Below are 72,089 nucleotides of genomic sequence, written 5' to 3' on the forward strand. Positions count from 1 at the left end.
GTTTCTAACTGTTTGGAATAATGTTTGCTCCACTCTTCCGCATTCCGAACTGCGAGTACTTTATCAACATTATTCTTCTGTGAATAATTACTTTCCTCTACTGTCAATTCATGTTCGTTCTATCAGCAATCGCTACATATGAAAGACGTGAAGTGCGGAAGAACTGTGTCACGTGACTTGGCGGAGGGCATGTGCTCCAGCAGTGTACTCCGTAAAGTACTGCTATGGGACTCACATTTTCACGTGGAATTCTACAAGATCCTCGGGGCAGAGGCTTCAAACTGTCTGGTAAGAACTTTCATGTATTATCATGATCTACAACACATGTCTTTATGTACAGACTACAGATGAAGTGTTACTAAGATATTTCAAAGAGGAAATACATTAAATGGATGATAACAAGAAATGTAAAGAAAACAATTTTAGGTGCAAACAATGTTTCCTTGCAGAAAAAAAAAATCTTCTCGAACAAAGAATCCAAGTTACATCTGAAAACATATACTGATCATGTTATAGTAGGTGTTTCAAAAAATATATATATATTTTTTTCTTTTGTGACCATCATCACTGATTAAGAGGGAAAATCCTTAAGCAGTCACGAAGAACATAATGCGATCTAAATCATAGTATGCAAGTTTGAGTGAAATCAAGGTCAACTTGTATAGAATAAAAGCATCGTTAAAAATATATATGGAATGTTTTTAGATATACATTTCACCGCAAAAGTGATGTTGAGGGTATCATAAGTCAACACAAATCGACATGCATTTGGATTTCAGGGGCCCTTTAAGGTGAAGGATTATCCCCATTTTTGGCTGCAGGTCTTCAACTCTCCCTCCCCCCCCCCCCCAAAAAAAAAAAAAAAATGCGCTCGAAGCATCGCGGTAAACTAGGACTATGTAGTCATTTTCTGTAGACGCAAAAGGCAACACAGAAACAAGGCTGCAATAATAGATTATGATCAATAAAAAGGCGCACCTGGCATCCTTTTCAACGCCATCATCGTTATCGTCAACTAAGCTTGTTATTAGAACTAATTGAGTAATATATTTTCCCCATCTTCTTTGTGACCAACAGCAATAAGCCCTCAACATTTGTTGTCCTTGCTAAGTTTGCTGAATATCCTTGCCAAGACATACACGAAATGGACACTAGGATTTGATCTACTCTAATCATTTGTGTAACGAATGACAATCAGTCCGCAGAGTCAATGCAAACCAGGTCATTATATGCAGGGTTCTAGAGGAAGCTTTACAGGGGTTTTCACTCAGTGCGGCATAAAGCTGCTACAAAGATGGGGAGGAAGGAAGGCTTCTATGAGATCGGCGTCCGGGGACATGTAGGCGAAGGTACCTCTCAATCTGAGAGTGCCACACGAAGTTGACAATTACATTCGAAACGCCTGACATATATTCCGCCTTAAAGCATATATACTTCAGGCATAACATCACATAGCGACGAATGAACCCCCATGATGATTATGCACATAGATTAAAGGCGATTGTTTACTATCATGTTTAGGACACTGGATGTTCCTACTACAATGGGAAGTTATATCAGAAACCGAATGGATTATGACGTGCAATGAGTATTTCTTGCGGCAATCATGCATGGGTAAATACCTCTTGTCGAAATGGAAACCAAATCCTAGCCTCGCCACTGTGTCCATGTATTTTTATTTATTTGTGTATTTTTTAAGTCTTCTTTAAAAGCAAGGTAATCCCATTCAGTGCCACAAAGGCCTGCTTTACAAGGAAGCCCTGCGTTGATATACATTACATTCAAGTGACATTACATGTGCACACAATAAAAAAACAAGAACAAAACGAACGTGTAGAAGTGAATGAGTGAAAAATAATCCCCCCCCCCACACTTAACGGAAATGAAAGGCAGAGTTCAAAGCCTGACGTTAATGGCGAACGATATAGTCAATATTAAACTGATGGGCGTTTAGAAGGCAATCCAGGGATAAGACATATTATGCACAAAGTGTCCGTTTGGGAATTAAGTCATTTAGCAAACAGTAATAATAATGACTTTCTTATGGGGGACTTTGATCACAATTTAAAAAAAAAATATCTGCGAAACCTTCAAAAGTAATCAACTTTTATCATTTGATTGATTAATTGATTGATTGATTTTATCTCTGAATTCCTTTGTCATATATAAATGAAATACAAATTCAATTGAACAAACTAATGGACCACAGTATAATTTGAATCTTACAGTTAAAACAATAAATGACTAATTCAAATATTTTACTTTTTTCCCCTGACACAATGCAAAATGGAATTCAACAAACTATTTTGTGCGTACATTTATGCAAATACACGTTACAGTATATCTATTGCTCAAAGACAAATTATGCAATTATCGATGTAAAGAAATTCAGGAGACTATTATTATAAGAAAACGCTTGACGAGGACAATAACCTCAGAAATTATTGCCTATGTAGGAAACAACATTTAAAGAATATAACATATAAATTACAAGTCACTAAGTGGCGATAAAGAGAATGAAAGAGAAGAATGAGGGTACAAAGTGCAGCGATGCATTGTGTAAGATGTGAAGTGTTTGAAAAAAAAAATACAATAAATCTATTCTGCGTTCTTCTCTGATGCTTTAGGAACGATAGCTTGTGCGTTTCCATGGTAGCATTTTCGTCATCATAAGAACGTGTAATATCAGAAAAACAAAACAAAAAACGTATATGTTCAACGAGTTCTCGGACTGCAAAATCATATTTGGTAAAATTGATGCTTTTGGGATGTCAATATGAAAAATCTAATTGTTAGAGAACAACAAACACCGTCGGCAGCAACTCGATAGCATAGCACAACAGAAAGATGAGAGCGGGGAGAAACATTTTTCTTTTTCTCTCACGGTAAAATTCATCGTCGACGTTGCACTCGTTTTTCAGTTATGCAAAAGAAAAGGAAGTTACAAGTAGGTAAGTGCCCTCATGCAAGGTCAATACAAGTGTGATATCTTTTATTCGTAATATTTTTAACCTCGTGTTTCGATATAATAAAGTCATTTTCAGGTCAAGTATCTCGCCATCAAGTAGAATGTTTTTTTTTTTTTTTTAAGTTGTATTTAACTACAGTCAAATCTGTCTTCGCGGCCACCTGTCTATAGCGACCACAAGCTTATAGCGGCCAATAAAAAAATCCCCCGCACAAAATTTCTGTGTCAGACCTTTTATATAGCGTTCACCTCTGCATAACGCAGCCAGCGACCACTCATTTTGTGTCCTGAGGTGAACCTGCGTATAGCGGCCACAAATATTTAGCTGAACTCTAATAAGCCATAAATATACGTTGGCTTTCTACTTCATTGCGTGAATTATACCGACTCCTATCTCATTCACAACCACACAGACATGACTGACAAAATTAATGCAGCTCTTTGCCATGAAAAGCCGTCTTTCCACTAAACTTGGCTAGATCTAGGCTCTAGTAATGTCGCTGTAAATAAAGGTTACAAAGGCACAGACAGCTCCTAAAATGATATAACGGCGCAGAATTTGACAAAGATTAAATGCCATTGTATAAGGGGAATGGGGTACTTGTCTGGGTATTGTTTGTTGCTTACGTCAACTTCGCACAAACTCAGTTGTAAACCCATTCATTTAAACCGGTACGAACCAGTACAGATCCTCAGGCCCGAAATACTGTTTTAAAGATCAAAAGAACAGAAATAGGAAAAAAAGAAAACAAATAAAATGAAGCCAAAAAAAAAAACCACATACAGAAATACCTGCACATGCAAACTTATTCGCTCGATTGTTTGTTGTTGTTTTTTTTTTCTTTAGAACAACGTGCGGAATTTCATGCTGTTATGGAATGCAGGTGTTGCAATTCAGAATGGCCACTGACCTGTCTTTGGCGGCCACCTGTCTATGGCGGCCACTTTGGTTGTTTCCCTTCGGTGGCCGATGTAGACAGGTTTGGCTGTATCTGTACTCAGCAAGATAATTTATGTCGCCATAACGACATGTAATATCTCTTGAAGTCGAGTTGACTGTGATGATTCATTTTGCTATACGATGACATTCACATTTTGTAAAGGGTACTTCTTGAAAATAGTATAAGTGCATCTGTAGATATACACCTGTGGACGCATTTGGAAACGAATTTTGAATAGCAAGATAATGTATGTCACCATGACAATTATTCTTTTTCAGGAAGCAAACTTTGAAGATGATTATTTTGTATGTCACAATGACAGCATGAGTTTGGGGAAGTCGACTTAGCGAGATACTTCAAGCAGCTATATCGGCATTATCTTTTGAGACATTGACCTGGCATGATGATCCTTTGAACTGCTTGCAAAGCAATTAGACTTTATTGGATTTATATATCAGGGACTCAGATCGAAGCTTGCCAGGGAGCAGCGCAATGTACAAGTTTGACTGCTTTCACAGACAGACAGAAGTGATCAATGTACAGCGTGAGGGCGCTATTATGTGGGAGTAACTTCATGTGGAGTAGAAGGAAGGACATTAGAAGTGTCGCTTCGTTGTTGTTGTTTTTTTTCCTTTACAGCGCTTGTTATTTGTTTGAAAAGATTTTTTTCTTGACATTCTATTTTCTATTGTATTTAATGAACCACACGTATTTTCAGTTCAGTCGGGGAGCCTGGTTAATTCGGTATATAATACTTCGAATAACGATATGAAATATATCAGATAGTACGTTGTATACCCTGCTTGCACTTCATAGCTACATTACAATGTTAAATTCCCCACTTAAAAACATATTACTCTAGATTAGGCAACGATAATCTGTGTTCTTTACTTTGGAGATTGCCTTCATAAAACATCGCGCGACGTTACTCCTCTTGCATGTCCTGTTAGTGTTCAAGGAGACTTTGCGACTATTTCGTCCAGTTTTGTCCCGCCTTTTTTAGTACATAGGGGTCATCTTATTCTTTTAACGTCTTCATCCATTATTCATTATGTTTTATGACATCATTTCTTACTTTGATTTATTCAGTGTACATGTGGATCGTTATGACTGACAATAAATTTATTGGTCCGCACCTGACCAAGAACGGTAGAAAAGCAAGTGATATCAACTGCCATTAAGTATGAGGATCACGGACTGTAGGGAATGACGAAACCATCTTTCATCCTCTGACTGAACTGGTTGGGTCTGTACATTCCTATGTGTGAAAGGAGAGTACATTATACTGCTTCCAATAACGTCGTTATTATTGTTGTCGCTACATAATCATATCAGTGTGTCGATTAAGTAAAAAACAAACAAACATGTAGCTTGATCTAACTTCTATAGCTTTAAAATGTCAGCACATTACATCGTTAGGTGTGGTTTTTGTTTGTTTGTTTGTTTTATTCTTCTTCTTTTTTCCATCTGAGAAGATGGTTGGATAGCCCATATTCAGCTACTTTCATCTGGTCTTCCATGGGGTCCAGTTGGTAGTCTACGATCCTCCTCTACAATGATCTCTTTTCTTTTTGTTCAATTATTCCTTCTTCCAAAGTTTTACACCATTTCATTAATCTCTCATTTTTAGTTTCACATTTCTTTTCCGTTATTTTCTTCAGATTGAAGATCTGACTTTATTTTTTAGAAGCGGCCATAATTTTCTAAATCAGTCCTCGGTTGGAGAAGACTTGGCCCAATGGGTGTGCGCTATGCCACGTCTTTCGAAGTTCATTCTGTGGTGCCCCTACTTGCCCGATAGTTTCATCTCAACAGCCGCCACCTTAGAATCATCGTGCCAGGTAAGCCTATGTTGTCTTGACTTTTATTGAAATTAGTGATTTATTGCTGGGAGAGAACTGTATTTGTATTTTCGAGAAAAGATAAAGAGCCAGATGTGTATTATAGATTAATGCAATGACTCCTTTAGCAAATCAATCCTATTCTATTTGATATTGACATAACATTATTTGTAACTTCCATCCTCCTCAGCATTATGACATTCAATGTATGAACGAAAGAATAGGTATGAACACTTTTCATGCACTGACAAATGTACAGAAATCGGGTGCAATGCGTTTCTTCCGTTATCCGGTTGGGCTTTACACAGTCTTTTCTATACTGACGATACAATGTTTCTCTCTGATAAGTGTTATTATTGAATTTTTGCCATGAAACAAACATTGCACAAGCAGGCAGAGAGGAATGAGGGAAGTTAGAGAGAGAGGGAGAGAGAGAGAGAGAGAGAAAGATAAAAAGGGAGAGAAGGGAAGGGATATAATAAATAGAGAGAGAGAGAGAGAGAGATTGAAAGGGAAGATGGTTGGATAGCCCATATTCAGCTACTTTCATCTGGTCTTCCATGGGGTCCAGTTGGTAGTCTACGATCCTCCTCTACAATGATCTCTTTTCTTTTTGTTCAATTATTCCTTCTTCCAAAGTTCACACCATTTCATTAATCTCTCATTTTCAGTTTTACATTTCTTTTCCGTTATTTTCTTCAGATTGAAGATATGACTTTATATTCTAGCAGCGGCCATAATTTTCTAAATCAGTCCTCGGTTGGAGAAGACTTGGCCCAATGGGTGTGCGCTATGCCACGTCTTTCGAAGTTCATTCTGTGGTGCCCCTACTTGCCCGATAGTTTCATCTCAACAGCCGCCACCTTAGCATCATCGTGCCAGGTAAGCCTATGTTTTATTGAAATTAGTGATTTATTGTTGGGAGATGACTGTATTTGTATTTTCGAGAAATGATAAAGAGCCTGATGTGTATTATAGATTAATGCAATGACTCCTTAAGCAAATCAATCCTATTCTAATTGATAATGACATAACATTATTTGTAACTTCCATCCTCCTCAGCATTATGACATTCAATATACAAACGAAAGCATAGGTATGAACACTTTTTATGCACTGACAAATGTACAGAAATCGAGTGCAATGAGTTCCCTCCGTTATCCGGTTGGGCTTTACACAGCCTTTTCTTTACTGACGATACAATGTTTCTCTCCGATAAGTGTTAGTATTGAATTTTTGCCATGAAACAAACATTGCACAAGCAGGCAGAGAGGAGTGAGGGAAGTTGGAGAGAGAGAGAAAGATAAAAAGGGAGAAAAGGGGAGGGATATATATATATATATATATATATATATATATATATATATATATGTGTGTGTATATATATATATATATATATATATATATATACAGTATATTGAGAGAGAGAGAGAGAGAGTGAGTGATTGAAAGAAAGTTCATTGGGGGATCGCTAAATACGGTAACGTTGTGCAGGTGTATGGCGCTGTATACTATTCCCAGGAAGTAAACATTATACACAATATGTTTTTTTTTTCTTTTAATAGGAGGGGATAAGGCAAAGGATATCGTTACTGAAACACAGACACAGAGACACACATACATGCAGGTTAACAAACAAAGACTTGTCAAATTCGATTCAAATCAATTCAATTCATTCATAATAATAAACGAAAGAACTACACAACACTAATGATGATATGTTAATTTTGGCTTGAAATAAACAAATGTATCTTTTTTTTTTACTCAAATAAAGAAAGAACCTTACAGCAAATTAGTTTTTAAACCAACCAGCGACGTCACTGGCTGTAGCTATCTCACGTCTAAAAGGAGCGTATTAGGCCTATTAAAACAATTATTATAAATTATAGACCGGGTAAAATCGTTTTGATAAGATGCTCGGGGAACGTGATTTTTTTTTTTCTATCGTATATTGAAATCTTGTAATCACAAAGACTGCACGCTACGTGGGCGTCTACGCAATGTTTGTGCCTCATAATAAATGCAACTTTTAGGATAAAATGGAATAGAGTAAAGATACTTAAAGACATTTTAACGATGACACTGGAGGATTCTGTGTGTGAAAATGTAAAAGGTATACTGTATTTGTGATCACTTCCTCGCTGACAAAGACCCCAAAAAGCAAGATGGTGGAGCAGTAATTTCCAATTCGTAAGTCACAACTCATTATTTGAATCTAGACGGAAGCAATATACCTTAACGCGAAGGCAACTCCGTTGTCTTTAACTCTTCGAGGATGTCGAGTCATACAATAGCAATGAAACACCTTCCTATCATCTTTCAAACGGTTTATTCTCTCCAGGCTTGACATTGTTTCATGCTGTTGTCATTGACGATTAGTCATAGAGAATGTTACCTTTGCTACAAGAATCCCCTGTCGCATAGCATCGCTCAATAATGTAACTCAATACTAGACGTTGTGATTTTTGTTTGTTCGTTTGTTTGTTTTTCTTTGAAGTGATGAATCCTTCTTATTGACGCTAGAAACTGGTGATTATTATTTCGATGTGTTCCACTGCGAAGATCGTAACATATACACAACTTAGTGGATTCTATTTCGTTGTCAGCTTCCAAAGAGTATAAATTCACTGTTAAATTTGTAACATATCGTAACGTGTATAACACTTCTACAATGGTCTTTTTTTACGTGTTTAAATATTTCTTCTTGCAATTTTCACACGATTCATTAATCTCTTTTTTTAAATTTCCACATTTCATTTCCGTTATTTTCTTCAGATTGAAGATCTGGAAATATGGATTAATGTTGATGATGATGATGATGATGATATCCTAAAGCTCTCCTCGGTGGGAGAAGACTTTGCCCAATGGGTGTGTGCTATGCCACGTCTTTCCAAGTTCAGACTGAAATGCGCCGACTTGCCCATTAGTTTCCTCTTAACAGCTGCCACCTTAGCATCATCATGTCAGGTATGTACATGTAGTATTTGAATATAATTGATATGAGTGATGCAGTGTTGGGAGAGGACTGATTTTTTTTTTTCGATATAGATGAAAAAGATTCTGTATTGTAGGGTAGAGTAGTGACTCCTTTAGCAAATCAATCTTATTTTACTTGATATTGACATAACTTTATTTGTAACTCCAGTCCTCCAATGTCAGCATTACGAAATTCAATGAAACGGAAGAATAGGTATGAACGCTTTTCATGCAGTGACAAATGTATGGAAATCAAGTGCAATGCGTTTCTTCCGTTATCCAGTTGTGCTTCACACATTCTTTCTTAACTAACGATACAATGTTTCTTACAGAGAGGTTTCATTGTGAGAAGGTGGGGGGGGGGGGGGGGCTAATGCGGCACAATGAATTCTCTTTTTTACAATAAAAAGGAATAGAGTAAAAATACTATTCTAACCGAGAATGACACTGGACGACTCTGTATGCGAAAATGTGAAAGGTATTTGTGATCACGTCCTCGCCGGCAAAGACCCCAAAAAGCAAGCTATGGAGCAGTAATTTCCATTCGTAAGTCACAACTCATTATTTGAATCTAAACGGAATCAATAAACCGTAACGCGAAGGTTACTCATGTGTCTATGATTCTACGAGGACGTCGAGTCATACAGTAACAATGATACACCTTCCTATCATCTGTCAATTAGTTTATTCTCTCCAGGCTTTACATTGTTTCATGCTGCTGTCATTGACTATCAGTCATAGAGAATGTTACCTTTGTACAAGAATCCCCTGTCGCATAGCATTTCTGAATAATGTATCTCAATACTAGACGTTGTGATTTTTGTTGTTTTTTTTTTGTTTTTCTTTTAAGTGATGAATCCTTCTTATTTACGCTAGAAACTGATTATTATCATTTCCATGTGTTCCACTGCGAAGATTGTAACAAATACACAACTTACTAGATTCTATTTCGTTGTCAGCTTCCAAAGAGTATAAGTTCACTAATTTGTAACAGATAGTAACGTGTATAACACCTCTACAATGTTTTTTTTATCGTGTTCAAATATTTCTTCTTGCGATTTTCACACCTTTCATTAATCTTTCTTTTTTATTTCGACATTTCGATTCCGTTATTTTCTTCAGATTGAAGATCTGGACATATGTCTTGAAAATGATGATGATGATGATGATGATATCCTTAAGCGCTCCTTGGTGGGAGAAGACTTTGCCCAATGGGTGTGTACTATGCCACGTCTTTCCAAGTTCAGACTGAAATGCGCCTACTTGCCCGATAGTTTCCTCTCAACAGCCGTCACCTTAGCATCATCATGTCAGGTATGTAGTCTTTGACTTTGATTGATATGAGTGATCTATTGTTGGGAAAGGACTGATTTTTTTTTTTCGAGAAATGAAAAAGAGCCTGTATTGTAGGGTAGTGTAGTGACTCCTTTAACAAATCAATCTTATTTTACTTAATATTGACAAAACATTAGCTTGAATAGACACTGTACTTCAGAGCCTCTTTTCTCAGTTTACACTTTTCCTGAGTTTGTGCTTTCTTTCCAATATTTAGATAGGTTAGGAGAGTCCATTTGATTTGAGTTATACATCATTTTAAAGCTTAAAGTCTGCTCTTTCAGAATATGGTCTTAACTAAAAATTCATGTCTGGCGACTTTTTGTTTGTTTTGAGGTGCAGGGTCACATTTGTAACTCCAGTCTTCCTCAGCATTATGACATTCAATGTATAAACGAAATCATAGGTGTGGACTCTTTTCATGCAGCGACAAATGAATGGAAATCGAGTGCAATGCGTTTCTTCCGTTATCCGGCTGGGCTTTAGATAATATTTCATTTACTGACGATGCAATGTTTTTCTCCAATAAGTTAGATTATGGAATTTTTGCCATGAAACAAACATTGCACAAGCAGGAAGAGAAGGGTGGGGGGGGGGGGGGGGAGAGAAAGATAGATAGAGAGAGAGAGCGAGAGAGAGAGAGAGAGAGAGAGAGAGAGAGAGAAAGGTTGTGACCGTGCACCTCAAAACGAACATAAAGTCGCACACACTGATTTTGCGTGAGGATGAAAATAAGTGAAATGGGTCAACCTAGCCGAACTTGACTTTTTCATATTTTCTGAAAGAGCAGGTCTTCTTTTACATTATGCTAAAATTTGGTATACTAAAACGGGCAGGAAAGTGTGTTTTTTCAGCAGTTTATCTCGAAGATTTTTGGTAGAATAGTGTGATTAGGTGTGTCTTTAGAGTCCCTTTTTCATTTCTGGAAAACCTTGTCCACACTCTTCACTTTCAACTCTAATAACTTTTGACAGGATAGTGCTACTGCTTTGAACGTTGACATTAATTATGGACAGAATGTGTTAATGAGGCATGCGTAATTTCAGTTTAATCTGATAATCCCTTCATTGTTGTTACTCTGGTGGTTTACTTCCTGTTTTTTGTCCCATTCATCGCGCAGCCAGCACGGTTTGGTAAAGATTAAGCGCTTGAATAGACACTGTTCTTCAGAGCCTCTTTTCTCAGTTCACACTTTTCCTGAGTTTGTGTTTTCTTTCCAATATTTAGATAGGTTAGGAGAGTCCATTTGATTTGAGTTATACATCATTTTAAAGCTTAAAGTCTGCTCTTTCAGAATATGGTCTTAACTAAAAATTCACGTCTGGCGACTTTTTGTTTGTTTTGAGGTGCAGGGTCATTATCTATCTATATATATATATATATATATATATATATATATATATAGAGAGAGAGAGAGAGAGAGAGAGAGAGAGAGATTGATTGATATAGAGGTCAGTGAGGGATCCCTAAATGCGGTAACGTTGTGCAGGTGGCGCTGTACTATTTCAAGGAAGTAAATATGGTACACATTATTTTTTTTTCTTTTAGAAGGAAAGGAGAAGAAAAAAAGGATATCGTAACTGTTACACAAATACCCAGACACACATACATGTTTCGGGTAAACACACAAAGAGTTTGGCGAATTCAATTCAATTCAATTCCATTTATTTTTGGTAAAAGAAATATTAAAACATATCATAATGATTATGTTAATCTTGGCTTGAAATAAACAACTTAAGTAGAAATAAATGACATATACATGTATGTATACATATATTATAATTGTCATTATTATTATGATTAACATCATTATTTTATCATTTTTTTAATGTGAATGTTTGCATTCGGTTCGATGACGCGTGCAGTGGAGGTAGGAGAGTGCACGGACCTCGGTTTCAATGTACCATTCGTTCACAAAGTGTGCTTGTTTGGGTGTAAGTGCGTTGTGTCCATAATTATGATGTAGATACGTAGATTATGTCAGGAGTTTTGATCTTTACTGCAAATTTGTTTTTAAAACAACCAACTACGTCACTGGTTGTAGCTATTTCACGTTTTAAAGTAGCGCATTGGGCCTGAATAATAGTCATACATACCGGGAAAACTCGTTTTGATAAGATAATCGGGATCATGATTTCTTTTTTTCTCACATATTTTTCTTGGAATCCCAAACACTGCGTGCTACGTGTGCAACTACACAATGTTTATGCGGCACAATAAATCCGACTTTGAGGATGAAATTGAATAGAGTAAAAATTCTGACCTAGAATGACACTGGAAGACTCTGTGTGCGAACATGTGATAGGTATTTGTGACCACTTCTTCGCTGGCAAATATCCCAAAAAGCAAAACGGTGGGGCTGCAATTTGCATTCGAAAGTCACAACTCATTATTTGAATCTAGACGGAAACATACTATACCTTAACGCGAAGGCTATTCATGTCTCTACTACTCTACGAGGACGTCGAGTCATACAGTAATAATGATACACCTTCTTATCATCTGTCAAACAGTTTATTCTCTCCAGGTTTTACATTGTTTTATGCTGATGTCATTGACGATTATTCAAAGAGAATGTTACCATTGCTACAAGAATCCCATGTCGCATAGCATTGCTCAATAATGTTACTCAATACTAAAAGTTGTGAATTTTGTTTATTCGTTTGTTTCTTTGTTTGCTTTTCTTTTATAAGTGATTAATCCTTCTTATTTCTCAGAAACCGATCACTATCATTGCGATGTGTTTTGCCGCGAAGATCGTAACAAATACACAACTTAGTGAATTTTATTTCGTTGGCTGCTTCCACAAATTATAACTTAACTAATTTGTAACATAGTAACGTGTATGATACGTTACCAATGTTCAGAAAATTCCGAAAAAATAGAGAGAATCAGAAACATATGAAGGAAAATAGGTCCGTACAGTTTAAAAAATTGTGACTGATTTTTTTTTCCATCTTTCTGATACAGATCAGCGAACTTCAACTATTTAATCTGCGTAACGTCTCAGAGTCAGTAGCAGCAAACTTGGCTGAATTTCTGTGTCGTCTGCCACAGCTGACACGTGCCGATCTCCTTGGCCTAAACCTGCCAAGGACATTCTATACGACAATTGCCTCCCAGGCATCACGCTGTAAAGTAAGAATCAGTCATTGTCATCTGTCCAACACTGTCGTGTTCAAAATGGGAGGGGGAGGACATCAACTACCGAGCGTGATATTTCGAATTATTTTACCATTCAGTTATGTCTCTCAGGTGGCACTGATTTCGGAAATCCGTCAATCCGATGAAAATATTATAATCGAATACTTCCCAAATTCTTATGTAAAAAAAGGAAACGTCTCAAGCAATATCATTTAAGTCATGTGTAATCCTCATCCGTATCAACGCTCGACAATAAATGACAGTTTTGTGAAAGAAAATGTATCAAAATGATTTTTTTTTAATGCAACGAAGTAACATATTCAAATTCATGAATATTTTTATGCAACTGATTGGCAAAATTCCCTCCATAGACATATAATAAGCACTGAATTGATCAGTGTTTTAGTAGTAGCCATGATTAAAAAAGCAAAAAAAGAAAAAAATGGGCGTACATACTGCAGTAGGATTCGAACCTACGAATCTTGAATAATTACTCAGTACCCGCTGCATGCGGTAAGGATTAGAACCAACACTTGCTATCAGGCGAAATCTGGTGATCTAGTGGAAATGACGCCTGTCCGATGACTAGAAGGTTATAGGTTCTAATTCTGCTGGAGGAAATACGCCCATGATTTTTTTTTTTATTTTTTAATCACGGCTACTACTAAAACACTGATCGATTCAGTGCTTATTTACGTCGATGTATGACAATTATTTTGTCAATCAGTTGCATTGAAGGTGGATGTGTCATTCCATATTGGTGACCCGCTACAACAAAATGGTCCTAAAGTCGCGCACGGTCGAAGCCGTGAAAATCGAGTTTGAAGTTAGAGCATCAAAATTGGTCTAAACTTACGATTTTCTGAATTTGACATATTATTAGAGTCTGACATGTCTTCTATCATGTGTCGAAATTTTGAAGCAAAATGTTAAAAGGAAAGACCAAAAAATAGCGTTTTTCTGGGCCGTGTTTTTATGGCGTTTCCACGAAGCAGAAACTGGTTCGAACATTTGGATTGAGCGCCACACATAGGCTCCGCCCCTAACAACGACCAGAGTGATCTCATTGGTCAGTTTGCTGCTTGCCGCTAACCGAAGCGTGAAGCTCGCACACTGCCCAGTCGACTGGTGCGTGCGGGCGGGTTGCGCTATGAATAGCCGCTTCTCCTGACATCCTGGTTACTGATTGGTCGGTGAGGAGACCGCCGACGCTGTGTTTGAATGAGCATTTCGGGGGTTGCTAGGGCTTAACTTCTATTGTCCGGAGGTGAATACTGACTTGCGTGTCTCTTGATTGTGATTGCGTCGCAAGGAGAACTTTTAGGGCGCTTTTCTCGAAACAGTGATTTCCCAGACGTCTTGAAATGCGCTCTTTTAAACATCGATATCTCCGCAGCCGATTATTTTTATAAGATATGTTATATATCAATTTAAAGCAGAAAGATTAGGGAATTGTGTCATGCAATTTTCGAAATATCGACCTCGCCCGACTTTAGGATCATTTTGTTGTAGCGGGTCACATTGGTAAAAACACGGTACTCAAATATTCAGTATGCTGCCAGGAAACAATTTCCTTTAGAGAATATCAAAATATCTACGAACAGTTTAAGTTATATAGTGATTGACATAGATTATGTGCCCTTTTTCATATTGGTCATCATGTTATAGGTGGAATGCATCACCATCAATGAAGAGCCGTTAAGCTATTTACTGGATGCTTATCAAGGAGGCACAAAGGTATACATACTGTGTTTTTATCTCATCGATTATCATACCTTATTAATAATGAACTAGCATTGCCTAGCTAGACAAACAGGAAAAAAAAAATCAAATCAAATGCTCTGTTAAAAACTGCACGCACTTGAAACATTTTTTTTCTATCAACTTCTACATGAGACAGTTTCGTGAATTTTGTTTTTGATGTCCATATTTTTCTCAGTAAAGACTTTGTGCTGCGTCATGCTGTGATGACGACATCATGTTTAGCACTAGTATACGTCTTAAAGATCTCGTCATATAAATTGATTCATATCACATTTTCGTCGATCATAAATGTGGTCGGCCAATTTTCATCAACAACTTTATTTTTTACATTATTTGTCTACCGGATTGTACGAAGACAGTATCAAGATTTGGCCCGTGGATTTTTGTGCACCTTTGACATTTTTATGTCAGGTCACACCTTTAATAGAGGTAACTTCGAAAATGTTTCATCCATAAGTCACAATGGCTACGAAATTGACATTAGGAAATACGCCAAAAGTGAATTATTGCAAATCGCTGCCAAACACGTGCTGAGCGATAGTCTGCCAAAGTAGAATAACATTTTATTGCATACTATTAGCAGGTTTGCCAATCGATTCAGCCAGTATATTCTTAGTAGCGTATACTTCCCATTTGTTCTGGATAATCTAAAAAAATCCCATATCGATTTGCAATTTAAACCTAGTCCAATTAATTATTTCAATTGTATATATTATATCAATAGCGTAATTGTGATCAGTGAAGTGAAGCATGAGAAAATAAAGGTGAGAAAACATGGAGAAAAGGGTAAAAATGCATTAGCGTTTTGTTTTATACCTTTACATTAGATGTTTCCTTTGATTTAAAAAAAGTCCTCAATGATACATAGGCCTACATTTTCTTTTACCGAAGAAATGTCAGTAGCTTTGCAGAAGAAAAACAAAACATTGAATATAAGAACATTATGCACTTCAGTTAAAGACATTTGTTCCGTTCCAACAATACCTAGCGCTAGTAGATTCTTAGTATGAATTGGAAGAGATTTATCAAACAAAATAGAGGGGGTCATAATTCAATCAGTTTTATTGTGGCTTCGAAACAGTCATCTCTGGCAATATCTAGTTACCCAAAAGCGATGGTATCGACGTCTACTGGCATGTCGTGTGCTGAAAACATTCACTTTTTGATATCTTCGCGACGTGCGCTGCTGGCTGCGCAAAATGTAAATGGAATTAGCTTTCTTATTTTGGTGCTTTCAGCTTTGCAACAAAAGTAGATTGCTTACTTCAGTATCAGATATTAAAGGAAGTGTAAAAGGTGAAAGGAAAGTTATTTTGAGCGACGACAAGCAACGTAGTATTTTTGAGAAAAAAAAATCTGCAGTGCGAAGTTCCATAGACGAAAAATTGGCCGAACTTTAAAGATTATCACAGAAGTTGCGAATTAACACTAGCAATGCTTACGATAAGAGTTCACGTAACCGAGGTACCTTATTAGGATCAGACGAAAATTTACAAGTCATCTTTAACTATCTGACCAAACTTGGTCTTTCTATCCAATCATTCTCCTCTCACTCTCCAATAGACACTAAGTGACGGAAACGACTCAGAAGGCGACAGCAGCCGCGAAACTGGCCAGGGTTCTTGGGAAGAAAACGTGCACTCTCCAGACGAATCTGAAACAAACAGCTAAGGAAGCACGTTGATATTCGCGGAGTTGGTTTCTTGAAAGGACCATAAAAACGAAGGACACATGCAAGAGGAAGAAGAGAACAATCTCAGAGAGCGAATTCAATGCTGCAGAGGGAAACTGACTAAGGCTCAACGTCATACAAAGAGTCACAGAGTTCTTAGACATTGATGTGCAAGCCACCGAAGGGTTGGCGGGTGGGGCGAAGAAGTAAAGAAAGGAAGTAAGGGAAGGAAGAGGATGAGAACATGGACCAGAACGAAAGGACGCTAACAGAAAGACATAGAAGCAACATTTGAATCAGGAAAGAAAGCTAGAAGGGACAAGAATGACAACGAAGGGAGGACGGGACGTATAGCACTGTATAGTAACGTTCTGGCCGTCCACGTTCTGGACGACGACACAGCCAAGATTCAGAGAGCCTCAGTGAGCTGAGCTGAAATACAGTCCACGACTGTCCACCCCGTTATAACGAAGTCCTCTGGACAGGTAGTTTTCTCCCGTTATATCGAAATGTCTTTGTAACCGAACAAATAAACAATACAACAAATAGAACGGATAATGTTTCATATAGTCAATTGATTGACATGTATTTATAATTCAATTATGATACATTTCGTGGCTAGACGGTTTCACATGCTTTGCTGAAGAATTTGTATTTGAGCTGCCTATATTGCATGTATATAGAAAAAGGTGTGGTTGTTTATAAATCACGAATATTGTGTGTACAGTATATATTAAAGAATGTTCACCATACGGACATTCCTTCATAGTTCTTGGAAAGTGCATACAAGGTGTCTTGCAATGGGACTCTTCATTATCATTATATAGCTCATAGGATGTTATCGCCTTTTGTCTTCTTCCTCGTTATGTATTATTTTGATGGAGACTCATTGCGTTGTGAAATGCCATAGATATTCCTTGTTTAGGACGAGCTTCCAGTCCTGCTTCTTGATTAGATTCGCTATTTTGTGACTGGATGAACACTCTTATGATGAGACAGTGAATTTGACTCAAATCGAATGAACCCAGTCAAATCTACATGATTCACGGAACTGTACACTCCCATAGTAGGACCTACAGTAATATCATGCATGCATCGTGCAGTCTGCTTGAGCAGTGGGATTGGGGTTACATCCTGATCGAGAAATGATATTGGGTTGGTACTTTTGAGTTTAGGCCTCAATCGATTAATGAAGTTAGGTTTGCATTCTGCTCGAGAAGAGAAGTTGGGTTTGAGCCTTGCTCGCCAAGTAAAATTTGATTTAGTCCCTGCTCGAGCAGTGCATTTTTGATTGCACCTTGCTCGACGGGAAGTCAGATAAGGTTGGCAAGGTGCCTGGGTAGTAGGCTTCCTTTTATACTCATTCTAATCAGTGAACCTATGTTCCATTTCAATTCGAGTCACATCCGACTCGCCCACTTCCTTCATCAAATATCTGGATGATATTCTTCTCGTCATTTTTTTTTTTCTGGAACCCGTTCAATCATGAAAAATAAAATACACAATCTCAGTGATATTTCAGTATTGCAGTTTCGGTACACCACTCCTATGAAAAAATGTAATACATGCTGAGTCATTATGCGTTGTTGAATTAAATAATTTGAGGTCGATGTTTATGGAATTTAGCGTTGCTGTTAGTAGTGCTTTGATTGGTCAAAAATGTAGAGGGAATGAATATAGGTGTAAATGTTTTCATATGCGTGTGTATGCTTGTTATTTCATAATGTCATTTAATCGAGAGAGCCTGTATGGGACTCTTATCACATGCGAAATTTACAGTGTGTGTTATTTTGTTGCTACAATCGCATTCCCGAATGTAGCGTTGTCTCTCTTCAATATATGTCCGAAATTCCCTCATTTTCTTTTTTTTTCTGCACATTCAAACACACACTGCAAAGCTACAGCTGTATTTCCCGATGAGCATTTTGCAGGTCACTGTCTCCATGTACAGTAGTTAACTCCCTCCCTCTCTCTCTCTCTCTCTCTCTCTGTTGCCTTTGTATGCTAATGTTGTCTCTTATAGTCCTATTTACATTTTTTATGTTTAGATTACATTTTTTTCTCCAAATAGGGCTTTCGAAATCAAAGTATATTCAATATTGACTTACTTATTCAAAAGGACTAACATTATAGCAAGGGCTGTCTGCTCAGTAGGTCCATCCATTTTTTATACAGGTATACGTATCGGTTCTCCTGGGTGATTTATTACAATGTTTTGTTATGTCAATAATGCATCATAATTTCTCGCTATTGTTTTACAAAGTTTTTTTTTTTTTATTAACCCATTCCGTACTCATGTCTGAAATGCCCGTTAAATTAGTACACAGGCCACCAGGTTCCCATATGAAATGGGTTAATTTGCGCTTATAATATGAAATGTATATGTTATGCCTTAATTTGAATAAATTTCCACTGGATTGAATTGGATCTTTAAGAACTTGTATCAATATACATATGTGTGAATAAATGTATATATATATATATATATATATATATATATATATAGGGATACATATCAATGTATAGCGTAAAATGGAGAAGATTATTAACTTTGATTATGATCTTTTCTCATTGCAATCTGATTTTTTTTTTCATTTCCATAAAATTAATATTAATGTTAATTAATAATTGTTTCGCAACATTATGGACGACACATTCAGCATACATTTAAATAATTCCAAGATTTTCAAAGTAATCAATCTTTCGTTGATTCATTTTCATTGCAATAGATTAGTACATTTGTCTTTATAGATGTTGGTCAACACCGATTATTCCGTGTACATCAGTTTATAGTAACAGAGGCGATAAAAGCATGAGACATACAGATGTCTGCAATGTTATGCCTGGGCCTACCCCTATTTTTATTTCAATTCAATTAAATTCCAAGTTTATTTCATTTCTAGACAAAACATATGTTTCACTGAGAATTAGGTTAACAGATAAATACATTTACTATCATTGACGCGAACAAACATGAAACAAGACTGTAGACAACAAAACAACTTCTGAAGAAATGGCTGTACGGGGCAAAACGGAATGGACAAGACTAACAAACAGAAGACAAAAAAGCGAACAAAAACGCACAATGGAGACTGCGATCTTCGGCAGAAGCATGTCAAAACTATTTGATTCATAATTATCCTACCCGCCAAAGTGACGCATTTCACCTTCCACGTACTCGAACAATTTTCGCTAAAAAACGATAATGTATACGGGTCCTAGATATTGAAATGACCTCTCCCCCGAAATAACAAGCTGCTTGTCTTTATATTCCTTTAAACGCAAATTAAAAGAGTCTTTATTGAGTGCATATCTTGCAGAAACTGAATAAATGTAACGTCTTATGTAATATTGTGGTATGTTATTGTCCGATCAAACATTCTTGTCAACACGACGCAGATTCCATTTTAGGTCTTGCTGTCAGGCTCTCCGAATTCATCATTATCAATTCCACATTCTACTTCGCTTCCCTCTCCTCCTCTTTCCCTCTTTCTCTCTCTCTAGCTTTCTATACAAAGCTTGACGGCGGACACCAAATGGCTTGATAGCTGTACATGTTACTTCTTGTGTCTTACTGATCATATCCTCACGACAGCTTTAATGCAACAACAGTTTATAGTGTACATTATGTATATACCTAAGTAGGCTTCATGATTATGCAAATCATGTTGTCCTCCTGAAACCAATGATATATCGGTCACAGTAATAGTTCACATTTTAGTTTTTTTTTTTTTTTTTTTGTTTCTTATTTGGCACTCTTACATCATCTGGTCTTATCTACTATCCGTTCTCCGTTTCTTTTTCACAAACACTGATTACTCGGGGCTTACAGCCAAACAAACTTGCTTTCATGTAGGTCCCGCCATACTTTTCTTTGATCAACCCCATCTCGATTTCGAATTTGACCAGTTATTACATACTGTGTTATCACCATGTATATTGTTGTGTTTTGCACATTGTTTACAAGGTGAAAGAACTTGTTTGATTTCTGTTATAATGTCCACAAATGAGAAGTATGGAAATAGAATGAATTGAATTGAATTGAATTGAAAGAGAATCAGATGATAGTTATGTAGAAAAAAAAAGTGATATTGTAGCGCCTGAAAAGAGACAAACAAGGAAATAGTGGGACGAATGAACAGGAGTGACAGATGGAAATTCAACTCCTAGACGCTTCTGTCAATAGCATAGATGAAAACAAACATCCAAAAGATTACAATTAATTCTTCAAAGAGGAGAAGAAGTGAGTAAGTCATTATGTGAGAAAAAAGACCTAGTGGCTAGTTTAGTACTGTAGAGTCATGTTACGATTGCAATAGAAAAGACTTCAGTCTCCTCCTGAAAGAATATATGGATGGGGCATTATTTATACAATGATTCAAATAATTCAAATACTTGGGCCTACATAAATAGGTGTATTTTAGCAAGGATCGTTCGTAAAAGGGTTAGAAAAAATTCATTGGAACGCCTAGGGGGATATTGATGGAATTATTGATTTTGAGGAACATAGAATAAAAAGTAGATAGAAGAAAATTTTGATATACGTGTACATAAATTGCCCTAAATTGTGTAAAAACAAATTTTTAATTCTAAGAGCTTGATAGAGGAAAACAATGTATTTGTACGAGAACGTAGAGGGGAATGACAGACGCGGAGAGCTTCCTTTTGCAAGAGGGACACTGTTTCAAGTAAATTCTGATGCATGTTGCCCCAACCTGAAACTCCATAATTCGAATGAGGCAATATTAACGACGAATATAACATAAGTAATGATTTTTGTGGAGTATGAAATTTCCATCTATTTATAACGCCTATATTACGCGATATTATGTTACAAACATTATCAACATGTGATTTCCAGGAAAGTTTATCATCCACAATGACCCCAAAGAATTTAATATTTGATACTCTTTGTAGATGGAATCATCTAAAAATATATTTGTGTTTAACCTATCAACATTATTACTAAAAATCATATATTTCGTTTTTTTAGCATTGAGTGATAACTTATTTGCTCTGACCCAGTTTGGCACTTTATTCAATTCAATATTGATCTTGTGAACGAGAAAATCAATATCATTATGGGTAAGAAATACATTTGTATCATCTGCAAAATGAATAAAAGAGAGGTCATCAGATACGCGACAAAAAATCAGTTCTATAAATAATGAACAATAACGGCCCTAAAAGCCACATTTAACTTCTCTGATAACTGACTAATTGTTTTTAATTGTAACAATTTTTTTTCTATCTTCTAATGTAAATAACTCTTGAACCATTCCAAGGCCTTTCCATGTATTCCGTAATGCGATAATGCGATAATGCGATAATTTTATGATGTAAAATGCTATGATTGACGGTGTCGAAGGCCTTGGAGAAGTTCAAGAAAATACTAACAAAATGCGAGTGATTATCAGTTGCATGAACTACTGTATCAACGAAATGTAAAAGAGCATGCAAAGCACTATGCTTCTCATTTTCATGCCAATGTTTATACAATGATAGACTTGTGATGGCACTATAAAAGCATCGGTTTGATACCTAACATTGTCATACTAAAAATCATTGTCTCATCTCCATAACAAAATTAATGTGAGGATAAGCCAAATCTCCTTTAAAGGCTGTCCAGACATTATTCGAACTAGGACATAAGCCATCAATATTGAGCACAAATCATTTCCTTTAAATAACAACATTCAATGCACTACATTACAATGTTCCAAGCGAGATTTTTTTTCATAAAAACAATGAAAATTATACTAATCAAATGATTAAGAACAGCCAGAACAAGGGATATCTCCACATTTTCTACTGTTATGCGAGTGAGGTTAAACCGAAATTAACTTTAATTGGTAGATGATAACTAAATGCAATTGGTACTTTAAAAAAATCATACCAAAGTGTCATCAGTACGTCATTTACTTATCAACAAAAACGCTACACATTTTTAAGGCAATAAATATTTCTGCTTACACCTGCACATACTCTAGGATGGAACTCGAACTTACGACCTCCTGGTCGATAGAAAGGCGTCATATTCCATGCGTGGATAGTTTTCATGCGTGTTTTGGCTTAGAAAAAAAAAAAGATGACATAGCCGAGTTGCACCTATTTTGATTACTTTACTTCAATAAAAGGTGCATTCATATCAGGGGCTTCATATTCGGTTTGTTTAAACAATAATGAATAAAAGGAAATCAGTAATATGATGTAATTTCAGCAGTGTGTCGTTATTAAAGCGTCATCTGGTAATGGTACAGTGAAGATCGTTGTCATCCGGCTTTTTATTCCCGTCCCCAAATGTTGTTTCCATCTGTGAAACAGAAAGCGTCATCTGTGAAACAGAAATTAAAGAGTTGTGAGGTAAATGTTTTCATGAGAGGCAGACAGTCATGTTTAGCTACAACCTGGCATTATATACCGTGAAAATATATTTAGTCATTTCAATATCTGTTCCAGCAGATTCTATTAGTTTGTGATTACTTTCGTGGTTTGTTCACATCGCTGAATTCGTAAAGAGCGTTGACGACCACTTTGTCATCCTCGGCAAAGAAGTCGTAATCGTACAGGTGAAGATCGATGTCATCCAACTTTTTATCCTCATCTCCAAATGAAGAGTTTGTTCGCAAAAACCGATAAGTCCATATTTGCCAAACGGAGATATTTGCGATTAAAGGTCAAGAAAAACAAAGAGAATAATAAGAAAAAGTTTGCTTCTTTCGACCATAACTTTACAAATGTACCTTTATAATTATGTAGTGATCAAGATATCCTTTGAAAGGTATTATTTTGTACTTTATGACAGAGACCGTGCTTCAAAATCTTCAAAAATGGACTTATCGGTTTTTGTGAACAAACTCTTCAAATAATGTTTCCTTTGATTGATCTGGGATTTTTTCGTAGACCTGAGGGTGCTGCAGAGATGTACGATTCTCTTAGCAATCTGGGAGCGCAGCTGCTCCGGATGAATGAGCAGAGATCATTTGGTAGACGTCGTGAGAATACTGAAGAGATGTCCCCTTCCCTGCGTCATCCCAGAGTGCTGCTCCTGGTGAATGACCGGCGACCGTTTCGTAGAAGTGACCTTGCTGAGGAGATCCACTCGTCGCTCCACCACACGTTTCGTTTTGCAAGTGTGTTTAAGGATCCTGCGCCTGCTGATTACACAAAGAACGATCACGAGAACGGATATCACGCTGCCGATGATGATGCCAGTTGTTGAAGTAGGGGGGTGGGGAGGATGGCATGACATCCGTAAATGAAGAATAAGGTGGGAACGGCGAAGTAGACGGAAACGGCTTTGCTGATGGTGACGGAAGTATACCACACAAGATTGGAGTGACATTCGAAAAGGGTTCAAGTTTAATGTTCAGTGAATGAAATGTCTGAAAGTGTTATTCCAGTTGGTACGTAAATCAGCCACCAGACATTTTCACTTTGACTTTTGGATGCAGGGTAAGAGGATTAACTTCCCAATCATACCTGTCACCACGTAGCCTAGTGGTGTTACAGCTTACGTTGTTGTCTTTTAGGTTTTTTGTGGCCTAATGGGCGTGCATTAAAGAAACAAGTGCACCTAAACACGGGAACATGAAACGTTGTCGTCTTGTTATAATAACCGGGGGGCCAAAAGCTAAACACAGAGGTCGAGTTGCACTCTCTCTACAAACTAAGTAGACCATGCTTATTTTCAAGTTTTTATTATACCAAACAACATTCCACTGGTCTACCTCAAAAAATTTGTTGCGAAAGCCTCCAAATCCAAGATGGCGTCCAAGATGGCCGCCATATTTACTGAATTTGTTATTTGAAAGATAGAATTTGATTGAAAGATCAGATTTCAACAAATGTGATGTCATATGAAAGAGAATAAAATTTTCTACAAGTTGATACCATTTTTGTGGGTTATTGTGATAAGTGGATTGAGATTTCAAGGAAAAAACACTCATTTTTTGATATTTTTCTGAAAAAAGGAAAATCATGTAAATGCTTGATTCAGCATAAATCCGAGAAAGACTGAAGGATTATCTTGAAACGTTTCAAGAATCTTGTTTGACATATAATTAATATTTGGAGAAAATTAGGGGTCAGTACCATTTTTGGTTCAGGAGTTATAATGTCTCAAACTTGAAAACTCACTATGTAAAAATGGCCACTTTAGTTGTGACAATACCTTGTTGGTCGTAAAAAGAGCCTGCGCGCGCCAAGACTACTACACGCACCACTGACACTGGCGCTTGTAGCAGTGCCAGTGGTGCGTGTAGTAGTCTTGGCAAACGTAGACATTTTCTTTGACAAACAAGGGTTTGTGCCTGCAATCTAACTTTTCATACCAAGTGGTAGCTCAGGTGACGCTGATTGCTATTATTTCAAAGTAGATTGTTCTGAAGCAGATGAGATGAAGCAAAAATATCTTTCAAATAGAGGTAGAAGCTTGAAACAACCTCGCTATAGAAAGTTTAAAACAAAATCTGGATCAATCACTCAAAAAATTCAAGATTGCAGGCCATCAAAGCTGACATAGTTTATAGAGCCAAAGTAAATGTATTATTTCGTTTTTGATACAATTTTGTCTGTTGTGCTATCTTAAACCGTCTTAGGTTTTTATGGACACATTTTTAGAACCAGTGATATTCTACTCTCCGAAAAAGAAAAAAAAAAAAACCAAATCGAGTGGAAGCTTTTGCTTTTGATGTGAGGAGTGAATAACAAGAAAACGGTGGATTTAGAGTGAAATTGGAGTGACTTTTGAGTGAAAATGTTCATTTTCACTCATTTTAGAGTGACCTTAATAGGCAGGGCTCCACACTAACTTTTATTTTTGGTGGCCCAAAGGCAAATATCCGATCTTTTTTGGTGGCCCGATCAGGCCACCTATGTTCTTCATTTCTGACATTTTGGTGGCCCGACGTGCGTTTTTGGTGGCCCCGGGCCACCGGACCACCGTTAGTGTCGAGCCCTGCCTTAGGGATCACTTGTCACTCTTCGAGTGACCCCCGAGGTCACTCTAGAATGAATGAAAATGAACATTTTTCACTCTCGAGTGATCCTGATATCTAATATAGGAAAGCATCTACCAATGGCATAAGCTCAGATCAATAATTGTGACACTATAACCCACATGAAATCAGCCTCAAAACAATGTAAGAAAAATCTGGTAACAGAAAATACAGTTTCAGCATGCTTATTTGTAAATGTGAATACTATACAGCACGAATAATCAATTTGGACAATTTTATTCGAACAATATACTGAAAGTAATTTCGCACAACACATTTCGCAAAACAAAGTTGAGAAATTGCCGCCATGTCGGATTTTTTTTTTTTTTTTTGGGGGGGGGGGGGGTTCGGATCAGAAGGGCTTTCAAGGACATCTACGGATCAGACATTATTACACATATACCATCATCATTCAGGCGTTTCTACAACAGCAGAGTAACATACAAGTAAAAAAAAACATATCTTTGATACAAAAGCATTTCTTTTTTATCAAAGATTGGGCCTTACCCTAACACTGGAATGAGCTCCACCCCCCCCCCCCCCCCCCAAAAAAAAAAGACCCTCAATATGGTTTACACTAGCACAATATCGTTCGGATGTATAGGAACATGTAATAGACAGCAATATAAGAAGATTAAAAAAATATATCAAATTATAAGTTTTAAGTTGAGATTTAACTTTGACGCAACACACTAAAGGTATTCTACCATTGGGAGAGATATCACATTCGATTTATATGTGCAGGTTAGTTGTATTACAAAACATTCTACCATGTAAAAAAATTATAATAAAGCCTAAAACATACGGAGATATCACCATTGCTTTTCAAGAAACCATAGCCATAACTGTTGACAATTTAGTATATAAAAAAAAAACATTCTTATCAGATCTATTTAGTATATCTAACAATATTTAGCATTAATTATACTGATTTCAGTTTGTACATTAGTTGTTCTATCCCTAACTCACAGTTTAGAACTAGTTTGAGGAATTAAGTAAAGCTGGGTTTTTGTTTTACGTGCACTAATGGTAAATAATGCCTTGAACGACAACCTCGATTAATTACCGCCATCTTGAATTTTGTGTGGATACTATTTTTATCGCTAAATATTACACATTGGCAAAATTTGTGCCAAATTCCAAGCTCCTATCTCTTTTTGGAAAATACTTTCTGTTCAATTTTATCTGCCTCAGAACAATCTACTATGATGAAATGCTACAGTAATAGCGATCAGCGTCACCTACCACTTGGCATGAAAAGTTAGTTTGCAGGTACTTGCAAGTCACTAGACCGTTACAGTATTGCATGTGACCATGTAAACACATTGTATGCAAAATTTATAATGCTTAAATGTAATTTTTTCAAGTTTTAGACGTTAACTTGTCAATAGTGTATGATATTGCCTGTAATTCCAGAAATATGAATTATGTCTCAATCTCAGTAAATCTCAATCTCAATCGCAGGTTTCAAAATAATTCTTCAGTTCTTCTTTGATAAATACTAAATCATGCATTTTCACATTTCTTCCTTTTTTCAAAACAATATAAAAATATGAATTCCCCCCCCCCCAATTTATCACAATACACAGCTAAAGTGGTATCAAGTTTTAGGAAGTTTTACTCTCCTTCATATGACATCAAATGTGTTGCAATCCAATGTCTCTATCAAATTTTATGTTTGAAATGTTAACTTCAATAAAAATGGCGGCCCTATTGGACCGCATTTGTACTTTGGAGGTTTTTGCGACAAATCTATTGAGGTGTACTTACGGAACATTGCTTAGTATGCTTAATATATATTATGTATGGTCTTCTTTATAGAGAGAGTGGAACTCGAAAAGTAAGCACGATCTTGGATTTGACCCTCTGTGACGTCTTTGGGAACAGATGCGTGTAAATGCATATTATGTAAAATGGGATTTCAAGTTTGAGACATTATAACTCCTGAACCAAATACAATACTGACCTCTAATTTTCTCCAAATATTGATTATATGGGAAAGATGTTAATTTCTGCATATATCTTCAGAGCCTCTTTTCTCAGTTTACACTTTTCCTGAGTTTGTGCTTTCTTTCCAATATTTGGATAGGTTAGGAGAGTCCATTTGATTTGAGTTATACATCATTTTAAAGCTTAAAGTCTGCTCTTTCAGAATATGGTCTTAACTAAAAATTCACGTCTGGCGACTTTTTGTTTGTTTTGAGGTGCAGGGTCATTATCTATCTATATATATATATATATTATATATATATATATATATATATATATATATATATAGAGAGAGAGAGAGAGAGAAGTCTGCTCTGTCCGACGACTTTTTGTTTGTTTTGGGTGGAAGGTCACATATGATATGACCATGTGTATACATTTGAGTCAAGATTTCTTTTTCTTCAATCAAAGCACATGATTGTATTTATTTTGTATTCTTGTTTTATTGTCAATAATTTTGTAATCTCATCACTGAGAAAGTGGAGATATGAAATAAATTTGAACTTGAACTTGAACTCGCATGTCTTTGCTGAAAACATTCACTTCTCTAGATCTTCGTGACATGCGCTGTTGCCCGCACAAAATGTAAATGGAATTAGCCTTCTTATTTTGGTGCTTCCATAATTGACCGAAATTAGGTTGCTAACTTCAGTTTCAGATATTATAGGCAGTGTAAACAGTGAAGGGTAAGTTATTTTGAGTGACGACATGCAGTACTGCATATTTGCGTAAATTGTGCAGTGCGAAGGTCATGGACAGGCGAAAAATTGGCTGGACTTTAAAGATAATATCGCTTAAGCTGCGAATTAACACTGTCAATACAGAAGTTCACGTATGTGAAGTATACACCTTATTTGTATCAGATGAACATTCATAAGTCATCTATAACTACAGAATCTGACAAAACTTTTATTCAATCTCCTCTCACTCTCCAATAGACACTCAGTGACGGAAACGGCTCAGAAGGCGACAGCAGCCGAGAAACTGGCCAGGGGTTTTCGCAAGAAGTCGTGCACTCTCCAAATGAAACGAACAGCTAAGGAAGCATGTTCCTTTTCGCGGAGTTGGTTTCTTGATAGGACCAGACAAACGATGGACACATGCAAGAGGAGGAAGAACAGAAGCCCAGAGAGCGAATTCAATGCTGCAGAAGGAAACTTACTCAGGCTAAACGTCATAAAGAAGAGTCACAGAGTTCATAGATCTTGATAAACAAGAACCGAAGGGGGATGGGGTGGGACAAAGAAGTGAAGAAAGGAAGTGAGGGAGGGAAGAGGATGAGAACATGGACCAGAACGAAAGGACGCTAGCAGAAAGACATAGAAGCAACATTCGAATTGGAAAAGAACAGGCAAGAAGGGACAAGAATCAGTATGAAGGGAGGACGGGACGTATAGCACTGTATAGTGAAACATCGGAGAAAAACTAATTCCTGAGAGAAACCCACGTGCTGGACGAAGCCACAACCAAGATTCAGAGAGCCTCAGTGAGCTGAGCTGAAATACAGTCGACCCCGTTAAAACGAAGCCCTCGGGACAGGCAGATTTCCCCCCTTATATCGAAATGTCTTTTTAACCGAACAAACAATACAAAAAAAATATATATAGCGGATAATGTAGGGGCCTGAATTTTGCACTGAATTGTAACTGGAGTTTCATATTACAATGTTTGTTGTAACAGAAGTGCATTGTCGAAATAATAGAGAGCTCTATTAATTTACTAGCGGCATGTCCCAGTGTAGTGATGAAAGTTGAAAAAAGAAACATTTAGAAAACGCTCACAAACTGACATACCACAGATACTATATGAGTCACTGCTTCAACATTGTGACAGTAACTTGCGAAGATGCTCTTTTTATATACTGAATGATTTTCCTTTACTTTACTTTTTGAGTTTGCTGGTGTATGGTGGGTTAGTATCAGCGATCAAGTCAAGATAGCGTCCGTCCAATACCCTATACAAAAATAATACATGCATGATTCCAATAAAAAATCCATGTCAGATTCAGGCTTTATAATATTCAGTTCGTACGTTCAAGAACAAGAGGTTATTTCTGCAACTGTACGAGTCAGAGTTCTAGTGTTGGCAACAGTTGGGAGTGAAAATTGAAAGATGCGGGGTTGAAAGCTTTGTATGAAAACGTAAACAATCATCTCTTTGCTACCACCAGGTGTGTTGGGGACTGCAGAATATCCATTTTCTCGGATTCTTTTACAGTTTTACCGATATACTTCCAATGGACATTGCTTCTTATCCGATTAATAATATTCCTTCTTCGGATCACGCAAGTTTGTTACATCACTGGATTCGTAGAGTGGGTTGACGACCGGCCACTTCGTCGTCCTTGGCGAAAAAGTCGTAGTCGTACAAGTGAAGATCGATGTCATCAAGCTCTTTATCCTCGTCCCCAAATGATGTTTCCTGCGATTGATGCGGGATTCTTTCGTAAAGGTGAGGGTACTGTACTGATTTACACTTCTCTGTGTCATCCAGGAATGCTGCTCCCGGTGAATGAGCATGAGCAGGGATTGTTTCGTAGGGGTGACCCTGTTGATTAACAGATCCACTCGCCGCTGCTCCATTGCCCACTGGACTTCTTTGGTTCCTACCACCTTTGATTCGGCATGCGTGTTTCATGATCTTGTGTCTGCTAATCAAGCAAACAAGGACCACTAAGATGAATATCACGCTACCGATGATGACTCCAATTCAAGTAGAGGGAACTGGCGAAGAACCAGGAAAAGGCGAAGTAGCCAGAAATTGCGAATTAGCGGGAAATGACGAAGTACCCGGATTTGGGGATGTGTATGGAAATGGCGATGGTGGTAATGATAATGGAAGTATATCACACCAGATTGGAGTGGCGTTCGAAAAGGGATCAAGTGTAATTTCTAATGAACGATATGTCGAAAACTCTTGTCTCATTGAAACCGTAAATGATCCAGCAGACAAATTCATGTTTACTAACTGATGCAGACTAATTGTCCAGTCATACTCTTCACTTTGTAACCCTGTGATGTTACAATTTACGGTGTTGACTTCCAGGTGTTGGTGGCCTGATGGGTGTGCATCAAAGAAACAAGACTAGTGCATTCAAACACACGAACATGAAACGTTTTCGTCGTTACATATCCCTTGCATTTCGATGATATTGAACATGTCGTCGGCGTTTTCACGAACCGACGCTATTTCGATTTTGGTCAAAATTTTCAAAATCGAGATATTGGTACCAAATGAAAGTGCTTTCAAAACTCTACCAAATCCCAAAATTTTAGATCACAAAATTAATTATTCTTAATTTTATCAAAGAAAGAAAAAAACGACGGTACTCGAAATATCGAGAAATTGAGAAAAAGGGGTTTCACGAACCGACGCAGTAAAGATACGCCGGTTCGTGAAACCCGAATTGCTAGGGTGAAGAGCAATGCGGGTTTTACGAACCGTCGCAGTTGCATTATTTTGAGCTTTGTTCAACTTACTGGCCTAGAATTAGGTTTTGGCCCTAATCCAGATCTCAGAGTGAGAACCAAACCATCTGAAAGATGAATGACGACCTAAGCCAGCCCACTGTCCACGAGTGAAGTGAATGGTAAGCTATAATCCTATTAAAATCATGCTCAAAATAACAGTTTCAGTTGGACTACCATAACCATTAATTGCGGTAGAGTGTAGTCCCATGTATTCAATCGCGTGATGCTTATGAAGCCTAGTCTGTAAACGCCATCCAATTTCAAATTAGATCCCAAATCATATTATTTATAGTTTCTTTTCAACTTATGTCGTTACTTCTGAGACTACTGAGTACTGTAGACGTAGTCGTAACGTCTGTGTGCAAGACATGCAAGATGTCAAAGTCTCGAAGACACTCATGGCTATGCCTTGACTTGAGTTGAAAATGAAATCATGAGATTGACAAAGTAGGCCTACTAAACTAAAAAGACAAGTAAAAAGTCTAAAAGTAAAACTCAAAGGAAGAGTAAAGAATAAAGTTAGACATGTTAGACTTTAACTTTCAAGTTTAACTATTAAGTCTAAGTTAAGACTTTACTTGTACATAATGCCAGTTACTAAAACTAAGATCAGCTGAAGTCTAAGACCAAGTCAAATTAACACAGAGTCTATAGTCTAGCTCTAGATCTACATCTAGACTAGTGGTAATAGTAGGTAGAGTCCACCCATTTTTCCCCCAATTTTTACTGGTCCATTCCTGAAAAAGTTACTGGTCAGTGTCCAACAGTAATTTTTCCTGGTCAGGGACCGTCGGACCAGTGCCAGTGTGCAGCGTTGGTGTAGATGTCATCTATGACAGTATGTGGTCTCGTGATACTACATAAACACTACGAGTAGTACTCTACAGGTTAGGTGGCTTTCCTGTACAGTGCAGTGTTATAGTATACTTGTGAATTCAGCCCTAGTACCGTACTGTGTGTAGATATGTGACATTATGTCTAACGTTAGTTCGAGTGGAGTACCTTTGAAGCACAGCGGTGGGGCTTTTTTTCCCTAAAACTTGTGAATGCGGCCCAACCAAATGGCGTTTACATATTCACGCGTGATTGATAGTGATACAGTAGCGCTGTCGATTTCCACAGCATCCGTACATAATCTTTTGTCCTTTCTTCTTTCCTTTTTTCCCTTTGTTCTTTCACCCTTTTTATTCTTGGAATCGAAGGACTTCTAAGAAATGTCCCTCGACTGATTTTACCAGGACTCTTGAGTCCTGGTAAACCTAACCTAACCGAGTAACCGTTAACATTTGTTAGGCCTAACATAACAGTAACACTGACTTAGCCCTGTATTGACTTTGTCTTTGGCCGACTTACTGAGATGGCGAGTCTAACTCTTTAACGTTAGTCTAAACGTAGTCGTTAGATCTGTCAGTGTCAGTGTCACCGGTTATTGTATATGGTGCCATCTCTAACGTACGTTAACAAGTTGATGTTAGTTATCTATGTCAACTTACTGAGTCAGTAATAGTGGTACTGTCATCCTGTTGGATATCGCCGCAATATCATCCGTGACGTGTTAATTTCGTGTCACAAAGACAAAAGTTGCCAAGATCTAATAGTATTAGACAGGGCCGGCGCAGCCGTGGGGGCCGTGGGGGCTCGGGCCCCCACACTTTTTGTGCACCATACAAAGGAATACATAAGGTGTCATCACTTTGTTAGCTCATGAAACCCGGAAGTGGGCCCCCACACTTTTGAAAACACTGCGCCGTTCCTGTCAGATGTCTAGATCTAGATGTAGTCTAGATCTATAATATAAATTTTGTGAACCACTGGTAACTTAAAAGTGAAAGGTCTAGACTTCACTTAGTCTATAATTAGACCAGACATTCATGAGGCAAAGGCCTATTTAGTAGATCTATTCTTATTCTATTTTAACGTCAATTCCTACTAACTCGCCACGTGTTATTCCTAAGGCCAAGGACTTCCGGGTTAGTGATTTTTTTTTTCCATAAATACCAAACAGCAGACGTGTTTCATTTGCATTCTTGTGCAGACTTCATGAAAATATGTGCAGTGTCAAAGAAATATGATGCACATGACAATGCCAGTGTTTTATAGGTGAATGGTTAATACCTTTAAAAGCTGAATGATAATGTAGAGTCTAGGTCTAATTAAGATGTTACAGTCTCTGATAAGAAACAGGTTTGATTGTCATAGACTGTTTCCCAAATGCAGGTACATGTAGTAATATTCAGCTATTTCAATGCAATGCCTTGTTTACAAATACATGTAGATTTATATTCATGTGAATGATAATTCAATTTCTACATGAGACATACCAAGTGCTAAACATAATATCTTGCATCAGTAAAATGTGTAAATGAAGAGACAATTTGAATATGCATCAAATACGAACAGCAGCATTTTTTGACATTCTTTGATCCTGCATAGGCCTACCATTTTGTTTTATGTTTAATATAAATAGAGCAAAATAATTTCAACTTCAGTTTTGTTGGCTGTTTTTTTTTCTTCTCAAAATTAAAGTTGTATCTTGTGCCATGATGTTTGATTTTAATCAAAAGTTCTTAATTTCTTTCTTTTCTTTCAGATGACTGGTGCCATGTAGTAGCGAAGAACTGGACTGTCTCAGAAAAGAAAAGGAAAAGTACAGGGTCGTGTACATCACCAACGGATGTGAATACAATGGTAATGTAGAGTCTAGGTCTAATTAAGATGTTAAAGTCTCTGATAATAAACAAGTTTGATTGTCGTAGACTCTTTCCCAAATGCAATTAGTAATATTCAGCTTTTTCAAAGCAATGCCTTGTTTACAAGGACATGCAGATTTATTCATGTGAATAATAATTTAAATTCTACATGAGACTTACTAAGTGCTAGACATAAGATCTTGCATCATTAAAATATGTAAAAGGCGAGACAATTTGAATATGCATCAAAAACAGCAGTATTTTTTTGACATTCTTTGATCCTGTATACCGTTTTGTTTTATGTTTAATACAAATAGAGCAAAATAATTTCAACTACAGTTTAGTTGGCTGATTTCTTTTTCTCAAAATGAAAGTTGTATCTTGTATCATGATGTTTGATTTTAATCGAAAGTTCTTAATTTCTGTCTTTTCTTTCAGATGACTGATGCCATGCAGTAGCGAAGAGCTGGACTGTTTCAGAGAAGAAGAAAAAAGTACAGCATCGTGCTGATCATCAAGGAATGTGAATACAATGGCTTAGGAAAGAAGGCAATCTACAGATAGGATAGAAGGGAGAAATTGGGATGAAGGGCGACAACATAAGGACGGTATATCTACAGTGAAATGTGATTGTAAAGTGGAAACATGAAAGGAGATCCTAAGATTGAAGGTGAAAACAATGCATTCCATTCTGTGATGTCGTAATTACAATTTTGCTACACTTTAATAACACTACAGAGAGACATTTATATCAAGGAAAGCTTCATGTGGATATGGAATGTTAGATTTTTTTAAGTGTTCATTGGTATGTATTTCATGATAATAAATCTTGAAGGTTTTGTGTGGTAATCATAACCTTGTGATAAATCTTGATAGATTTCTAAGTGCACATTGGCAATATTTAGATGATGCTGTAATCAGATTAAGTTCTATTCTCCTTTATTCTTTTATTTATTATTTTGTTGTCTTCAACCCACTTTGAATGTGTCACGTATGATTCTTATAAACATGGGAACATGCACTCCATGTAAATGATAGGACTTATAACAAATTGACATAATTATTCAACCATCACTAGACAGTTCTGTTATAAGATGTTCTTTATCTAACTAAAATTGTAAATTATGATACGTGTATGTTCCCATGCAAACTCACAACAAAATACAGAAATTTGATTTCTTTTAATAATAATTCATTATGTCTCTAAATTTACAATTAAAGAAAGTGATTGCAATAAGGATGTCAAACATCGTATATTAAAATAATAGATTATTCATTTGTCTCCATCCGTAGTAACGCAACTGCAGTGTGCAGTTTGTAGGCTGCTGTGAAAAAAAAAAAAAAAAATCACAGGCAGCCCAAGCAGGATTCGAACCCACGACCTCTGGATTACTAGACCAGCGTCATAACCACTAGACCACCGGAGTGCCCTGGCGCTACCTTTACACATGAATAATTAAGTATAGAAGGGCTTGGGGGCGCTTCGAAGTTTACTGCTCTTATTAAATATGTACATGTCATTTGCAACTCAACTAAAGATGATTAAACACACTGAAATTCTTACTTTAAATGATATTCATAATCTGTTTTTTTTTTCTTTAATAGCTTGGGATGTACACTTTATACACTGTATCGGTCTACATTTCGCCTACAATATGGAATTCTTTACTTCGAGACGTTTGTTTTTAACAAACAAAAAAATTAAGAGTCCTTTAAAGGTACTGTAAAACAGTGGTGTTTGTTTGTTTGTTTGTTTTTTGGTGGGGGGGGGGGAGGGGAGTCAAATTAGCCTTGGCCCCTCTCCGCCGTCTTTTTTTTTTCCTTTAGCTGCATTTTTTTTAGTCATCACATGAAAATTCGTCTGCATCCACCCCGTAGTTTTGCTGATGACCTTTCTTTTTAATTATTTTAGCCACACACAATTTTGGCTGAATTTTCCCACCCCTCTTGTGAATTTGCTAGTACATGTACTAAAACACATTCTCAGAATGTGTTTATAGTACTGGTGGATTAAGGATTCACAGGGAGGGGGGGGGGTCGGCCAAAATTTCTCTTTTCTCATATGTAACAAGCCTTCGGGGCGAAAGGCTGATATTATGGGCTTTCTACACACATTTTTAGATGCTAATTAAGGTTAACATGAGCATGATCATTTATGTTGTGATTAATTTACTTCCTTATATATGTATGACTTCTATTAGAGACTTAATTGGCTTGGCACTCCTTACATCGACCTATTTTAGACACCCATTTCCCTCTCTCGTGCTTTTTCTCTACTGTCCTGTGAATAGTGTAACTACATGTACATGCAGTACCTCTTCTCTTTTGTATGATACACATCAAGTTTTTATCTGAGCATATGGGTGTTGCAGCACTCTCAAGCTTCATGCATATGCAGCAACATCTTTGTGTGGTCATATACATACATGTAGTTATGCTTGATATATTAATTTGAGAATGTTATTCTTTCTCTTGTATATGTTCCGTCCGCACTCTATAGATGTAAATGTACGATGTAAGATTTGGTGTGCATGTTCGAACTGTGTTCCTCTTTTTGTGAACACACAAGAACTGATATAATAATGAACTTGAATTACACATATTCTTGAATCTTGATTCCATCTCCATTTGCCATTAGATATGTATTGATTTATGGAGCTCTTCCACAATTGTTATCCTTCCCATTGTCAGTACTCATCTCTGAATAATTCAAATTTGATATTTTATTGAGGACCTATGTTTTTTCGATTACATAATGTACCTCTTCAATATATTGCTGCAAAAGGCATAATAAAACATGACCATTATTATATATTTAAAATGAAGCTTGAAACTCTGATAGTGTTGATATTCATGTATTTTTAGGAGTTTATCAATTTCGAAGAGTGCATGCAGGATGAGTTTATGTTTTTATATGATCAGGTGCAGCTATCATAGAATCTGTTGAGCAGGAAAGAGAAAGATGGAAAATGAGGAATTATGAGTGAATTCGCATGAGAGCCAAATGACAATAATGACACTGATAAAAATTGTGACAAAGTAAATGTCACAAATATGTGGAATAATAAGAAATAAAGAAATTAATATATTATTTCAGAGAAAGAAATAACAGAGTGCATGCATGAGTATGAAAGATGAGTAAATACAAGTAATTATTACTGACTGGCACGTCTTTTTCCCAAGATTTAGCGGTATCCTTCATCTTAGAACAAACATTCATAATTATTATGAAAGAAGTGAACTGAATTTGAATTAAAAATAATGTGAAAAAATGAAAAAGTAAGTTAATTAAGTAAAAAAAAAAACAGTAAAAAGTAAAAAAATATGAAACACAGTATACCGAATACATGTATTACCAAATGATAGATGTCCAAATGCAAAAGTGTTAAATAATAATATATCCACAAAAAAAAGGGGGGCAAAGAAATCTTTGGAACGATCAACCACAGCTATAATAACAATACATGCGTGTACTAAATGAAGATGAAAACAATGACAACAGGCTCTTTTTAGAACAATTAAGAGAAACTGGCTTGTATTATCATCTTAATTATCACTAAATGTATTGTAATCATCACAACAATCATTACATGACAATTAATTTCAATTAATAAGGTTATTGTTGATAAGCAGGTATAGCCCTAATAGTATTTGTATGTAAACACATACGAAAATGAAATAGCGACGGTTCGTAAATACACGCGTATTGCACGTTACCTATTGTACAGGCCCTACAGCGCGGGTCTCACGAACCGGCGTAATACAACTTACGTCGGTTCGTGAGACCCGCGCTTAAGTACATAACCTATGGTGCGCGCAAGAAACGATGGATTTACGAACCGACGCAGTGAGTTTGAAGACAGAAATATCGTAAATTTTTTGAATTCACACTAAAATTACACTATGGATAGGAAGAGCAACTTCCACTCTCATCACCCTGTCAAAATTTTCACACACAAGACAGGAAAAGTCATTGAAAACGTTGTCTAAAACTTGTGAGATCTTTAAACGCGATTTTCTCAGAACTGCATTTTCGCTCAAAAACGAAATAGCGTCGGTTCGTGAAAACGCCGACGATGTATAGCTACTGGAGTCACTGTATGAGATATGAGTGAAAGATAAGTACAGGGAACCAGTTCCGTTCACATCTTCTACGTATGTGCTGATGGTGTGGTCATTCATCCTTTCTCGCTTTGGCAAGTTTTCGTCTAACCTGGAGTAAAACGCGAAATAGTCGTCGTCCTTGGTATTATCCATTTGGTGTTCTGTTTTGGAAAATCGAAAGCTATCTGTTCCTTCATAGCCATTGCATTCCAACGTCAAATTACCGCCTGCGTTGACAGGTATATTGACAACGTCCCCTCCATTGCACAACATGCAGGCCTGAGAGAACACCAGAGATAATACCACAAGGAGAAAAATATTCCAGTATAACTTGCGGATGACATTAAGGGACTTCATCGTGCCGTTTCATTTCTCTCAGCGACTGATACAAACAAGACCAATACAGTTCAATCTTGGTGAGTAGAATTTTTCTCATCCAAAGAATGTACAGAGCATTAAGTCGAACAATTCATCATGACGCTATAATTCACAGTACGAGAATGTAATACAAATCTTGGAGTATTTCCTGTTTTGTTTCTGTCCGTAGCAATATCACAAAGAAACGCAACAGCAACTATTAGTTATGAGGTCTGTGATAAGATGTCACCGAGTCTTAATCGTGAGCTCCTATTCAGAAGTCCGCTGCGCTCTGTTGCTACTCCTAGATGATTCGTTCACAAAGAGAAATGAGGAAGCGATATCCTAACATTGTGATGAAAGCGTCGAAGGCGTAACTATTGGTTTCAGTGGGTACATCTGCCAGGATCTCCTTCCTTATTAAAAATGTTCAACCCCTGGATTACTGGATTAATCCAACTGCCTTTGGATCTGTAGGCGACTGAAAAGAAACGTACAGACTCTTTGCCAGGTCGAACGTTATCATTTATGAACATGAGTACTTACCATTGAAGAAACAACAGTTGGTTTTGATATGCTCCTTCATTACTGGTGATTGTACTCAGTATGCCTTTCAGAAAGTACTCCCCTTAAGTACTATCTATACTCCGTGTTACGTTTCAGTTCCCAATCATTCTTCCTTGACTACTCCACACGTTTATACTGGAGGAATGCAAAAAGTATATTCTACTCACACAAAAATGAGAGACCTTCCATCGGGCTGAAAGGGTGGATGCAAATCTAACATACTCTCAAAACCAAACAGGAATAGCCTGCTCGCTATGACATGTATGATCTCTTAACTCTTTCTGTGTTAGGGACTTTGGACAGTGTGTACAATGCAATAGGTTTTATGAGTCAATCGGCACTCAGAGCACACAATGTACCAGAAACAATTTAGCTATACAGACTGTATCCATTGTCAATCCCAAATTGTCAGAGAATATTCTCTCCGAATTTCTTTTTTTTTTTTTTAGTCTTCAGCTTTCACTTTCACGTCAAGTGGTCGCAATGCACTAGTTAAATGACCAAAAATGTTTTATGGTGTAGTGCAGTGACATCCAACGAATTATCCCGCTAAAATTCTTTGACTCTCTCTCCCTCTCTCTCTCTCTCTCTCTCTCTATATATATATATATATATATATATATATATATATATATATTTTATTCACGTTCCATATTCCACATTTCATACAAGTTTTATATTCCATTTGATTTGAAGCAGAAATGTTTTTCACACAATGGTCAGTTTGAACCAATAATGCACAAATGTATAAGGACATATAATTAACGTGTAATATGAGGAACCCACTAAAAAGCAAAGCTTGTAGGATGTGGGTTCCAAAAATATAACATAGGGTTTTAGTACAGTATATCAAAGTCAGAAGTGACGTAACATGCAAAATTCAAAATATGGAGAATATTACAATGTTTACGGGATGTACAAAGTATAGTATATAATGTTTTATGACTAACTTATGGTATAAATGCTTAAAAAGTAGCAAGTTAATCAAACTGGTGAGGTCATCCGAGCGAGGCATCATTTAAGTATATGCAAAAAAATAAATAAATTAAGCGATTACGGCAAAATAATTACACATATGATTTTAGAAAATTGGCTTTGAGATTTTTCTGAAAAGAGCTTAAAGAACTTGAGTGCAACCGAACCGAATCTAACTAATATATATATATATATATATATATATATATATATATATATATATATTTATATATACATATATATATATATATATATATATATATATATATATATGTTGATAAGGTAGTCCACGTGTTGGCAAGATAAAAAGATAAGTAACAAAGCTGCAACAAAGTTCATGCTGTATTCAACAACGGTTTATTTCTCCACACAAATTTTCGAGCGTCTCGCCGCCCAACACTTGAGAAAGGGCGGCGAGACGCTCGAAAATTTGTGTGAAGAAATAAACCGTTGGTGAATACAGCATGAACTTTGTTGCAGCTTTGTTACTTATCTCTCTCTCTCTCTCTCTCTCTCTCTCTCTCTATATATATATATATATATATATATATATATATATATTCATTATTTTTCCTGTCACGCACATCACTAGGCTAAATTGAACACATGCTAGTTTGGAATTGTGAATTCTAATGTGATAATCTGATATTATGGATAATAACATGAAGAATTTGTATAGTGCCTATATTACAACAACAAACAATATCACAGCTTGACATGGTAAATTGAGAGACATTCAGAAAACGCCACATTTTTATTACTATTATTATTGTACTCTTTATTCTCTTCAAACTAAGAATAGTTATATACAATAACATATTTCATAAAAACACGCAGATGCTCAGGTACCAACATAATGTATGAAACAACAAAAAGAAAGCACACACATAAATTAACAATTGAGTATCTGGATATAAGAACGACCGAAGTCCATGGAAGACCATTTCGAGTAAACTTTAAAAAAAAAAACTTCATCTTTTTTTTTATTTGTCCAATAATATTCGATTTAACTGTGATGGGAAGGCAACATTGTATATAGAAATTAGAACAAATAGTATTATGACAATTAACATTTTCATTAATTGTGGAGAGGCCATTTTGTGTGATGGACTTGGGTCGTTCTTAGAATCATATGGACTTGGGTTGTTCTTTGAATCATATTCATGATATTCTGCTATAGAGATGAGAGAAGGATGAGAGAGGGTGCTATAATATGAATGTAAGAATGACCCAAGACCTTCATTCTTCGATTCATATAAGATTTAACGCATTCATATCAGGCACTTCCGGGGGTAATTAGGATTTATCATTTATACACAAGATGAGTCCATGCAGAAGCTACAATTTCCCATGTCAAACTGAATTTGGCCAAAACTTGGGCTTGGGTCGTTCTTATATTCAGGTCTTTAATTAAAAAAGAATAAAAGCCAAATACATTAACAAAAGGGATGCAAATTGGAGATTCCCTTTACAGGCAAACTGGATAGATAGAGAAACCGTGAAGACTTCGGAACATAGATTCACTTTGAAACACGCACGCAAAAGGCAATATCAAACACACACAAAAAAAAAACATGTATCGATTACTAAACTACATTTCAATCTTATTGCTTATGAAGGAAGAATAAAACAGGCGAACCTAATATCATTAAGTTTACACATCTTGTGTTTGCATACAAGTAAACTCTTTTTCTGACATGCCTATAAGCTGTTTGGATTATAGCTTATCTTAGTGTATATGTATACTAATGACTAGTGAAACCTGTCCTCGCTAATTCCAATAAACCTTCACGTGATCGACTTCATGGACATTCAGTACTTATATAATAGAATGTGGCTCTTTGTGGCGTAAGGTTTTGTTTTGTTTTGTTGCTTTTCGTAATAATCTCGACTGCGATAATATGATATAATACAAATCATGTCTTTGTTGGTTTCCATCTATTCTTTGTTGGTTTCCATCTAAACGGAATATCACAGAAACGTCGCGGCAAAAATCAGGTAATGTGAAGTTTGTGACAAGATGTCGGCTAGTCTTGATCCTGCGCGCCTCCACAGAAATCCTTTATTTCTCACTGCCGATACTCCTAAATGATTCGGTCGAAGAAAGAGGAAGCCACATTCTTCTGTGACGAAGATGACAAATACTGTAAAATTTCTCTCCTATGTGTAAGTACGCCAGTCACCGCAAACAATATGCATGAAAAGAAAGGCAATATAAGTAGCTACATAAGCCCTGGTTTCATGTCCTTCACGAAATTATAAAGGGATAAATCTCCAGGTCCAGCCTTCTTGAACATGAGTGCTTTCTATACTGTTTTCGAAGACATATCGGTTGGTTTGGATGTTGATGCGGTGTCTTACTTGTCACGTACGCCATGATGTACATGGTGCTTGAATCGAATGTACAAAGGGATATTACCTCTGCTTGATGCAACAAACAGCCCGCATTTTCCACTACAAGATTTTTGAAGTGACTTAAATGCTCTAAGTGTTGCCGCGATAGTTAGTATTTTATCATAAATCAAAATACCGATCAAGAAAAAATTTCAGAAAGAAAAAAAAAAAACATGCAAACATGCAGATATAACATAGATGTGTAGCATATTACTTGATAGAGCGGACAGATTCTTATAACCATCTTTTAAACGAAAAAAAAATGATACAACTATGATTTTATGATGCCATCGCATTCCGATTTTACGAGTCATATTGATTTCTAAACAAATATTCCTTGACCTAGCGCTTCAAGGTTATCGTACTCGAAAGATACCAAAATATAATACTTTCCAACAATCAAGTGACACATCTCTTTTAACTTAGATCTCAGTTAGATACTTCAGCGGCCTGAAAAAGAGCTATAATTTGCCTGAGGATAGAGCAGCTACTTTCAGTATCGAATTGATCATGCTGTTGTATGTTAAAACTTTGCCCGAAATCTTACACCATCAATTATTTCTCATTTCTCATTCTCATCATTTCTTCGATACTGTTAACCATGCAATTTTGCTAAACACCCTCAAAATTCTTGGTGTAAAAGGTCAGGCATACGAATGGTTTAAATCTTACCTTTCATGCCATTCACAGGCAGTGTGTGTCAACAGTTGTAACTCAAATGCTATGCCTCTCAAATGCGGTGTTCCGCAGGGCTCTGTGGGCGGGCCCACCTTGTTTTCCATTTATCTCATTAGCCTGGGACACATATTGCGTCAGCACAAAAATAATTATCACATATACGCTGATGACATTCAATATATTTCTGAAAGGGGTGATTACTTCAGGGGCTATTCAACAACTTGCATTGTTTACAGTGTGGTGAATTGCCTTGCTCATCAATCGGTATGCCAGGGACCAGGGGTCAAAAGAAATCGTGTTCATCTGTTTCTCCCCCTGGTGTCGATGCTTCTGAATTCTGTGAACAGATAAGTGAAGAGGTCAGAGAATTCTTCAGCAGTGAGCAGTTCAAGGAGCTGTTCAAAGTTTCCCTTGTGGAAGCAGTCCGCAACGAAATGCAAAAGCTTCAAACACAGCTTGAAATCGCGGAAGGCAAGGTGATCGAATTGGAGGCTGAAGTGAAATCAAAGGCGAGTGTCATCACGTCACTGCAAAAACAACACGAGCTTGACTCAGCCGATATAGCCAAGCTCAAACGAGACATGAATGATGCTGAACAATACTCGCGTCGTAACTGCGTGCGGCTATATGGCATCCCGGAAAACCCAAAGGAGGATACAGACCAGGTGATGCTTGATCTAGCCTCGGAGAAGCTGAACATCAAGCTGCAGCGACATGAGATTGACAGGTCTCACCGTGTGGGCGCCCCGCGTACCACCAGTTTAAGACCAGGGGCAAGGAAACAACCACCTCCACGCGCCATCATAGTCAAGTTCACCACTTACCGCACCAGAGACACGGTCATCAAAAGCCGGAGAAGACTGAAAGGTACTCATGTAGGGATTGAGGAAGATCTCACAGCAGAAAATCGCCTCCTGTTGACCAAAGCAAAAGAAGAAGTGGAAAGAAACGACAAACTGTGTGCAGCATGGTCCAGTGATGGCAGAGTCATCGTGCTGGTCAAAGCAACCAATGGATCCACCGTGAGAAAAAGAATATGGTCAGTCAGTGAATTGAAAAAGCTTTAAACAAAATATGTTATTTTCGTAAACTGACATCTACTATACGCATATGATATGTTAACCTAATCAAATTTCCTTGATACTTAATGCATCCTCATTCACTCTTTAGGAGCAGACTCTCTTTTTGCTCTCACCCTCTCTTATGTACATGTATGTTCTTAGTTCTTGAAGTTGTTTTAATTGTGTGTAGTGAGTCTTGTTTTGTTGCTCAATGTATTTTTCTGATATAGTCAACCAATGCCAGTTTTCTCACGTGAACCCTGAACTTAAAAAACTACATGAATATATTTCTCCTGCTAGCGATAACGAATATGTCTCTGATCAGTATTACTATTCAACCAAAGATTTTAACAGCGTTTTACATTCTAAGATGATTGCAAAAGAAAATGAATCTCCCCTTTTTTGTATTCATTTTAATTGTAGGAGCATGTCTCGCAACTTTGATAACTTAAACTCATTTTTAACTTCAATTGATATTGCACCAACTATAATAGGAATTTCTGAAACATGGCTGAATGCTAACTCACCTCTTGATATGTACAGGCTTGATAATTATTCTTTTTTGCAAATAGTCGTAGATTTAAGAGGGGTGGTGGAGTTGGTTTGTATATAAAAAATGATGTCAATTTTGAACGAAGGACTGACTTGGATGTAAACAATTATATTGAAAGTATATTTTCTGAAATTGAAATGAATCATCGAAGAATTTTATTTGGAGTTATGTATAGACCACCTAATCAATGTGTTGAAGATTTTATGAAAGTTTTAAGTGAAGTATTACAAATTGTGCAAAATGAGAAAAAAGTGTTTTATTTGATGGGTGATTTCAATATTAACCTCTTAAGAATAGATAGAGAGCAATACGTAAATGAGTTTTTTGATATGTTGTTGGTTCATAATATGATTCCTCTTATCAAATATCCGACAAGGATTACTCCAGACTCGGTTTCGTTAATTGACAATATATTTACAAATGAGGATAGTGTGAATGTATCTTCATCGGGGCTTTTTTTATGTGATGTAAGCGATCATTTTCCCATATATTGTATTTGTAATAAAATTTCTATTGTTTTTAAAGAAAAATGTTTTCATAAACGTGAAATCAGTGAGATGAATATAATTAGATTCGCGCAGCATCTGAATATTTTCTAATGGAATATCACAATTCCTAATGCCAATGATTGTTATAATGAATTCATAAATGTATTTTTAGATTATTATGATGTATATTTTCCTTTAAAACGCATTGATTTAAAGGAAAGCAAAAGTAATAAAAGTGCACCTTGGTTTAATGATGAAATTCGAAAAATTATAAAAAAGAAAAACCGTTTGTATAAGTTGTATTTAAAAAATCCAACTGATTATAGAAAAAGGGTGTATAAGAAAATTAGAAACAAAGTTGTTAATAAAATTAAGCAGGCAAAAAAACTGTATTATAAGATTCAATTTCAGGCTGCACATGGTGACAGTAGTAAAACGTGGAAAGTTATTAATAGGGCTTTGGGAAAACATAAAAAGAAATCCTGTGTTGATAAGATTATTGTTGATAATGAATTGATTTCAGATAAGAATATAATTCCTGATGTTTTTAATGAGTATTTTGTTAATGTTGGTTATGATTTGAAACGTAAGTTCGATGATGATAAGAAGTCACCTAATGTAAAATATATTATCAAAAATGAGAAATCTGCATTTTTTAAACCAATATCTCCTGATGAAATTGTTGACATTGTGAAGAATTTTAAGAATGATACAAGCCCAGGTTCAGATGGAATTGCAATTTGCGTTTTGAAAAGAGTTATTGATTATTTATGTGAACCTCTGTGTGCAATATTCAATAAGTGTTTAGATGCTGGTGTCTTCCCAGATAAACTGAAAATAGCACGTGTAATACCTGTTTTTAAAAAAAGTTCTCAAGAGATTTTAAGTAACTACCGCCCGATATCTGGTTTATCTCTTTTTTCAAAGATTTTTGAGAAATGCATTTATGTTCGTTTATTATCCTTTATCAAAGAGTGCAATATATTCACTTCAAACCAATATGGTTTTAGGGAGAGGCACTCCACTTCTCATGCTTTAATGAATTTTATTCAAAATGTGATGTGTGCAATAGAAAATGAGGAAATTCTAATCGGCATATTTTTGGATTTGAGTAAGGCTTTTGATAGTCTTGATCATGATATTTTACTTAGTAAGATGTATTTGTATGGCATAAGAGGAGTTGTTTTAGATTTGTTCCGCAGTTATTTATCCGACAGAGTGCAATATGTTGTTGTGGATGGTTTTCAATCTAAATCTAAAGAATTGAAGTGTGGAGTACCCCAAGGGTCAATCTTGGGACCTCTTTTGTTTCTTTCATATATGAATGACTTATGTAATACGTCTGAGGTTTTTAGATATATATTGTTTGCTGATGACACCAGTATTTTTATATCTCATAATGATCCCCAAACATTACAAATCATAGTCAATAATGAGCTAAGTATAATTTCTGAATGGTTATATATGAATAAATTATCAGTAAATACAAGTAAAACACATTTTATGATATTCACCAATAGAAATGTCGATGTCAAGGATATTAGTATATATTTAGCAGGATCTGAAATTAAGCATGAAGTGTCTTTGCAATTTTTAGGAATCACAATTGATAATAAATTGACTTGGAACGATCACATAAATATTATATGCAACAAAATTTCAAAAAATATTGGGATACTTTTTCGACTTAACTTTTTACCCACTGTTGTTCTTAAAATGATATATAATGCAATTATTGCGCCTTTTTTTGAATCCTATGGTCTTTCTGTTTGGGGGAGTGCTGCAAATATATACATAGACAGACTTTTTAAACTACAAAAACGTGCAATAAGGGTTATAAACCATTCAACTTATTTAGCTCACACTTCACCAATTTTTAATTCCCAAAAGATTTTAAAGTTGTATGACAGATATAAATATATTTTAGGCAATCTTATGTTTCTATGGCATAGAAAGCTTTTACCCGATTCTCTGATGCATTATTTCACCTTAAATTGCAATATTCATTTATATTATACCAGAAACGCTAAGAATTTTCATATCCCAAAAGTAAGAACATCATTATTTCAGAAATCTGTGTTTTATCAAGGTCCGCTTATATGGAACTCAATACCAGATGATATTCGTAAAGTTACCTCTTTTAATGTATTCAAACGTAAACTTAAGGAGAATTTTATACAAAATTATAATTCCTAAGTTTTTGACATGCTTGGCTGGCAATACATGTATTCTATCTAATGATCGTAACTCACTTTATTCGTATTGTCTTTGTAATGTAAATGTAGTGTATTGTATATCATGCTGTATTGCTTTATGTTTTGTCTTGCAACGGTATATCTGTTCATCTCATTTTTTTTTTTTTATAGATATGAAAAATTTACCACCAATGCATTTTTTTAAATGGATTTTCTGGGTCGGCCAGATTTTAAGGAAATTTAATTCCTCGTTGGCTGCTTCCCTTCAGCTTTATGTATTCCAAAGTTATGTTTTTTTCTCTGTGTCTGTCATGATTGCTCATCATTGTCTTTCTCTGTTGTTTTTATGCTGAATAAATAAATTCAATTCAATTCAATTCAATTCAATTTTATTTGTCTTTCAAACCTAACCAGGCCGATGCCTTACATGCTTTGAGTCAGCTTGAGAATGCAATGAACGATGTTTATTCATGGCTGAACTCACATTCTTTGAAATTGAATACGGATAAATCTGAGTTTTAAATGTTTGGTTAGAAGACACAATTAGGTAAACTTGACATAAATTACATCTCCTTTTCCGGCATGGCAATTAGTGTGTCCCAAACCTGTCGCAACCTGCAGGTGTAATGCTAGATTGTAATATGACTATGTCTCATCAAGTTTCTAGCATTTGTACATCTGTGAAATACCAACTTCGCAATATCGGCTTCATTAGAAAATATTTGAACCGATCTTCTACCGAAAAATTAGTCCATGATTTGATATCCTCTAGGCTCGATTTTGGAAACTCTGTCTTATTTAACTTACCACAAACTCAGCTCTCCATGCTACAGAGGCTTCAAAATGCGGCAGCACGCATCATTACACTATCCAAGAAGCACACTCACATCACCCCTATTTTGAGATCACTTCATTGGTTACCAGTCAAAGATCGCATTATTTTTAAGATTTTACTTCTGAATTTTCATTGCATTCAGGGCGCTGCTCCTCAGTATAACACTGACTTACTCCATAATTACATCCCTGCTAGATCTCTACGCTCATCCAAATCGGGTTCTCTGATAATTCCAAGATTCACTACAATATGGGGCACACGTGCCTTTGGCCATGCTGCTCCCACCTTATGGAATAACTTACCTTCAGCCGTTAAAAATTGTTCTTCATCAGACTCCTTTAAAAGCAGTCTAAAAACTCACTTGTTTAAAACCTCAATTTGATTACTCATTACATGTATTTGATATTTGTATGTCGTTTATCTCCTTCACTTTCTCTTCCTTCCACGCCTAGAGCACTCTGCAGAGTGGATTTCGCGCTATATAAATCATATCAATTATTATTATTATTATTCAAAACACTCTGACTAGACATGCAGCTTGTGTATCAATCGTTACCACGGCACTTCAAAAGCTCATTTTCCTTCATAATTCTCTTCTTTTACAGCCTACATGTACATCTTTCACTTTCAAATCGAGAGATAGTGACGCTTAGTTGAATGACCAAGACATCTTATATCTTCTAATGCGGTACAGCGATATCAAATAAAATGTTCTTATACTTACCCTTGGCTTTTTCTTCTTTGGAACAATTCCTCTTGTCACCTACATCACGTGACGGAAAATATAAGCATATGCTAGTTTGATACAACAAGATGTTAGGAATGTTGTAAATGCGATCAGATGTTTAAAACAGGACAGGTTTAGAGAGTAGAGACATGACAATCAATATTGTTTATGTTTTGGGTTGAGATTCTAAGGTACCCAAAAGATAGAAGAGCATGATAGACAGAAAGAGAGAGAGAGAGAGAGAGAGAGAAACACACTGTGAAACATAATAGATTTACATACACACGCTCATACACACAGACGCATAAAGATATTTCACTCAGTTAACACTTTAATAGATTTCAAGGAGACAAAATGAGTGAAACCAATAATGCATACATTAATGACAAATCAAACTTTTTCGCAGAATAAGTCAACACGTTTTTTCTGATATGATATTGGTCTATACAGGTGGATGGATGATAGACATGTTTTTCTTACAAGAAATAGGCTTTGGACAATCATGGCCTCGCTGACTTTAATTTAATCGTCCGAGGGACATTGAGCTGTTTGTCTTTCGATTCAATATTTTTTTTTTTTTTTTTTTTTTTTAATACGATGAACGCGTACGTGGCTTATTAGTCAAGTCCGTACCTTAAAGGGAATGGCTAGTAACTGATCAGTGGAAATCAGTGGGAATGCTAGGGGATTATTTTTCCAATCCTTGTGGGATCCATTTAAGAGTACATTGTTTATCTATTTTTGTGTGAAAATTATTGGATTCAGATTGGTCTCATATTCAAGGAATGTGCAGTTCAATGTTATCAGGTTAGCACGACTGTACAGTATCGACTGTTAACGATCGCCCCGACACGGTACAGTCATGCTGGGGAAATTCCTGTTTTCTTCTTACCCTCGCTGGCCTGAATTAGATTCACCTTGTGACAGGAACAATTGAACATTGATAGGAAAACTTTTTGATGTGGATATCATTATTATGTTTCAGGAGCAAGTAGTCCAAATTGAAATAAGTATGCACTTTTAAAACTAATAAAATCAAAAGTAATATCCACTTAGTATGAAGAGTTTGTTCGCAAAAACCGATAAATCCATATTTGCCGAATGGAGGTACACATGTATTTGCGATTAAAGGTCAAGAAGAATGAAGAGAATAATAAGAAATTGTTTGCTTCTTTTGACCATAACTTCAATATTGTATCTTTATATGTAGTGACCAATATATCATTTAAAAGGTATTATTTTGTGCTTTATGACAGAGATCTTACTTCAAAATCTTCAAAAATGGACTTATCGGTTTTTTTTTTTTTTTTGCGAACAAACTCTTCGTATCTTAATTAGGAAAAGGCAATCTGATCTGCCATAAAAAGACGCTGAAATAAAGGGAAGGAAAGGAAAATACCCAGGTTGGGTGTGTGTGTTTGTATGTGTGTGTGTTTTGCCAATATTGCTGCTAACAGTCTACATTTATATTTGCCGCAGGCTTTGGTTTTCTTAAGGAACTATTGGTATTGCTGGTAGTTTTACATAATGTTGGTCCTCGATGTGCATTTAACACTGGATATAGGTACCCTATTATATCACAAAGGATAAACTGAACAGTTTTGCGACGTTTCACCGTCTGCGCCACCGAACACCAGGAAACCTTCTTAAAATAACGTACTTACACTCACACATCATCTTATGGACAATCTGTGTTGTTTACTATCGGTTAGTGAATTTGAAAGAAACAACACAAACACCAAACACACACACGCACACACGCACACACGCACAAGCATTAAACAATAGTACACCAAAATATTACTGAGCTCCCATTTGTGTATTGAAATAACGACACCCGCGTTCACCAGCACTTATTATTATTAGACAAAGTGTCCGTTGTAAACAATGATGCTAATTGCAGCAAAAATCGTCAAGCTAAATAATCAACTTAAGAGAGAGGTGAATTTCATCTAAAATTGTAATGGTCTTCGTTCTGCTTCGTTTTTCTTCACAATATAAGGACACATTATTCACTAAATCATGGGATGATCATGGTCTTAATGATACAAACGAGTCACTCCTGTTATATTTTTCCCCCTTTCATTATTCACAGTTGAAATGCATTTTATCTGAGCTGTGGGTTGGAGACAATGAGAGTGATATTTGTAGAATATATTCTTAGAATATATTCTATGTGTGCGCTACCTGGCATGGACTCAAATGGATGTGACTGAAGGTGAAAATAAAAGGCTCTGTTTGGTATGGTTCAGGGGCTTTGACTGATCTTTCACATTCCGTTACCTGTTCTTAAATGTCTACATCCAATTGGGACTGGCATTATTGTTTCATGGAAATTCTAGAAATTATATACCTTCCTCCTATTAATTCCATGTTCTACCACCTTAGATCATCCACTCTTTTGTTGGGTTGACATAAGTATAGTTGAGCAATACATTAGAAAGACTACCACAGATTTATAACATCGTGGATTCATGTGACCACTGACACGACTCTGAAGCATTAATTGAGAACAAAGGTCAAAATGTGCACGCTGTTCGTACGTGTGATTGATGGGGTCTGTCTGTTTCTGCGTTTAGCACAAAGTCCATCCAGATTATGGTATAGTGTATGACTTATGTATATTTATCGAGCTAATGCAAACACCAAGACATTTTCGTTCATGCCTTATCGTTTTACAAACTTATTCTTCGACACTTCTACATTGTATAGATATGTCACACTGAAGACCTAGTCGGAACGTATTTTTTACACCTATCATGCCTATAGGATACCCAAATGCAAAAGTATTTCTGTGAATATTATGTACATAATTATCATGTACGTAATTTTTAAATAGATAAGTGTCATCTTACTGGAATGGATTGGTGATAAGTTTGTATACTTTACATGCTTTATCTAAAAGTCACCTTTTCGCAGATAACAATCAAATATTAGTCTTAAAAACAAAGCACACTTGCACAAACAAACAGACAAACAAACAAAACATGGGGTATGTCGATTGTTATTAGATTCAAATGAGACTTACAAACTTTGTTGTTCATAAATATTTTCCCCTCGCTTTATGCAATACAGACAAGACATGTAAAATAATCAGTGTCACAATAAAGCCATTTATTCGTGATAACAGTATGAATTTTATCAAATTTAACGAAGTTTGGTAAACTATTCAAGACAACAAGGTTAATCACAAATGTCTACCCAAGCTCAAACTGTGTTACATTCAAATGTTATTAACTGCATCAGCTGTACTCTTTTGATTCATATCATTATTCCAATATGGAATTCACGTAAACTCAACACAACCAAAATGAAAGCAAAAAGAAAGAATTATATTTTTTATCCTTTGTCTGTTTATCCCTTTAGTAGCCCCTGAATTTCGCACATCAGTGTATATCAAATATGTAGGGAATAGTAATAACGGGTGATGCTTGTTATTCCGAAGGTCCGTTATTCCAAAACGCACAAATTCCGTGTTCCACCATGTTTGCTGATCCTCAAACTAAATTGGGTTCGTTAATCTGATTATCTGTACTCTTATTCCCGAGATTTGTTACTCAGACGTTTTGCTGTTCTGAAGGATATACTATTTGGAATTTCGAACCATGTTTTCTTTTTTTTTCGGATTAATAAACCTTCGAAAACCATGAAATTACAAGAACACCCGACACATGGGTAAATCTGTGCCTGGGAGCAAGATTAAAGCTAACGTATTTCGGATAGTTGTATATCTATTCTTGTGTATTACTTGTGTAACGCAAGGTCCATATACGTGCCCTTTTTATTTTGTTTTTTCCCGCCGCGCAGATATAACGCGATCATCGAAAAACACTGCGTCGTACTGTTGTACTATTTGTCGATTTGACGCAGTTGTTTGTGAGGTTACATGAACAACACCAGCAATAACTGGAAGTAACATATTGTGCTTTTGTCAATTTTTGAATATGTTGTCGTCCATTTCTTTCTTTTTATGGCGATATCAGCATATAAGGTAAAGTGATAGAAATTCTACCGCAAAACGCTATTATCGTAAAGTCTGCAAAAAAATAAGGACAAAATATAGATGAGGCATTAAACATTGCACTAAACTGTTAAAACTTATATACACGCATTGTCATCAATGTGAAAGCCAGGACCTGGTTCCCTGTTACATTACATGACAGTATTTCTCCAATGCATTCAGATAAAGGTCATGATATATCATATATATATATATATATATATATATATATATATATATATATTATACACACACTGAACAGCAAAAGAAAGTACCCACTTCTGTCAAAGGCCGCGCACAAAAATTCACCCCCTGGAAATATACAATTTTTGTACACAGGTGAGCTACAATGCCCCTTACTTATCACATGCACATATGCAAGTGAACGTCTTCATAACAACGAAGAACTTGACATGCACAGCATCTTGGTCATTGAATCAAAAGTCCCACACAACAGCCCTTTACACCATGCAAAAATGGCCACTGAATGGATAACATTTTTAAACAACCATTATGTCAGAGTGAACACCTGCTTTGTCAAAATGATGTTCATGAGTGTATTCTGTATTTAGGGATGCTTTCCTTCCTGATTATGTTAATTCTCAGAATAAAATCAGTTAGCTCTCAACACTGGACATTACTTTACTTTGGTCTAAGCAAGCTTCCATCAGGAAATTTATGCCACGTCTTGTTTGGCTTGTAAGGCTCATTCTGTTACATTTTGTGATTTTTTATTCAGTGACCAAGATGCTGTGCATGTCATTTTCCTTTGTAATAAAGATAATCACTTCAGTTCAGTTCAGTTTTTATTTCTGCATTTCAAAATCAATACAAATCAACAAATCAACAAATCAACAAAATACTTACATAGTCATTTACACAGCTAATATTCGTAACGTTTGGATCTTACATACATTTTCTTTTTTTTCAAGAACGAATATCATATATGAAAGGAAGCAATAGGAAATGATAAAAATGAAATGCAGGGGACCATCATCATAAGCTAAGCTTGACGAGGAAGATGGCCCCAGGTAAAGAGATACATAAAGAAAATCTTGCCACTCACTGAGTGGGAAGTAATTGTGCGAAGGAAGTGCGGTGCAGTGCGGTGTGCATTGTGTTGGGATGTATCTTGGTTGGTACGTTGAGTGTTATTTTGTGTATCAGTGTGATGAGGTGAATGTTACTTCAGTTATGGCCGTGAACTCATTGTTTAGGGTGTTTGTTGACCAGGTGGTATGAATATTTATGTGTCAGAAGTATACTGGATTATGAGGGTGTGTTTTAGTTCTCGTTTGAAAATGTTCAACGACGTACATTGTTTTAAATTAGGGGGTAAAGAATTCCAAATATCTGGTCCATTGTGTTTTAATGATTTTTGAGCTAAAATGATTCTGGGGTTTTCGAGATGGTAATCGGACGACTGACGTGTTGGATATGAATGAACGGTGGAATTTGGAGTGAACAAGCCATCAAAATTTTTTGGAAGACAATTAAATGTATATTTATGCATAAAAACAGCAGTTTGAAAGGTGTGAAGATCCTCAATTTTCAATGTTTTTAGTTGACGAAATAGGGGATTGGATGGGGATAAGTATCGGGAATTGGTAATCAAACGTACAGCACGTTTTTGGAGAGTAAAAATTGGATTAATTTTAGTTGAGCCACAGTTTCCCCAAACGATATTGCAGTATGTGATATGTGGTAAGATCAATGCATTGCATAGAATAGTCAGGGAATTTTGAGAAATGAAGTTTTTCAGTCGATATAAAATTCCTACAGTTCTTGAGACAGATGGTGGATATTTTGAATGTGATCGTTCCAAGTTAAACTCGAGTCAATTGTGATTCCTAAAAATTTAGTAGATCTTACTTCAGTTAAGGATAATCCATCAATATTAATATTATAACTGCTGTTAATGTTCTGTGAAGCAGTAGGTTTGAAACGTATAAAATTTGTTTTAGAGACATTAAGGGATAATTTATTACATATAAACCATTGGGAGACTTTGTCTGTTTCCGTGTTCAGAGTATTAAACAGTGTTTCGAGGTTCTCATGGGAGTAAAAAATATTAGTATCATCCGCAAAAAGTATAAATTTAAGAATTTTTGATGTATTTATTATATCATTAATAATATATACAAGGAACAGTAGGGGCCAAGAATTGATCCCTGGGGAACACCACATACAATATTAAAATTCGAAGATTTAGATGACTTAAATAGTACATATTGCTTTCTGTTGGATAAATAATCAATAATCCAAGAAAGTGCTAAACCACGAATACCATATCTTTTTAATTTGTAAATTAATATATCATGATCTATGGTATCAAAAGCCTTTGATAAATCCATGAAAATTCCTATAAAATGTTTTTTTTTTTATTTGCAAAACATTCAGTAATCTTATCTAACAATTGAATTATAGCTAAATCGGTGGAATGGCCCTTTCTAAATCCAAACTGATTAGGTATAAGTAGGTCATTTACATGAAGAAAAATGTACAGGCGTTTATGAATAATTTTTTCCAGAATTTTAGAAATACTAGGTAATAACGATATTGGTCTATAATTTGTTAAAAGAGAAGGGTCGTCTTTTCTTTTGAAAATTGGAACTACTTTCGCAATTTTTAATGAGTTTGGGCATATTCCAGAAGACAGTGAAAGATTGAAAATGTAAGATAAAGGTGCGGTTATTTGTTTGATGATTTTCTTCAGTATATAAACACTTATTTCATCATGGCCACTAGATCTACTTGGCTTTAATCTGTTAACAATCTCCAGTATTTCTTCCTCATCTGTTGGGGTAAAGAAAAGGGACTTGTCGCAGTTTGGTGGAAGAAATTCAGTAAAGTTTGAATGAACATGTTTGTTTTTTTTATTTTTGAAGATAATTGGGGGCCAATATTTACGAAGTATGAGTTAAAAGCATCAGATATTTCACCAGGGTTTGTGAGTTCTTTGTTGTCATTAAAAAAAACGGACGATGTTTCCTTATTATTTTTACCTGTTATTTCATATATAGTTTCTCATAAGCCATTTACGTTATCCTTTTGATTATCAAACTTATCGGAATAATACATTTTTACGAGAAATACGAATCAAATTACTGAGTATATTTCTATACTTTTTGTAATCTGTAAAATGTTTTGTATTGTGGGTAGTAATCGCCAGTTTGTACAATTTATTACGGGTTTTTATTGAATTGATGATTCCTTTTGTAATCCAGGGATGTTTGTTCTTTCTACGTGTTTTTTTCTTAACTAAAGAAATGTTTTGTCGATAATAATATAAAAGTTTATCTAGGAAAATATCATAAGCTTTATCGGCGTTATTTTGAAGATACACTTCTTGCCATTCTTCCTTCACTAAATCAAGATTAAGTAATTCAATATTCTCGTCTGATTCTTTTCTGTACATTATTGGCCTGGCTTTTGAAATACTTTTGACGTTTTCAGAATAACGAAGAATAATGAATATCGGTAAATGATCAGATATATCATAATATAAAATACCATTAATGAATTTATTTACTTGCTATTGGGTATGTGATTGTTGATGGATATTGCAGCATACCTGTGTACAAAACTGGTTTATTTCTAGGTGGTGAACTTTTGTGTGCAACCTTTGCCAAATAGAGATATTTACGATTAAAGGTCAAGAAAATAAAGAGAATAATAATATTGTTTTGGTTTTTTTACCATAAATTCAAAAATATACCTTTTTATGTAGAGACCAATATATCATTAAAAAGGTATTATTTTATACTTTATGACAAAGACCGTATAATCTTCAAAAATGGACTTATCCGTTTTTGCGAAAAAACTCGTCATATATATATATATATATATATATATGCGTGTGTGTGTGTGTGTGTGTGTGTGTGCGTGTTTGTGTGTTAAGCGTGTGATCATTCAGTGGAGCCCTCCAAAGAGGGTCATTCAAAGATAGTAGTGCTACACCCATATTCATATTATACGGCAGGCGAGCTAAACATAGAAAAAAAATCCATGAGTCATACACCCACGAGTCATACACCCTTAGACTAAATCAGCTAACAACCTATAAACGCCAGGCAAAACAGACCCATGAACTAGACGCTATAGGTAAATTGTAATATCCAGCTTGTGGTCCTTTTTACTTGTAAAAGTGTCCAATCCTTTGGGCCTTATTTTCCTAGTGTCTAACTCGTGGTCTCCATTTGCGTAGTGTCTATAGCTTGTTCATATAGCTCGTCGGTAGGCCTCATTCACTTTAGTGTCGAGTTTGTGGGCTTTTTGACAATCGAGCTGTATTACTCATGACGGATGTCGAGCTCGTGATGTACACCACTCGCAAGTACCCAATTTGTAACGTGCTCATACAGAAATTATAGACAGGAAACAACATGGCGCGTGTTGTGGCAGTTGTCTCAACTGATACTTCATCATGCATAACTACAGCTGATGTCGGCCATGCACTGATCCGACATATCATTCTCCAATTCTGCTGTTCAAGTAGCACTCCCCGATTAACGTCAGGTTGGCCTTTGGCCGCGGAAAAAGAAAGCAGAAAGAAAAGGCCAAATAAGAGTTTGTACAGCGTTGTATGGAGATCATTATCAAACACGACACGAGCAAACAGGCAAGTTTACTCCTCACTGAACCTTGGACTATGTCTCTCACGAACAAACAGTGCCCACAGAATGTTGTAGGCTACATAATTTTGAAATATGAAATTCTTTAATAACTTAAGAACAGCAAGCAAACGGCTGTGTTGGGCAGGACCGTCGCATTTTCTATACTTCCACGCGCTTACAGACGAATTCATTTTGTCCCGCAAGGTTTATTACTTGGGATGTATTCCATTATTTTCATTTTTTTAAATTATGATTACTGTGATTGCCTGACGATATTTTAGGACATTACAATCCAAACGTGTATTCAACTATTCTTTATGAATCATCTAAGGCTCTCAGACTACCAACGATGGATAGAATATACGATCTCATTCTCATTTTGACACTGACTGCTACAATGATCTGTGACCAAAATGTAAAAGGTAAGTGCAACTTTGTTTTCATGAATCTGCATTCAATTTAAACGTTGCCGCGTAAATACAAATATGATAGATTGGTTCAAAACGACAGATCCGTCAAGAAAATTACAAAATGCTGAGAATGCCTTAAATCGCTGTCATGAGCAGAGTTGTTGTTGTATATCTGTTTCACTTAAACAGTTTCAAATTTAGCAAAATAAAACACATCCCTCGTGTTGTAGACTTAAATAATTAAGTTTCTTCAGTTCAACTTATCAAATTTAATTTGAACAATGGGTGTGTTTGCTTCAATTCTTTACCAGGTATCAGTCGTAGATGTAAGCCCACATTAATCTACTCAAAGGTACACGTTTATCACGTTCGGGGCCCAACAATGTGGGAAAGAGGGAAAGTTCTTAGGGGTTAATATCATTAGCTGCTAATAATCAAAAGGAGAAGGATTAGAGTTAGTAGAATGTTATTAAACGATTTTCAGGTAAACATTCGCGGTGTGTCAAAGTAGAATTATGACATTATTGACTTTAATTAGGCTTTAGATGTTAGCATTTCAATAACGTCATGTTTTTTTTTTATTTATTTTTTATTTTTTGCCGGACAATATTTTGAATCTTTATTGAGGACATTATTGGTTGATTTCAAATCGTGGAAGATTAGAATGATAACATGACTATAGACGCGGGCTTATAATGTCATTTATGTCTTATTATTCTTATACATCTTATCTTTTTGATCACCTTCTTAGTGGGCTTCCAACCTTCTTTTTTTTCCAGAATTTTTTCTAGCCTCTTTTTTCCCTCTTTTTGCATCATCTTTTTTTAATCTTTTGACATTCTGTACCTGAAGGGCCCACATTCTACAAATGTTATCTTTGTAGTGGGTCCCTCCATTTTTCGATGTTTTGCGTCTTGTTATATCGACTAGTTAAGTTTCATGACAACGTATTTGTAACTCCAAGGTTCCACAATTATGTTTTTCTCAATTCACTTTGTTTTGATAATGCACACCTTATTATGCGTTACCAAAGAAAGTGAAATCTTTATGTTCTTTTCGGAAAATGAAATAAAGTTTGGATAGAATTGAATTTAATTAAATGAAGAGAAGCAAAAGAGTTTATATATCTTCATTTGGACAACGTCGATATTGTGATTTAAGCTAGGATTACCTATTATTTTTTCATTCTTTCGAACAGAAATACTTTAACTTTACCTTAAAGATAAGACTCGACTCATACAAGTTTTAAACCTTGAGTTACGTATGGGGAAGGAATGTCTCATCTGTATAATCTTTACATTTCATGATTGAAAGCGTAGAAAGGACATTGAGTGAACAACTTTTCGCTGGACATGGTAGTCTAGACAAACTGGGGTATCAAAATAACAGTAATGATAATACAAAATCAAGCTGATCTCTTTGCTGCAGCTCCCCAATTTTCTGTGGGCGTCATGCATACAAGAAGATTAGAGTAGAAAGCCATAATAGTGATGTTCTCAAAGTTCAAAGCATGCATACAATCACGCGAATTCAAATCTCTGTCGTTTAGCGTCAGTGGTAGGCACTGCCCCCCAACGTTCAAGGGTGGAAAGGAGAAGACATCCTATTGCGGTGTGACATCAAGGAGGAGCCTATCTTTGTGCAGTGGGGAAAGGAGAGCTTCTTAAATCCCGGACAGAAGACGCGTAAGGCTGAATACTTCGATGGAAACTTTGAGAGCTTGGAGGAACGGTTTAATATCCACAAGAACTTCAGCCTCGTCATCAGCGGCTTGGAGGTGGTAGATGAGGGTCGTTACTATTGTCAGGTGCTGCTGAAAAATTCCCAAATTTTTGAAAATTCCACCACCATGACGATTAGCTGTAAGTAACATCTGCCTCTATTCATGTTGTAATTAGTGAGAGCAAGCGCGCCGGAACACCATTTTTTTCTTTTGTTATTTAGGGGGGGGGGGGGCAAAAATCTCAACGGGGGCACATTTATGTGACGATGTGAGATCCTCAGGGCGAGAGCGAAGTGAGTGAGCGGGGGGGGGGGGTGGAAAGGGGGATCCCCCCCCCCCTCCACTGAAGTGAGCTTTTGTGAAACAGGGTACAAAAGTCGCGTTTATAGACCATTTAAAAGCAAATTTCTAAGGAATTAAACATATTGAAAAATAATCATTGCGAAGGACTATTATTATTACATACGGGAATACATAATAATGTGATTGTGTGAGATCCTCGGCGAGGGAGTGAAGCGACCGAGCGGGGGGGAGGGTGTGGGAGGGGGGATACCCCCTCCCACGGTAGGGACTTTTTGTAAAAACAGAGTATAAACGTTGCGTTTATAGATAATTTAAAGCAAATTTCTAGGGAATTTACCAAAAAAAAAATCAGTTGGAAGGACTACGATCATAACATACGGGAGTACATTAATAATGTGATGGTGCGAGATCCTCGGTAAGGGAGCGAAGCGACCGAGCGGGGGAAGGGTGTGGGAGGGGGGATACCCCCTCCCACGGTAGGGACTTTTTGTAAAAACAGAATATAAAAGTCGCGTTTATAGAACATTTAAAAGCAAATTTCTAGGGAATTAACATATTTTAAAAAAAAAGCAGTTGGAAGGACTATGATCTTAACATACGGGGGTATATTTATGTGATGGTGTGAGATCCTCGTCGAGGGAGCGAAGCGACCGAGCGGGGAAAGGGTGTGGGAGGGGGATACCCCCTCCCACGGTAGGGACTTTTTGTAAAAAGAGAGTATAAAAGTCGCTTTTATAGAGCAGTTTAGATAAAATTTCTGAGGAATTAAACTTAGTGAAAGAAATCACTGCGAAGGACTATGATAATAACTTATGAAAACTTTTCATTTTACTATAAGTACGGGCAGAACGAGCGAGCCACATTTACTATGCGATTTATCTGAAATGTACTCATTAAAAGCTTAAACATGATCGCATCGTTCGAACAATTAAAAAATATTCTTATGCTGCTAGAAAGCAAAGAAAAAATGAAATGTGTAAGGTTTACTAAAAGTATGTTTCAGCGAGCAGGACACGAGGCTACCATCTATACACTAAATTTACTCATAAGTTACAATTAGTGTATAGATACAATAATGTATGTTGTTAGTGTATTATAATTTTCTCCCCGTTAGGGACGAAAATTTGTGCATTTTCAGCTATAAAATCACAACATTTAGACAAGAAATATGCCTCTACTGTTCATTCTGGTCTTTAAATCAGTGATTAATTATTTGTTACAGGGGGCACTGGGGGGGGGGGGGGGTAAAAACTAGTTTTGCCCCCCCCCCCCCCCCCCTCCGATTCCGGCGCTATTGAGTGAGAGGGAAAAAGATTGTTATGAATTAGGTTACAGGTAAATAGAAAAAAGAACAAGTGTTAGACATTCAAACTAACTGAAAAAAAAGAGAATGAAAGAACGACAGGGCAGTAGTCCGTCACAATACTGTTTAGTGTCACAGTGACTTCTAAAATAATGCTGGAAGTTCAGCCAATTTCAAAAGTAATCGTGGTGATGGATATCTGAGACTAATTGCAATCAAACTTTTTGCTTGAAAGAAATACAACATGACATATAAAGTATATTAATGTTGTTAGTCACAGCATGTTTACATATTGCTCATTTTCTCACAAGGACACTTAACCTTCAGTTTAGTTTCTTTTTTTACAAAGCATTACATTATGTATTTGATTTGCTACAATGACATACTATCTGAGACTGTTTTCATATCACAAGTTTCACAGCAAAGTTATAAATCAAGAGAGTAGAGACAACTTTGGCAAAAAAAAAAATATGCATATAATGATTTTGTGTCAGAGAGGAAGATTTACATTTAAAACTATGTATTTTTTTTTTTACAAATAGACGTTGTCTTTTTTTCTTTTCTTTTCTTTTCTTTTTTTTTTTTTGGGGGGGGGGGCACTTTTCCACACTGTGGTGTCGTAGCAACTCTCCTATATGACATTACCGTTTGTGCCTTAACAGTTAGTGTGTGAACTTTCTGTATTAATCAGTCATGAATAATGTTTTGATACAAATTATATTAAAGATAATCCGAAGACAGCAGTTTCTACAAAGGCGTTACCATAGCAACCACCAAGTTTAAAAGAAAGTAAAACTGTTGATGATCGAGTTTTCTATGACAAACAAAATTTTTACTTGCAGAAGACATACTCAGACAGGTTCAGTCACTTGTCTCATGTTTGCATTTCACCTCATTGGAAACAATTTTCTAGCTTTATACCTACACCATTATTAATGATTTTTCTTTCCGTTTCATTTTGTAATGCCGTTACTTTTTGCGTTTATCGTATGACTTATGAATTTACAAATAATTATATTAACAGTGATTTTGGTGTTAAATCATAAGACTATATATATTTAATCATCTTAAATGTCGAATTCAAATGTAAACAGGTGAGGTTTGTTGATTTTGTGTTATCATCCAATAAAATATTGTCTTAATTATGTTTCTTCATCTGAGCATTGTTCAGGTTGTAGTCTCATTTGTAAAATAGCAAATCCAAAGAAAAATAAAACCCAAAACAAAACAAAAGCGAAAACAACTCTTCGTTACATCTACGCAAAGTATCAGGTGACATCATGTTATGTCAGTTATTTGCCGAGTAAAGATTAGGATACGAATACAACATATACGTCATTTCAAAATAGTTTTCCTATTTTTCTAGCGATGGCATCAGGGCACACGATTGAGGAGTGTGCTGATAGAAGTCAACCTCGTCAAAGCCGGTGTACATATCAATCTCCCTCCAACACCCCTTCTTTAAATCTTACGTGTGTCACGAGTGGATTCAAACCAAACATTTCCATGCTGTGGACCGAGGAGTCAGGAAGCAGAATGGATTCCGTGGTTTCACAACAGAACACACTTTCTGATGGCACATATGAGAGGTTCGAGACAATCACCGTTTCAGCTGAACATGGGACAGAGCAAACCTTCTTGTGCGTGGCTACCGGTGACTCGCTGAATGGAACGTCGACCAGAGAAATCACCGTTCTGCCTTCATCAGGTTTCGTGAAATGTTTCCAATTCTATGTTTCTGAACAATAGCTCGTCTACAATTGTTATTATTTAAACCAATGTTCTTATTTGGATTTGTCACGGGAAAGTATAATTCGCTCATTCATATTTTGAACAAAGTAACCTTTCCGCACAAAAAGTGTCCATTTGCTGGTTTCCAATTTACCATAAAACAAAATAAAAAATGCATTCAACAGAAATGCTAACCAATTTCAATAGATAACGAGACATGAAAACTCGTCACATTGAGGACGAGTTAGGTGATACGCTTGTGGTCATGAGATGACAGTCATCTGTGATCGACAAAGAAAAGAATGTGATATAGGCACCTTGAAGTTATATTGAGCGTGCATGCGAAACCGTATCTGTAACCACTCGACCACGGGTCATCCACGGAAATGGTAAGACAAAAAAACAACAACAATGTATAGATATAACGGGGGGAAAGTCAATGCCCACTCAACTAACGTGGCCGTGTGAACATCTATTGCATTGCTAGACGGAAAAGCGGCCTTGTAACGACTGAGGTCGCTATGCCATTTCTGGCAACTTGGGAAAAATACGTCCCGCAGACATAAAACCTATAATCGGCTGGTTTTGATACCTTGCCTTTAATCACAATTTTCAGTGTAATGACGTCATCAAATTACAAAACAATGACATGGTCTTGAAAGAAAATTGTTCAAAGTACAACACCTCAGTCGTCGTCATTACATACTATGATCGGTTTGACAAAGTCAACCTGCAAAATGTTGCTGCAGTCGAAGCAATGTGGTCTCCAACACACAAAAAAGAGGGATATGGCGTGTGTGTGTGTCTGTGTGTGTGTATAGGTGCGTTTATATACGAACGTGATTTCTACATGGACGAATATGTAATACAAAATTGAAGAAAAAAAAACAGTAAAGTAGCTAATTATTTTGTTTCGTGATCTTGTGGGGTTCGAACCCGCAACCTCACGTCTCTGAGACGTCGCCTTTAACCACTCGGCGACACGTCTCGACGGGAAAATATGGGGAACGTTATGGACTTGAAAGACAGTTGTTCAATATATAACACATTCATCGTACGTTGTCAGTTTGCTATTGACATGACGATCTATCATTTGAATATGAGGCAGGCATTAGTACCTGTATGAAATTATTATAGGCATGGTTATCAAATTGCCCTAAAATATCCTTATAATTGCCTTATTTTTACACACAGTTACGCTATCCCTTTAAACTCGTCACAGTTTAATCAGAATCATTAACATCATACATTAGTACCATATTCAGTTCCATAGCTGATCACGTTTGCTAATCAATTAAGAGTAATTGTCTAGCATGTGTCATATGGCCAACCTGTATACACACGTATATACACACACACAATGCTAAATGTATGTATCAAACATCTGTAACACAGCTTTGAACTAACTATAGGAATTATCGCTGCACTTATCATCCATACTTTTTATCACTATCTGAAACTCCACAAAAACCACTAATTGACAAATAATCATCAATACAGAAGACTGAATACCTTTTTTACAATGTATAGCTTGTTACATGTATAAATCAGCACAAAGTAACCACGACTACATTGTGTTACTGAATTAATATGAACAAATTTCATGTTGTGACAGTATACTATATCAGTTTGAAAAGCCCAACCTGCAAAACTATAATTTTGCAGCAGTCGAAGTAATGCAGTCTCCAACGCAAAACAAAGGTATACTGTGTGAGTGTGTGCGTATAGGTGTGTTTACATGCAAACGTGATTTCTACATGGACGAAGGTGTAGTACTCTATTGAAGAAAAAAAGTAAAAAAAATATATTATTTTCTTTCGTGCTCTTGTGAGGATCGAACCCGTACGTGTGCAACCTCACGTTTCTAAGACGACGCCTCTAACCACTCGACCATACGTCTCGACGAGAAAATTAGAGGAACGTAAGCTTATGTACGTGAAAGATGAATCAGGAATCGTTTGGTCCGCATTCCATTCTCATTTTCAGTTTTAAATTGCAAAATTGTCAACCTCATGAGGAGATTTCAAAGAATAAAATGCATGATTACTGCAGCTTATTGTCACAGCTACAACATAAATAAGTTTCAGAGGAAATGAAGCAAAATCAGCTGAGATAAAGGTGCTTAAACGTTGTCAAGTCAATGCATGGTTTCTAAAAAAATCACCTCCCTTAGACATAACACGTAAACTTGTCCGATTTTGCGTCTTTACCTTTAAACACAATTTAAAGCATGATGACGTCATCAAATTTCAAAACCATGACATGGACTTGAAAGGCAAATGTTCAAAGTACAACATATCTGAATTTGGGATAATATTGAGCTTAAACAACAGAGATACGAGCAAATGAATGTCAGAAACAGTACCTCAAAAAAATTAATTCCACTTTTTTGATTTCAGATGACGATATGATGACGTCATAATGTAATTATGGAAATAATGATACTTGAAACGTCATGTCCAATTTATATGCTTTTGTAATATGCAATAAAAACATAGGGTCACCTGACGTTTTAAAGAGCTATGGCGAAATAAACAAAGACATGTTTTTTCACTATATTTGCACATAGACGCGCACGCGAAATTTGAACTTTGACGCAAGTGCATTGCTTTGTTATTTGTAGGAATCGATTAGAAATCAATGGATATTGTTGCTCAAAGTATCAGGAATCCAAATCTGTCAAAAAAAGTGTATTTTCATGTTGCTGACGCGCTGTGCGCGCGAAAATGCGCGGACGGACGCGCACGCGCAAAATTATTTGAAACGCATAAAATTGTCTGAAACTTCGAGATTTCCCATTGGAAAGTTGTTTTGAGCCTTTTAAAATTTTGACGCGCTCTTACGCGCACTTAATGATGTCCTAGGTAATTAGCATCAAAAGAAGTAAGATAGAACGTGACCTGAACTTTATGTCCACAAAAAATGATACAGAAATGACCTTTAGTTATGAAGTTATGATCGATCATGTAACATGGTCCAAAAATCACAAAATGGCGCCTAGACGACGTCATAGATATGTTACTGTCATGAAAACCTTATTGTGGCTAGATATTGTCATGAGACATGTTCCCTGAAAATGTCATGTTATTCCGTAATGTCATTCTTGAGATATTGATGACACAAAATTGTCCAGAAAGAAAGAAGAATAAAAAGAAACGAGACATGAAACTCGTCACACTGACGAGTTAGGTGATACGCCTGGGGTCATCAGATGTCGGTCATCTGTGATCGACAAAGAAAAGAATGTGATATAGGCACCTTGAAGTTATATTGAGCGTGCATGCAAAACCGTTTCTCTAACCACTCGGCCACGGGACATCCCCGGAAATGGTAAGGCAAAAAAGAAATGTATGGATATTACAGGGGGAAAAAGTCAATGCCCACTCAACAATCGTGGCCGCGTGAACATGTATTGCATTGCTAGACGGAAAAGCGGCCTTCTAACGACTGAGGTCGCTATGCCATTTCTGGCAACTTGGGAAAAATACGTCCCGCAGACATAAAACCTATAATCGGCTGGTTTTGATACCTTGCCTTTAATCACAATTTTCAGTGTAATGACGTCATCAAATTACAAAACAATGACATCGTCTTGAAAGACAATTGTTCAAAGTACAACACCTCATTCGTCGTCATTACATACTATGATCGGTTTGACAAAGTCAACCTGCAAAATTTGCTGCAGTCGAAGCAATGTGGTCTCCAACACACAAAAAAGAGGGATATGGCGTGTGTGTGTGTCTGTGTGTGTGTATAGGTGCGTTTATATACGAACGTGATTTCTACATGGACGAATATGTAATACAAAATTGAAGAAAAAAACAGTGAAGTAGCTAAGTATTTTGTTTCGTGATCTTGTGGGGTTCGAACCCGCAACCTCACGTCTCTGAGACGTCGCCTTTAACTACTCGGCCACACGTCTCGACGAGAAAATATGAGAAAGTTATGGACTTGAAAGACAGTTGTTCAATGTATAACACATTCATCGTACGTTGTCAGTTTGCTCTTGACATGACGATCTATCACATGAATGTGAGGCAGGCATTAGTACCTGTATGAAATTATTATAGGCATGGTTATCAAATTGCCCTAAAATTTCCTTATAATTGCCTTATTTTTACACACAGTTATGCTATCCCTTTAAACTCGTCACAGTTTAATTAGAATCATTAACATCATACATTAGTACCATATTCAATTCCATAGCTGATAACGTTTGCTAATCAATTAAGATTAATTGTCTAGAATGTGTCATATGGCCAACCTGTATACACACGTATATATACACACACAATGCTAAATGTATGTATCAAACATCTGTAACACAACTTTGAACTAACTGTAGGAAGTATCGCTGCACTTATCATCCATACTTTTTATCACTATCTGAAACTCCACAAAAACCACTAATTGACAAATAATCATCAATACAGAAGACTGAATACCTTTTTTACAATGTATAGCTTGTTACATGTATAAATCAGCACAAAGTAACCACGACTACATTGTGTTACTGAATTGATATGAACAAATTTCATTTTGTTACAATATACTATATCAGTTTGAAAGCCCAGCCTGCAAAGTTTTGCAGCAGTCGAAGTAATGCAGTCTCCAACGCAAAACAAAGGTATACTGTGTGAGTGTGTGCGTATAGGTGTGTTTACATGCAAACGTGATTTCTACATGGACGAAGGTGTGGTACTCCATTGAAGAAAAAAAGTAAAAATAAAAATTATATTCTTTCGTGCTCTTGTGAGGATCGAACCCGTACGTGTGCAACCTCACGTTTCTAAGACGACGCCTCTAACCACTCGGCCATACGTCTCGACGAGATAATTAGAGGAACGTAAACTTATGTACGTGAAAGATGAATCAGGAATCGTTTGGTCCGCATTCCATTCTCATTTTCAGTTTTAAATTGCAAAATTGTCAACCTCATGAGGAGATTTCAAAGAATAAAGTGCATGATTACTGCAGCTTATTGTCACAGCTACAACATACTTAAGTTTCAAAGGAAATGAAGCAAAATCAGCTGAGATAAAGGTGCTTAAACGTTGTCAAGTCAATGCATGGTTTCTAAAAAAATCACCTCCCATAGACATAACACGTAAACTTGTCCGATTTTGCGTCTTTACCTTTAAACACAATTTAAAGCATGATGACGTCATCAAATTTCAAAACTATGACTTGGACTTGAAAGGCAAATGTTCAAAGTACAACATATCTGAATTTGGGATAATATTGAGCTTAAACAACAGAGATACGAGCAAATGAATCTCAGAAACAGTACCTTAAAAAAATTAATTCCACTTTTTTGATTTCAGATGACGATATGATGACGTCATAATGTTTTATGGAAATAATGATACTTGAAACGTTATGTCCAATTTATATGCTTTTGTAATATGCAATAAAAACATAGGGTAACCAGACGATTTAAAGAGCTATGGCAAAATAAACAAAGACATGTTTTTTCACTATATTTGCACATAGACGCGCAGGCGAAATTTGAACTTTGACGCAAGTGCAATGCTTTGTTATTTGTCAGAATCGATCAGAAATCAATGGATATTGTTACTCAAAGTATCAGGAATCCAAATCAGTCAAAAAAAGTGCATTTTCATGTTACTGACGCGCTGTGCGCGCGAAAACGCGCGGACGGACGCGCACACGCAAAATCGTTTGAAACGCTTAAAATTGTCTGAAACTTCGAGATTTCCCATTGGAAAGTTGTTTTGAGCCTTTTAAAAGTTTGACGCGCGCTTACGCGTCCTAGATGACGTCCTAGGTAATTAGGATCAGAGAAAGAAAGATAGAACGTGACCTGAACTTTATGTTCACCGAAAATGATACAGAAATGACCTTTAGTTATGAAGTTATGATCGATCATGTAACATGGTCCGAAAATCACAAAATGGCGCCTAGATGACGTCATAGATATGTTACTGTCATGAAAACCTTATTGTGGCTAGATATTGTCATGAGACATGTTCCCTGAAAATGTCATGTTATTCCGTAATGTCATTCTTGAGATATTGATGACACAAAATTGTCCAGAAAGAAAGAAGAATAACGAGACATGAAAACTCGTCACATTGAGGACGAGTTAGGTGATACGCTTGTGGTCATCAGATGACAGTCATCTGTGATCGACAAAGAAAAGAATGTGATATAGGCACCTTGAAGTTATATTGAGCGTGCATGCGAAACCGTTTCTGTAACCACTCGGCCACGGGTCATCCACGGAAATGGTAAGACAAAAAAACAACAACAATGTATTGATATAACGGGGGGAAAGTCAATGCCCACTCAACTAACGTGGCCGTGTGAACATCTATTGCATTGCTAGACGGAAAAGCGGCCTTGTAACGACTGAGGTCGCTATGCCATTTCTGGCAACTTGGGAAAAATACGTCCCGCAGACATAAAACCTATAATCGGCTGGTTTTGATACCTTGCCTTTAATCACAATTTTCAGTGTAATGACGTCATCAAATTACAAAACAATGACATGGTCTTCAAAGAAAATTGTTCAAAGTACAACACCTCAGTCGTCGTCATTACATACTATGATCGGTTTGACAAAGTCAACCTGCAAAATTTTGCTGCAGTCGAAGCAATGTGGTCTCCAACACACAAAAAAGAGGGATATGGCGTGTGTGTGTGTCTGTGTGTGTGTATAGGTGCGTTTATATACGAATGTGATTTCTACATGGACGAATATGTAATACAAAATTGAAGAAAAAAAACAGTAAAGTAGCTAAGTATTTTGTTTCGTGATCTTGTGGGGTTCGAACCCGCAACCTCAAGTCTCTGAGACGTCGCCTTTAACCACTCGGCGACACGTCTCGACGGGAAAATATGGGGAACGTTATGGACTTGATAGACAGTTGTTCAGTATATAACACATTCATCGTACGTTGTCAGTTTGCTATTGACATGACGATCTACCACATGAATATGAGGCAGGCATTAGTACCTGTATGAAATTATTATAGGCATGGTTATCAAATTGCCCTAAAATATCCTTATAATTGCCTTATTTTTACACACAGTTACGCTATCCCTTTAAACTCGTCACAGTTTAATTAGAATCATTAACATCATACATTAGTACCATATTCAGTTCCATAGCTGATCACGTTTGCTAATCAATTAAGAGTAATTGTCTAGAATGTGTCATATGGCCAACCTGTATACACACGTATATACACACACACAATGCTAAATGTATGTATCAAACATCTGTAATACAGCTTTGAACTAACTATAGGAATTATCGCTGCACTTATCATCCATACTTTTTATCACTATCTGAAACTCCACAAAAACCACTAATTGACAAATAATCATCAATACAGAAGACTGAATACCTTTTTTACAATGTATAGCTTGTTACATGTATAAATCAGCACAAAGTAACCACGACTACATTGTGTTACTAAATTGATATGAACAAATTTCATTTTGTTACAGTATACTATATCAGTTTGAAAAGCCCAACCTGCAAAACTATAATTTTGCAGCAGTTGAAGTAATGCAGTCTCCAACGCAAAACAAAGGTATACTGTGTGAGTGTGTGCGTATAGGTGTGTTTACTTGCAAACGTGATTTCTACATGGACGAAGGTGTAGTACTCCATTGAAGAAAAAAAGTTAAAAAAAAAAATAATTTTCTTTCGTGCTCTTGTGAGGATCGAACCCGTACGTGTGCAACCTCACGTTTCTAAGACGACGCCTCTAACCACTCGGCCATACGTCTCGACGAGAAAATTAGAGGAACGTAAGCTTATGTACGTGAAAGATGAATCAGGAATCGTTTGGTCCGCATTCCATTCTCATTTTCAGTTTTAAATTGCAAAATTGTCAACCTCATGAGGAGATTTCAAAGAATAAAATGCATGATTACTGCAGCTTATTGTCACAGCTACAACATAAATAAGTTTCAGAGGAAATGAAGCAAAATCAGCTGAGATAAAGGTGCTTAAACGTTGTCAAGTCAATGCATGGTTTCTAAAAAAATCACCTCCCATAGACATAACACGTAAACTAGTCCGATTTTGCGTCTTTACCTTTAAACACAATTTAAAGCATGATGACGTCATCAAATTTCAAAACCATGACATGGACTTGAAAGGCAAATGTTCAAAGTACAACATATCTGAATTTGGGATAATATTGAGCTTAAACAACAGAGATACGAGCAAATGAATGTCAGAAACAGTACCTCAAAAAAATTAATTCCACTTTTTTGATTTCAGATGACGATATGATGACGTCATAATGTAATTATGGAAATAATGATACTTGAAACGTCATGTCCAATTTATATGCTTTTGTAATATGCAATAAAAACATAGGGTCACCTGACGTTTTAAAGAGCTATGGCGAAATAAACAAAGACATGTTTTTTCACTATATTTGCACATAGACGCGCACGCGAAATTTGAACTTTGACGCAAGTGCATTGCTTTGTTATTTGTAGGAATCGATTAGAAATCAATGGATATTGTTGCTCAAAGTATCAGGAATCCAAATCTGTCAAAAAAAGTGTATTTTCATGTTGCTGACGCGCTGTGCGCGCGAAAATGCGCGGACGGACGCGCACGCGCAAAATTGTTTGAAACGCATAAAATTGTCTGAAACTTCGAGATTTCCCATTGGAAAGTTGTTTTGAGCCTTTTAAAATTTTGACGCGCGCTTACGCGCACTTAATGATGTCCTAGGTAATTAGCATCAAAAGAAGTAAGATAGAACGTGACCTGAACTTTATGTCCACAAAAAATGATACAGAAATGACCTTTAGTTATGAAGTTATGATCGATCATGTAACATGGTCCAAAAATCACAAAATGGCGCCTAGACGACGTCATAGATATGTTACTGTCATGAAAACCTTATTGTGGCTAGATATTGTCATGAGACATGTTCCCTGAAAATGTCATGTTATTCCGTAATGTCATTCTTGAGATATTGATGACACAAAATTGTCCAGAAAGAAAGAAGAATAAAAAGAAATAAAGAGAGATTTTGACAATCACAATAGGTGATACGCTGATAGCGTATCACCTAATAAAGAGAGATTTTGACAATCACAATAGGTGATACGCTGATAGCGTATCACCTAAAAAAAGTAGGAGGAGGAGAAGAAGAAGAAACTTACCACAATTGACAGGGGTACGCGTCACAAGTCCGACACCAACGAGCTATAATACAGCACACGAGTCGCACAGTCCGTGATATCGACACTTCTAGGTATATACAAGACATGAAACTCGTCA

General features: G+C 36.3%; 1 protein-coding gene and 1 long non-coding RNA gene across 2 annotated transcripts; both read left to right on the forward strand.

The window, feature by feature from the left end:
* Positions 1 to 30,803: 30,803 nt before the first annotated feature.
* On the forward strand, positions 30,804 to 34,929 carry LOC139738952 (uncharacterized). The gene is made up of 3 exons (XR_011711485.1): positions 30,804 to 31,218; positions 33,690 to 33,787; positions 34,228 to 34,929. It is a non-coding gene; the product is annotated as an uncharacterized lncRNA (long non-coding RNA).
* Positions 34,930 to 43,130: 8,201 nt separating this feature from the next.
* On the forward strand, positions 43,131 to 43,931 carry LOC139738942 (uncharacterized). The gene has a single exon (XM_071649565.1). It carries the CDS (start codon positions 43,131 to 43,133, stop codon positions 43,929 to 43,931), a length of 801 nt encoding a protein of 266 aa, XP_071505666.1.
* Positions 43,932 to 72,089: the final 28,158 nt, after the last annotated feature.

Source organism: Diadema antillarum, unplaced genomic scaffold, assembly GCF_040938485.1.
Source record: "Diadema antillarum isolate AM-2024a unplaced genomic scaffold, OU_Dant_1.0 seq00000775_RagTag, whole genome shotgun sequence".
NCBI classification, from domain to species: Eukaryota; Metazoa; Echinodermata; class Echinoidea; order Diadematoida; family Diadematidae; genus Diadema; species Diadema antillarum.

Bases quoted from the DNA above. Each gene is read 5' to 3' on its own strand.
- LOC139738942 (XM_071649565.1), top strand. From the start codon at position 43,131: ATGCCAGGGACCAGGGGTCAAAAGAAATCGTGTTCATCTGTTTCTCCC.